Consider the following 72,089-nt stretch of genomic DNA (forward strand, 5'->3'; position numbering starts at 1 on the left):
CGTCATCCACATGGACCCACAGCGAATACCAAGACAGGTATTCTATGGTGAACTGTCAGCTGGACTCAGGAAACAAGGCCGCCCAAGAAAAGAATCAAGGATCAGCTAAAGTCCAACTTGAAGTGGGCTGGCATTACACCAAAGCAACTAGAACTCACTGCCTCTGACAGAAGCAGCTGGCGAACCCACATTCACCATGCCGCCACCACCTTTGAAGATGAGCGACGTCGACGTCTTGCCGTTGCGCGTGAACGCCGACACCAGGCCACAACCGCACCTCCCATAACAACTGGCGTCCCATGCCCCATGTGCCACAGACTCTGTGCCTCAGCCTTTGGACTTCAAAGTCATATGAGGGTACACTGTAGATGAAACTGCACAAAGACAATAGTCATTCTCGGTTACTGAGAGACTACTACTATTCATATGCTTATTGATAGCTTTAATTTCTTTACCTGAAAACTGCCTATTCATGCCCCTTGACCATTTGTCAGCTGAGGAATAGCTTGACTTTTTTGTACAATTGACTTAGTTCTTTATAAATTTGAGAAATGAGACCTTTGTCAGAGGTTTTTGTTATAAAAATTTCCCCCAATTTGTTGCTTCCCTTCTAATTTTGGTTGCATTGCTTTTGTTTGTACAGACACTTTTCAATTTACTATAATCAAAATTATTCATTTTACATTTTGAAATATTCTCTGTCTCCTGCTTGGTCTTAAATTCCTTCTTTTCCCATAGGTCTGACAAGTATGCTATTCTATGTGCACTTAATTCATTTATGATTTCCCTTTTTATATTTAAATCATTTACCCACTCTGAGTTAATCTTGGTATAGGGTATGAGATATTGATCTAAGCCTAATTTCTCCCATATTGTTTTCTAATTGTCCCAGCAGTTTTTGTCAAACAGTGGATTCTTGTCCCAAAAGCTGGGGTCTTTTGGTTTATCAAACACTAGCTTGTTGAGGTCATTTACCTCAAGTCTATTCCATTGATCTACCCTTCTGTCTCTTATCCAGTACCATATTATTTTGATGAGCACTGTTTTGTAGTACAGTTTGAGATCTGGTAACACTAGGATCCCTCCTTCACAGTTTTTTTTCATTAGTTCTCTTGATATTCTTAATCTTTTGTTCTTCCAGATGAACTTTCTAATTCTGTAAGAAGGTGTTTTGGTAGTTTGATAGGTATGGCACTGAATAAGAAAGTTAAATTAAAACAATCCAATGTAATGGACTTTGCTACTAGTAGCAATGCAACAAGCCAAGACATTCCTGAAGGACTTATGGGAAAAAATGCTATCCACATTGAGAGAAAGAACTGTGGGAGTAGAAATGCAAAGCAAAACATATGCAATCACTTATCATGTGTATATATGGGTATGCAATTTGGGGTTTAGGCTTTAAAAAATCACTCTATAGCAAAAATGAGTAACATGGAAATAGGTATCAAGTGATAACATTTGAACAACCCAGTGGAATTGCTGGTTGGCTCTGCAAGCTGGGGAGGGAAGAAGAGAGGGAGATAATATGGATCATATCATTTTGGAAAATGTGTGGAAATTTGTTATTAAAATAAAAAATTGAAATGAAAGAAGATAAATGAAAACTAAACAACATCTTTGCATTGGACAGTATATGTAATTTTTAAATATGCTTAATCTTATTTTAATAAATATAAATGAGTATAAAGATCATTTTTCCAAAGTAGGGATCATGACAATTTTAGTAAAATATTTATTTACTATTAATAGTATATATTAATTATAAGTTAATATAATTAATTCTTTAAATAAAAGTAAAGAATTCTCCACAATAAAAGTAGAGAAGGAAATTACATAGTTTGGGTTACAGGACACTGTATTCATTCTGATTACTCCATCACTAACTCCTACCTTACTTCTTTTTCAGTTCTGGATCACATCAAGGCCTCAGTGGGATGCAGGAAGAAACTTCCAATGCTTAGACTGACACTACTTTTACCTTAACCTGGGCAATCAGAATGAGATCCAGATGCATTCTTTCATTTCCAGATGTATTCTGCTTACAATCTCCTCTGTGAATGAAAATCTTTTTGATTATCAGACCATGACTTAGTGGAAAGTGCCTTTAAAATTCTACCAAGTAATGATTCAGTACCCTCAGATATTTAAATGGTAGGTACTCTCTGGGTTCATAGGGACATTTTAAAAGCACATTTCTGGTTGTTTGGGGCTTTTTTTTTTTTTAAAGATACTAAGAAACTTAATTTATCACTATGCTGGGTCTAAATATTAAACCGCATTGAAAAAATGCTCAACATCTCGTTTTTTTTATACTAAAAGTTCACAGGTATTCTTCTTCCTGTCCTTGTGAGTTGTTTTGCATACTTATATGTCCCACTGTTCCAAGTTTCCCTCAACCACAAAACTATCCCAGGGCAAAAATTATAAAGGACTAGTTAATTGGGTCTGGAGTCAGGAAATTCTGGATGAGAAGTGTACCTTAGACACTTATTATTTAGTCCCTAGACTAGATTATTTAGACCCTAGACAAGTCACATAACTTTTTTGAGACTCAGATTCTTTTTCATTTTTAAGACAGGGATATTAATGGCATTACCTCACTAGGTAGTTATAAGGATAATGAAGTTAATATTTCATGAAGCAATGTTCCCTAGCCTTCTAATGTGTCAGGGACACCTTTGGCAGTCTAGCAAAATCTATTGATCCCTTCTCGGAACAGTGTTTTTAAATGCATAAAACAAAATACATAGGATTATAAAAGAAACCGGTTGTATTGAAATGCAGTTATCAAAAGAGATTTTTTAATTGACTCCAGGTTAAGAGCCCATGTTATAAAGCATTATGTAAATGGAAGCTATTATCATATTTTAGAAGAATATTGTTCAAAAATTCTTCAATAACAGGCTTAAATTGCAATTGAAAACCTTAGACATGAAAGTCAGAATAGACTTTTTAAAATATATTTTTAATTTTTTTCTAATTACACATAAAAACAATTTTTACATTTATTTTTTATTATTCTAAATATTCTCCCTCCCCTTCCCTCCTCTTACTCTGAGAGGGCAAGCATTTTGATATAGGTTATGCATGTATAATCATGCAAAACATTTTTGTATTAGTCATGTTGTGAAAGAAAACACTGATTCAAAAAAAAGCAGGGAAAATTTTAAGAAAATGAAAGCTAGAATGCTTCAATTCATATTCAGACTCCATCAATTCTTTCTTTGGAAGTGGATAGCATTTTTCATTATGAATCCTTTAGGATTGTTTTGGATCCCTGCATTGCTAAGAATTGCTAAATCATTCACACTTGATCATTGTACAATATTGCTGCTACTGAGTACAATATTCTCCTGGTTCTGCTCACTTCACTTCAGATCGCTTGGTGAAAGTCTTTCCAAGTTTTTCTGAAAGCATTCTACTCATATAGACCTTTAAAAAAAAGTTTCATTCTTATTCCTAATGAAAATTAGCATCCATAAATATTCCAACATCCCTGATTTGGTCTTTGACATTCCTCAGGAGATAATTCCTAAGAAGTTGCCTGAGGCACATAGAGTTTAAATGCTTTCCCAGTGTCACAAAATTAAAGTTAAAAGTAGGATTTAAATTTAGTTCTTCTAAATACACAATTAATAAGGAGGGGGGGGGCGATATCTCTAGAAAATAATATATTGACTGAGGAGCAAAAGAGATGTACCAAAAGGTTTCAGTTATATAAAAAGTAACTTACTTTCCATCCAGTAATTTTCTTTTCTTTTTTTAAACCCTTACCTTGTCATAGAATTTTATTCATTCAAATAAAATTAAATGTATTTCTCAATGTTAAAAAAGTGCTTTGACAAATAAATATTAAGTATTAGTTCCAAGGCAGAAGAGCAATAAGAGATAGACAATTGGAGTTAAATGGCTTGCCCAGGGTTACATATCTAGGGCATGTCTGAAGTCACGTTTGAACCCAGAACCTCCCATCTCCAGGCCTGGCCCTCTATGCACAGAACCACCTAGCTGCCCCCATCAGAAATTTTTGAAGAAGCTTCCCCAAACTGCCATCACAATTTATACTGCCTTTGTGTAGGATCATCACAAAAGTCTTCATTCTACATTCGTAGCTTAGTCTAAGTATGTAAAATACAATATATAAATCCAAATATTGTGAAAATTCTAGATTCTTTGACGTCCTAGTCTCTATTTGAAACATGTCATTAACAATTATGTCAAGAATGATTCAAACAAAATGGAGCATTTTTCAGGGATGGAATTTAAGTCCATTAAGCCATTACCATCTTTCTAACTAGGACAAAAATGAATTCCAAATTAAAGAAATTGAGATAAAATCTCTCACTAATCACTTGGCTTACATGGATGGTACCAACCACATTAAATAGCTCTTTCATTGGGTGGCTTCTTTCTCCAATAATATAAAAACGTCATTTAGATGCATTAATATAAAGCTCTTCCACTATAACATTCACTAAGAAAAGCCAGAGACTACAGACTTTGAGTTTGAATGGAGAAATCAAATCAAATCAATGAATGCTGTTGATATCAACAACTACTTTGATCTCCTCCAGGCAAGAAAAAGAACATGAAGTTTTTCAGGAAAAGGTTGTGGCTGAAAGAATTAAGAGACTTTCTGGCATTCTGAAATCAGGGTTGAATATGGGAAGAACACCTTTAAAGCAATTAACACTTGTGCAATAGCAGGCTTCTCAGGTTAATAAAGACTTAAAAGAAGAAAGGAATATGGGTTAATAATCTCCTGTTACTCCCAACCATGCTGCCTGGGCTTGTTGGTTCTTTCTAGAGATTGGTCCATGCACCCTCGTTTTAGTTCACTGTACTATACTTATCTCTGGGAAGATCCAGTTCAGTGGTGGGAATCGTGTCTTTTGCAAGGCCTTAAGGATGAATGGTTCTGTGTCCTGGCCAATCTGACTCTGTTTGACCTACAGAACCTGACTCCAACCTACCTTTACAGGCTTGTTTGTTTGTTTAACTCTAGTCTAGCCAAATGGGCTTCCTTGCTATAAGACAACCCAGTGTTCTCTCTGTCTTCAAGTTCAGAGTTCTTTGTCTCCATACTCCCCTCTTCCAACTCTTAGAATCCACAGTTTTCTTCAAAGTTCAGTACAAAGGCTACTTCTAATATTGTCTTTCCTAATGCTAAGGTAGAGTGAGTGTCGAACTTGGAGATCACAGGATGACAGGAAGTCAAATCCTGCTTCTATTATTTCTGTTTATATACCCCTGGGGGCCTTGGTTTCCCCCTTTGAAAGTCGTGAATGTTGGACAAAGCATTTCCCATGCAGCTGGATCCTTGCCATGGCCCTTTCCAATAGAACATGGCTGCTGGCCCTTTGTGGAAATCTAGTGTCATAAAATGATCTGGAAAAGGAAATGGCAAACCCCTCCAGGGTCTTTGCCAAGAAAACCCCAATTAGGTCACAAAGAGTCAGATGCCACTAAAATGACTGAACAACAATAAGCCCCTGGTGAATGGACATGCATAAGCAGGACCTTCTGATTGGTCCTCTTCCGTCCAGGTGATTGGGGTGGTGTGAGAGATATTTGGGGACTAAGACACCAGCCTCCATCAGAGCAGCTCTGCCCAAACACCAGTGAGACAGATGATTTTTCTATCCCATTCTGCCCCAGAAAGAGTAACCTAGACCTGGGCGACCTCTTAGAAGGGGAAGAAAATGAAGCATGACCAAACGTCCTTTTTAGGCAAAGAAATGAACAACAATGGCGCATAGGTGGCTTCCAGTTCCTCACCTATTGGACACTCTTGTTATTAGTTTGTGCCTGGATTCTAGCTGACTAGGGCAGACTTCAGCTGATTTAGGCCTGCAAAGCGCTTTAAAGATTTACAGGATTGGGGGTCGGAGGAGGAGACAAGAGGGCTAAGGAGTTAGCTCTGGAGTTATCCAGAGACCTGAAGGGATGCTGTTTGTGCCTTTGGTAGGATCTGATGCAATTTCCAGGGTGTATTTGAACCCGCCCCACTGACTTTGCCTGGAGGGTACGGAGGGGGTGCTGGATACCTCCACACTGTAGGAAGGTGTGTCACTTGCCAACAGACAGCTCTACTCAGGCAGACAACTGCTATCAGGGAAATCAGTTATGCTGTGTCAGGAACTCACAGCCTGGGATTTGCAAGCCTTTGCCTCCCACCTTTGAGGCAACAAGCCAGATTCTGTCTCTCCCTGAAAAGGCCAAGAATATTGCTCTAGGAGAGAAGAGGCTCATTGGGCATCTGACCTCTGGAGCAAAAATCTTCCTTCAATTCTCCATCAGAGGCTAGATAAGGAAACAGCTGGGGAGAGAAGGGAAAAGGAGAGGAGGGAATAAACATGTCTACGATGCCCACGTCAATGGATCATTGACTTGTCATGGTGGAGGGGGTTGGGTGGCTCCATGAGACTATAAGCTATGTGACACAGGGTTACTCAAGACTGACAAGGAGAATCGTTCTGACAAAAGGGGATCCACTGGAGAAGGAAATGGCAAACGGCTCCAGTATCTTTGCCAAGAAGACAGTGTGGTCCACAGAGCCACCAAGAGTCAGGCGTAACTGAATGACTGAGCAACCACAAATTGTGTGCCAGGCACTATGGGAAGCATTTCTTTCTTTGTGTGTGTATGTTTAAATTTTATTTAATGAGTTAATTTAGAGTATTTTTCCAAGGTTACACAAATCATGTTCTTTCCCTCCCCTCCCCCAGCACCCCTCCTGTAGCAGATGCTCAATTCCACTGGGTTTACCTGTGTCCTTGATCAAGATCTATTTCCATATTATTATTTGCACTAGGATGATCCTTTGGAGTCTACATCCCCAATCATATCCCCATCGACCCATGTGATCAAGCAGCTGTTTTTCTTCTGTATTTCTACTCCCACAGTTCTTCCTCTGGATGTGGATATACGTGAAGCATTTCTTAACAAATATGATTTTATTTGATCCCTATGACAACCGTGAATGGTAGAGGCTGATTCCCACCATTTTATAGTCGAGGAAACTGAGGCAGATGGAGGTTAAATGACTTGCCCAGAGTCACCCAGCTTGGAAGCGTTTGAGGTTCATTTTTACCCAGTTCTTCCTTGCTTCAACCTCTGTGCCGCCTAATTGGAGGATTTCTACCACAGAGATGCTTAACATGCAGGATCCAAACCTGGATTCTTTCCTGGAATTCCTTGGTAAGATTACTAGTGACATCACAAACCCTGCAGGGTCATGGATGGAGAACAGGGAGGGGCCTCAAAGGTTAGCTGGTCCCTCGCCTTCCTTTCATGGATCAGGAAACTGAGGCCCATGGAGAGTAAGTGGCACAGCCACTGTCCCCTCAGAAGCAGAATTTGTAGCCGGGTCCCCTGACTGGAGAGAGAGCCAGGGCCTCGCCTCTGTGCCACCATGAGGCTATCCTGACCAGTAAGCTACTTACTGGCCTTATGGTGGCCTAAGCTTACTCTTTGCAGCCAAAGCAGGTTGGGTGGGGTGTGCTTAGGTGCAGAGCTAGCTCCCAAGGAACACCTGCCCTGGGAAACTGTAAGGGTGACTCACTCTATCAGCTCCTCTGACTCAGCCACGAGCCTCTGCCCCAGCCTGTCAGTGGAGGGTTCTGTACTTTCGGAGGCAGTGTCTCTGGAGTGAGTCATGCACGGGCAGGGGCTGACCGCTGGTGCTCCCAGAAGACCCCACGGTGCTTTCCACAAAAGTAGGAGTGTGGAGCCCTATTCAAGTTCCATTCTGTCTTTCTACCTCGTTTAACTTGTGGGGAGGAGGATAGTGAAAGGAGCAGAAGAAAGTGCTAATTGCCTTGTTGCTTTGTAGGCAAAATCAGAGTTTCTAAAGCAGTGGGCTATAATAGGAAAAAGTCTCAGAACTGGAGTCAGAAGAGCCAGGTTTGAGACCTGGATCCATCGTGTACTAGCTGTGTTTCAGCCTCTTTGCTGTTCTTGTTCAGCTATTTTTCAGTCCTGTCCAACTCTTCCTGACTCCATTTGAGGTTTTCTTGGCAGAGATGCGGAAGTGGCTTGCAGATTCCTTCTTCAGCTCATTTTACTGATGAGGAAACTAAGGCAAACAGGGTCAAGGGACTTTTTCAGGGTCACACAGCTAAGAAGTCTCTGAGACTATATTTGAACCCAAGAAGATGAGTCTCCCTGACTCCAGGCTCAGCACTCTATCCACTGGGCCACCCGGCTGCCCTCTCAGCCTCTTTGCCACTCTAAAACTCACATCATCTCAGATGTACATCTCTAGCCTGTCTATCCCACAGGATTGTTGGAAGAAACAATGAAGTTATCTATTTGAGGTGCTTTGTAAATGTAAGTGGTATTTTTTTAACTTGATTAGGCAGAATCATCTCAAGATACTTTAAAATTTAAGGCTTAAATCTACTTACCATGCTGTTATGATTAAAATTCTCTGGAAATTGTATCTTAGTTTATAATTATTGATTAAAAACTAAAAAGCAGACCAGAGAAAGAAAAAGCACCAGCCACTCATGGCAGGCTGCTCTCTTAGCAGCCTTCTTTAGAAACCAGCCCCTCAAAGCTGCCTCATTCCAAAAAAATTCCAAAGAAAGAGAGCAGTTTCCTCCCCTCCACCAATTTATGCCCTTTGTGTAGTCCTTTTCTCAAGCCTCTTCAACTGGAGGACTCTAACCTCAGTCCAGACAGGGGAGAAGTCTTCCAGACTGCAGGAGTCACCACTTGGCCACACAACACCTGTATACTCTTCTCTGCATGGCTCTGCCTATTTTATTTAATTGCTTTTCCACCCAAGAAGCTTGTTTACAGAAAAACAAAAAACTTGTTTCCACCCTGCTTCAGCAAAAAGAGAGTTCTTAATTTCACTCCTTTAAAAATCAAACTTTCTTTTCCTTTAAAATCCAAAGATTGACTTGGGGTTCCAAAAAGGGGCTCAGAATAATAGTAACTTTCCACAATACAAAGGAGAGTTTTAATATTTACACCCAAGCTCGAAGACAAAGTTTTTTGGCATTTAAAACTCTTCCTAGGCTGGCCCCTTCCTACCTGAGTAGTTTTCTTACAATCTTCTCTTTGCATACTCTATAATCCAGTCATTTATAATGAGGCTACCTGCCATCCCTCACACTCCATCTGCCATTCCTCACATCCACATTATACTCCATTTCCTGTTCCTGGAATGCTTTTCCTCTTCACCTCTGCATTTTGGAATCATTAACTTCCTTCAAGGTTCAACCCAGTTTTCTCTACTTTCTTGATTATTTCTTCCTTCTCCTTTCTCAAATATGTAAGGGAATGATCTCTGAAAACCCAGGGTCTCGTCACAGAAAGGGAACAAGCTGTAAACCAAGGGTAAAAGATGATTTCACAAATAGATGATTATTTTATGAAGCAGAAGTTCCTGAATGAACAAAAAGAGAAACAATGGAGCAGGATGAAGGATAACAAGCCGCACCTCTCTATGACTCTAAAGGTCATTTTGCTGCCACCAAACAACAGATGGAGTCAAAGAGGAACCCAGTTCCTGACAAAATGAACAGAAGAAACATGGAGTTGTAAAAAAGGGAAGCTATAAGAAGCCATTGAGAGCTGGGAGAGCAGATATATAGGCAAAAGCAACAGATATAAAGAAAAGGTCCAAGACTTTGGAATGGAGGCTGCTTAGGCCAATTGGGAATGAAAACAACAACAACAACAAACAAACAAATAAGCAAGCAGACAAAAACCTGTGTTGCTGAAACACTCCTCCTATGGACCACAAGGTAGTCATCTTATATTTTCTGTCTTTCTTTGAGAAATCTGAACCCTTTTCCCCTGAGCTTGTGGATGTAGGTAGGGAGAGGTGGCAAGGAAAATTTACCGTTCTTTGTTTTAAATGCTTACTTTGTCTTTATAAATAGTAATAACCAAGAGCAATTCTTATTAAAGAATTGGAAATAAGAGTTGGGAAGAAGCAACTAAAGGGGGAGACATCCCCAAAAATGAAATAGAGAAAGATTGTCCACTAAGGTGCTTTTCTGATTAGGGGCTCAGAGCTAAGAAAAAGAATTACAGATTTGAAAATCCTTTCATACTATTTCTCATGGTGAAGAGGGAGCACAGCATGTAGCTTGTAGTAGGCATTTAACGAATACTTATTGACTGAGCTGTGAGTAGTAATGTGATGCAATCTGCTTATAGAAGACAAGCATCTTTCCACTGTCCTTTGGAGTCTGTGCCATTTTTGTTCTTCTGAGATTCACAGCTATCTGGTGTGACCAAGAAAATTTGGGGGTTAAAAAGGATGGTTTTTGTGGCAATGAGTAGAATTGAAAACATGGTCTTAACAGAAATAAGATCTATATTAATCCTGTCCTATTCGGGTCTGGCCTCAGTAGACTGTCCATCTTGCCATCTAGTATTCTAGACCCCTGGGCATTGTCCTCTGCCTTTGCTCTTGTGGCTTCTTGGAAAGCTGACCTTAATTATAAGAGTCGTTTCCCACAAATAGAATGTGAGCTACTTAGAGCAAGGACTCTCTTTTGTAAATCTAGCTTACTTTCCCATACCTATTTCCTAGTGCTTAGTAGACAGTAGGTACTTAGAGATCATTTTATTTATCCCTACGTTCATTGTCTTATCTTGCCCCCACCATACTTCTCTGGTGTCTCCCATCTCCATCCCATGCCAGCTGCACTCCTCTCCCTCCCACGTGAACTTTGGACTCTGCCCCCTGGAGTCTGCCACCCAGGCTCCCAGAGGTATCTTGTCTCACACCTGACCTCCTCACTGTCCCTCCTCCTCCTTCCAACTTGTCTTTATTTAGTGTCTTCTCCATTAGAAAGGTCTATCTTGCTAGCTTGTGGTTGTATCCCTAGATAGTGCCTGGCACATAATCCTATCTAGCCTTGTCTATCTATCTCTCCCCCGCCCCCCCTTTTTTTTTTAATTTTCCTGCAATCTTAAAGTTGATACTGAGTGGGGGCTCCAAGGAAGAGTAGTAGTAAGGGTTAGACACTGGGGGTTAAAGACTTGCCCAGGGTCACGTAGCTAGGAAGTGTCTGAGGCCAGATTTGAACCCACAATCTCTCCTGGCTCTGACCTCTCTCTCTGTCTCTCCTTCTCTGACTTCTCACTTCTGTCTCTGTCTCTCTATCTTTCTGTCTGTCTGTCTCTCTGACCTTCAGGGCAAAGAATAAGTATTATAGTAAGTAGGAAAGAGACATGGGTAATAAAATAATAAATAAATGAAAATAATAAAAATTAAAATAATAAAATAAATGTTATTGAGAACAGGCATGGTTCTCTAGTATCCTCAGCCTCTCACTGCATCTTACACAAAGTAACTTAAAAATTCTTGTTGAATGAGATTTAAGTGAATATTTTTAATTGTGTTTGTTTTTTCATCATCCTTGTCTTCTTCAAGGTATTAATAATCACATACTTGTGTGATTTTTTTCTCACAAGAATTCAAGGCAATTTATAACATTATCAGTGGCTCAGTCAGCCCCACCCTTTTTTTACCCAACATCAGAAGGAAAACCTGCAAATTGGGTGGCAAATTGGATTTTTACCCATCCCTACAGAATAGAGCAAAGTAGCAAGACCAGTGAGACAAGTTGCAAAGTTGCCTGTCTATCCAGATACCAGAAATAAAATGCAGTGCCTCAATCATTGAAGGAGAGTTCCTTAGTCAGGCAGCTCAGGTATTTTCAATTAGGGGTCCCCAAGAAAAGTAGTATTTAGGAGAATATGGTCTAAGGAAAGAATGCCAATTTCTCAAGAATTCAAAATTCAGCTTGTGGGATTTTAAGACTTTATTTTCAGGTTATTCAATTGAAAATATAATATATTCAGAGCCAGAAATAAAGGAACACTGTATAATGGAAAGTTCATTGGATCTGGAGCTAGTGTGCTGGGGTTCAAATTCCAGCAATGCTACCTTATTTATTACCTGTGTGATCTTGACCAAGGCATTTCTCTCTGTCTCAGTTTCCTCTGAGGGAGCTAGATGAGAAGATCCAGCTAAGTAGCAGAGTGGACAGAGTATTGGACTTAAGAGTCAAGAAAACCTGGGATTAAATCTACCCTCCAACACTTAATAGTTGATTGACTCTGGACAAGTCTCTTAACCTCTCTCAGCTTTGGTGTCCTCTGTTTGTAAAATCAGGGGGTTGTACTCATTGGTTTCTAAGGTACCCTCCTACTTTAAATCTGTGATCTCAGAACCTCTATGATCTAGATCTTATGAGTTGTTTCTAGGGCATTCTAAGTAAGGAAAATAACATGTTAAAAATCCTGTAGGCAAAAATAAGTACAGAATCTGTGAGTACTGATGAAAAGCCAGCAGAGTTTCAATGGTTTGAAGATTTAAAGTTGAAAGACATCTTAGATTACATAACCCAATCCCCTCACTTTATAGAAGAGATACATCCAGAGAGCAATGAAGGAATTTGTCCAAGGTAAAAAATATATATATTAAATGGGCTCTAATGCCTTCTTAACAATTGTGAGCACCAAGCTATTCTTTTGTCTAATATAGATCCTCTTGTAGTACATAGAACATTGTCAGAATGTATCCCCATCCCTAGAGAGACCAGGGGCGACCTTCTATACATGCCCATGATCCTTCTTGCAAAACATTCATTAAGTGAGAGTTTTTTTTAATTTCTAAATTTTCCTATGTGAGGAAACAAATTTGAAATCTTTCCAAAGGCCTCTTGTTTCGAAACACATAATAAAACACTCAAAGAAAATTCATGACAGTAAAAGTGAGAGGATCTACATCTCAATAGACTGAAAGTAAATAAATCATATATGAAGATAATATCAATCTAATCTAGTCAAAGTAGAGTCATGGGGGGAAAAGAAGGCAAAGTAAAGGACAAAGGCTAGTTTATTGAGATAAGGCACAACAAAGAAATGGGGGGAAGGGAAGAGTGAGGAATGAGAAAATCTATCATAAAACACAAACTTTAACTAAAACTAAATCATGATATAGTTCTGGAAATGAGACAACAGAAAGATAGAAAAAGAGAGCTAAAACTATCCCTATTTGCTGATGTTATAATAATAAACTTGGAAAATCCTAGTGAATCAGCAAAGATACTAATTGAGACAATAGCTTTAGCAAAGTTACAGGCTCCAAAATAAATCCTCAAAAATCAACAACCTTTACCCCTCCATAATCATGAGCACAATGATCATATGGTGAATTTTATGAAAGGGCAAAAAAAATGGTAAATTTATTTTTTTTATTTCTATGTAACAATAATTAAATATATAATACAATATCAGAAAGAGAAATTCTATTCCAACAAAGTACAAAAATATATAAAGTATCTAGGGATAGATGTATCACAAGACATACAAAAATTAGTATTGGTTAAAAAATAGAAATGGATCAGAGGAACAGACTAGAAAAGGAGAAATCAGAAACAATAGAACTCAATAACTTGATAAAGTGGAAAACATAAATCACCTAGGAAAAAACTTATTTTATAAAAGCTGATAGAAAAATTAGTAAGCAGCCTTGGAGAAATTAGGATTAGGCCAATACCTTAGGCCATATTCATATATTCTAAGTATGGCCTTAATATTGAATATTATACCATTAAAAAATTAGAAGGTCAAATTAAAAATTAAAAATAAATTTAAAAAAAATAAAACAAATAAAACCAATGTAACTAAAATTAGAAGGAAAGCAACAAATTGGGAAACAATCTTCATTACAAAAACCTCTGACAAAGGTCTAATTACTCAAATCGATAGAGAGCTAAACCAGTTGTACAAAAAAATCAAGCTATTCTCCAATTGAAAAATGGGCAAGGGACATGAATAGGCAATTTTCAGTTAAAGAAATCAAAACTATTAATAAGCACATGAAAAAATGTTCTAAATCTCTTATAATCAGAAAGATGCAAATCAAAACAACTCTGAGGTATCACCTCACACCTAGCAGATTGGCTAACATAACAGTAAAGGAAAGTAATGAATGCTGGAGGGGATGTGGCAAAGTAGGGACATTAATTCATTGCTGGTGGAGTTGTGAACTGATCCAACCATTCTGGAGGGCAATTTGGAACTATGCCCAAAGGGTGATAAAAGACTCTCTGCCCTTTGATCCAGCTATAGCACTGCTGGGTTTGTACCCCAAAGAGATAATAAGGAAAAAGACTTGTACAAGAATATTCATAGCTGCACTCTTTGTGGTGGCCAAAAATTGGAAAATGAGGGGATGCCCTTCAATTGGGGAATGGCTGAACCAATTGTGGTATATGTTGGTGATGGAATACTATTGTGCTCAAAGGAATAATAAAGTGGAGGAATTCCATGGAGACTGGAACAACCTCCAGGAAGTGATGCAGAGTGAGAGGAGCAGAACCAGGAGAACATTGTACACAGAGACTGACACATTGTGGTACAAGAGAACATAATGGGCTTCTCCAGTAATGGCTTTACAGTGTCCCTGAACAATCTGCAGCGATCTAGGAGAAAAAAAAAATCCTCAAGCAGAGGACAAACTGAGGGAGTAAAAACACCGAGGAAAAGCAACTGCTTGACTACAGAGGTTGAGGGGACATGATTGAGGAGAGAAGCTAAATGAGCACCCTAATGCAAATACCAACAACACGGAAATGGGTTCAGAGCAAGGACACATGTGATACCCAGACGAATCACGCTTCCGATAGGGAAGGGGTGGCAGGGGGGAGGGGGGAGAGGAAAAGAAAATGAATAATGGAAAAATGGGGAAAAAATGGAAAAATCCAATGAATAATATATGAAAATGACCAAATAAAATAATGTTTAAAATGAAAAAAAAAATTAGAAGAGAAATATAGATAGAATACTTCCATGGGGTAAGAAATGTATTCTTAACCAAACCAGCAAGAGACAATTGTAAAAGATAAAATAGATTACTGTAATTTTTTTGAAACTGAAAAGCTTCTGCACAAAAAAAAAAAAATTTAATGCATTTAGGATAAGAAGGGAAGAAGGGAAGTGGTCAAGTGGGGGGAAAATCTTTGCATCAAATTTCTCTAATAAGGGTTTGGTATCCAAGATAAATAAATGATTGATAAATATATAAAACTAATATCCATCCCTTAAAAAGGGCAAAATAATATGACCAAATAATTCTCAAAAGAAAAATATTCATAACTACATGAAATATTCATAACTACAAATTACTAATAATAAGAAAATTGGAAATCAAAACAATCTTGAGATTTTACTTCCCACCCTAAAAATTGGCAAAAATAACCCAAAAATGACATGCCAATGTTGGAGGAAATCCTAGGTTTTCTGACCAAGGGTAGCAATTCATCTTTCAGAGCTAGGCCACTGCTGGGTTCAGTTTCAAGAACAATTTTTGTCTAAATATCAAGAATCTGAATTTCATGCTCAGAATGAAAATGATTCCTAGCTTTTTTCTGGTCCTTTAGGAACTAAGAAAGTGAGTTTAACCAGGGAGTTGGAAATAGAAGTTATCATAAAAGCTCCCAAGGGGCTTTTAAATTTCTAAAGCATCATTCTTCCAACCATCCAATGGGGGGGTAAATAGCATGAGCACCATTATTTCCATTTTACAGATGAGGAAATCTGGACTCAGAAATGTTAAATATCTTACCCGTGGTCTTCAACTAGCAAGAAAAAATAATGACTAAAGATCAGGATCCAAAAAGACATCCAATTCAATTCAACCAACATTTTTTAAGTTCCTATTAAGTGCAACTTAAGTTTATTATTATTAATAATTAATTAAGTGTATTATTATGATAGGCACTGGGGATACAAAAAATTAAAAAATAATTCTGACTCAAAGAATTTACACTTAACTGGTAAGAAAGTGATTATTGCTGTGAATTTGTACTGAGCAGTATATAAGATATATACCCAGAGAGCCTCCATTAAAAGAAAGAATTGCATTCTCAAATTATCTGATAGAATGTACCCTATTATAATGCAACTTTATATGGAAAAAGTATTACTCTTCTTTAGGAAATAAAAGAGGCCACACTCTGAATGGCAGGGGTGTTGGAAGGAAGACCACTCTTTAATCCTCCAAAAGGAGGCAGTGAAAAGGAGGAGAAAAAAAAAGGAATATGAAAGTAGTGGGGGACATTGCCATCTGTACATAGTATGTAGGAAGAGGACTGAGAGGAAAGGGAGAGGAGGAGTGGGAGGGGAGATCGAGGTTTTACAAAGCACAGGTCTAGCCATGTCACTCTCCTGCTCAAGAAGTATCAGTGACTCCCTAATGCTTCTGATCTCATAATCTGTTAAGTCTTTTCTCCATGATAAGATCATTTCTAGCTCAACTTTATTACTGCCATTTACTTTAAGATGAGCAGGTCACATAACTTGCTAGAGTCTGCAAAATCAAGCTGAGATATCAATGACAGCCCTGGTATTAAGTGGTTAGTTCTTGCTCTCCATCTGTAAATTTACAGCTTGGGATATCATCTATAAATCTGGTTTTTGTCAGCCAGTTTCCCATTTTACCTGATATAGATCCTCCATTTCTGCCATCTATTCTTTGATCTGTAAATCATCATCTTCCCTTATTTACTTTGTAATTCCATTGTACCGATTCTCCTCACGTAACCAAAACCTATATAACATGATTGCTTAACTGCTGCTCAGGGCTCACTGATGTTTGTGTACAGTGAGTCTATGCTCTCAGAATAAGAAATTGGTTTTTTCTATAGATTTGTGTCATTGATTGTATAATTGATAGTAGTACATATCACAATTTCAGACATTTTTTGTCACATAATCCTCTTTAACCTGTCTCATATTTTTAAAAATCTGTTTAACTGGTTATATTTCCAAAAGGATATATATGACTTAAGGGCAAAGATTGTTTTGAATTTTTCTTTTATCATTAGCAAATAGTAGCATATCTAATTGCACATTTTAGAAACTTAATAAATATTTGATGAATTGTACTGACACAAAAATTCATCTGGAAGAATCTACCATTTGATTCCTACTCTGGGGATCTATCTCTTAAAATTCCCCCTCTTTGACTTACCCCAATAACACTGAAACCCTCTTAAAAACTAGCTATATTCCAAGAAGAGTTATAAAGACTTTCAGCAAGGAGATGTGGCCTACTGAATAAAAATAGATCTAGAATAAAAAGAAACTTTAGAAGTCAAATCCAACTCACTCCCCATATATACAGATTAACAAATGTTTATTAATGCTTACTTTGTTAAATTGTAGAATGGACAGGAAGCTGGATTTTGGGATATGAAAAAACTTACCTTCAAATCCTGCTTCAGATACTTAATGATTGAAAAAATCATTTAACCTCTCTGAGCCTGTTTTCTCATCTGTAAAAATAAGGATAATAAGAACTCGCTACCTCACAAAGTTGTTGGAAGGATCAAATGAGAGAGCATGTAAAGTGCTTTGCAAACTTTTAATCCTATGTAAATGCTATTATTGTTATAAAATTATTTAAAATATAAAGTAAGATATGTATGTTATAGATATAATATTCATAAAGCATATTGAAACATTATTATAAAATTCCAGTGCTAATCACTGGGATACCAACAATAAATCAAGCATAGTCCCTGCCCTCAAGGGAGGAGACAGCATATATAAAAATAGGTAAATATAAGATAGAAATAATGTTGATACCAGGATATCAAGTAATATTAAATAGGAAGGCATCGGGGTGGAGAAGGGAGAGAAAGAGAAAGAAGAAGGGTTCCTGCAGAAAAGAGAGAATGAGTTGAATATTGAAGAAATGGAAGATTATAAGAGGCAGAGGTGAGGAGTGGGAGCCCTCCAAAAGGATAATTTAGATCCACAGCTTAAATGACTAGCCCAAGGTCATGGATATTAAGATCTTGGATTTGAACTCTTGACTCTGGTTTTGAATCCAGAATCACCAAATATTTATCAAACACTCTGGGATTGGTTTGGGGGATACTAGTGGAAACAAACAAACAATAACAACAAAAATGCAGTCTCTACCCTCAAGTAGTTTATATTCTGAAAGGGAAAAATAAGCAAAAGAAGTTGAAAAGGAGAGGGGGTGGGGGGGCAGCTGGGTAGCTCAGTGGATTGAGAGCCAGGCCTAGAGATGGGAGGTCCTGGGTTCAAATCTGACCTCAGACACTTCCCAGCTGTGTGACCCTGGGCAAGTCACTTGACCCCCATTGCCTAGCCCTTACCACTCTTCTGCTTTGGAACCAATACACAATATTGATTCCAAGATTGAAGGTAAGGGTTTAAAAAAAAAGAAAAAGAAAAAGAAAAGGAGAGTGGCAGGCAGGAAATAGGTAGCCACCAGGAGTCATAGTTTATGAGAAAGAAGAGTCAGGAATGGAGTTCTAGAGGAGTCAAAACAGGTAGATGTGACTCTGACTTGTATCATCCTTATTGTCTTTGCAATTCCTTTTCCCTTGCTAAATCTCAGCTCTCTCACCTTTGGGATGGGGAATAGTTCTTCTCAGCTCTTGATGTTCCTATAAAAGCAGACCACATGAATATGTTATCTTCTGAAAGAAGAACATGAAAGAAGCCAAACCCTGGCTAATAACTTTTCCTTTGACACTACGCTGATTCCAAGATAAGCAGCTCTAAGACTGTCACTTCCCAGACTAGTTAGTTACACTTCAAAAGGGAGAGGTGTGCACCTCCTAAGTCAAGATGGAGCCTAAAATCGCCAAGATGTGATTTCTTGCCTGGCTGACTTTTTAACACTATCTTTTAACTGAGGATCAGCCCCTTCCTTCTATGGTCATTTTTTATCCCCTGTACCAAATCCTTCCTGTCCCTACCTATCCATACCAGTAACTCTACTCTCTTTTCTTTAAGGATTTCAAATCTTCTTACCAGCTATTGGCAGGAGTTCTTAACTGGGTTTCATGACCTTGTTTTTTAAAAACAATATTTTGATAACTGTATTGCAATAGATTTTTTTCTTTTTAAGTTGTATTTTATTTTGTGTATTTAAACAGATGATACTGAGAAGGGACCTATACATGCTTCACTTCACCTTTGCCTATTTTCTCATCTGTAAAGTAAGAATAATAATAGCACCCAACGTTAGTTGTGAGGAGGATCAAATGATATATTTATAAAGCACTTAGTACAATCCTTGGCATGTAGTAGGGGCTTAATAAGTGTTTATTTCTTTCCTTCCTTCTTTCTTTTCTTCTTTCCTTCCTTCCTTCTTCCCTCTCTCCCTCCTTTTCTTCCTTCCTTCCTTCCTTCCTTCCTTCCTTTCAGAATGTGAAAGGGGGTCCATGACACAAAGAAAATTAAGAACACCTGGTTTATGTGAACTCCGGTAAGCTGTGTAGGGTTGGCCAGGATTCATTTGGCAATTGGCAATCCTCCATTTGCAGTCATTTTTAAAGGTCTGCCAATTCTGTCTCTCCTCTGGTGAGCATGCAGAGACACAGCCTGATCTATCAACAGTTCCAGTTCCCTAAGCCTTGCCTTAGTTAGCCCTCCCTGCCTTCCTCTGCAAGAAGCTTTGGAAAGAGGGAAAAAAACAGGTCTCTGGGCATTCTAACTCTGGATATTTAATAGTTGAGAGAATTGTTTTTCCAGTGGATCTTAATGGCAATTAGAAGTCCAAACACAGTCACTTTCACCAGTGACCTGACAATCACTAGGGGACTCAGATAAGAATGTTTTGTGTTATCTTCGAGTGGACTTGTGCTGGACTTTTCTTTCCAATCTTGATTGTAGATTAACATTAAAGTGGTGGGGGGAAAAAACCCCACTGCATTTGGAGTCAGAGAGTCCAACTTCAAAACCTAGCTCTGCTGCTTACTGCCTGTATGACCTTGGGAAATTATTTAATGTCTCTAGAGTTTAGTATCCTTTCCTTTAATAATAAAAATTAATAATAGTTAGCTTGTATATAATGCTCTAAGGTAAGTGAAATGGCTTGCATTGTGATCTTGTTTGATCTCAACCACCTGTAAGGTAGGTGCTTTATTATCTCTATTTACAGATGAAGTAACTGAGGCTAGAAGAGGATAAATCATTTACTTCTCATCACATAACAAGGAAGGGTCTGAGGCAGAATATAAACCCAGCTCTAAGTTGACATTGAATCCATCATCTTATCTACTACCTAACTCTATAAATAAAATATAAAATGAAAAATTTTGACTTTGACCCTTAAGGTCCCTTCTATTCTAGAACCATGAGTCTATGAGCTCAGCCATCTGAGTGACTTTGGGCATGTCACTGTATGATGGACTAATAAGCTCTAAAGTTGCTTCCGTAGGGCAGTTGGTAGCACAGTGGATGGAGCACCAAGCCTGGTGTTAGGGAAATCTGAATTAAAATCTGAGCTCAGACACTTCCTAGCTGTGTAACCCTGGACACTTAACCTTCATTGCCTAGCCCTTACAACTGTTCTGTTAGAATTTTTACTAAGAAGGTAAGGGTTTAAAATTAAAATTGCTTCTATGCCCTAAGATCTTCAAGCAATCAGTCAGTCAACAATCAACATTTCCAGATTCTTACTATGTACCATGAACCATGCTAAGGATTTGGAATGTAACTGAAAACAAAAAGATACCCAAGAGTTTTACATTCTAACGGAGGAATGAAATACATTAAAAAGATGATAAGGGGGGAGGGAGGGGAAGGAAGTACCCCAAACTGGGACATGATGGAGAAGTCTAGCCTGAAGAAATAAAGAGATGACCGGTCAGGTCTCCCTCCTTAAATGGAGGTTCTGGAAAGAGTCACCCAATCAGATAACAGAGTGAAGGGAGCAGAGGGTGCTTATGGGATATGAATTCCACAGCTGAAGTGACCTTCCAGAATGAAGAGGTTTTGGAGACTTGATAAAGAAATCTGGATTGCAACCCATTGAGAAAAGCATAGAACATTGCATTCTGAGAAAACTCTTAGATCGTGGGATCAATGCAACTAATTCTCTCAGGATAAATAAGTCCTAAAGAATGATGAACGCTCTGGACCTGCTGTCAGACTCGCAGAGATTTTTAACCTCAAGTACAGAGCGTTTAGACATCTTCATTGGATCATCTTCTTGACAGACTGCCTAGGGAGTGGCAAGCTTCTGGTATCCTTCCCCTCCTACCTGCTCAGCCTGGCAACAGCCTCCTCAGCCTCTTCAGATGTATGTTTGTGGCAGACTCCATCTGGATCCACTGATGCAGTTTCAGCCAGTCAGTCAGTGGGGATTTATTAAATCTTCACTATGTGCAGGCTTTGAGTCCAGCTCTAAGGATACAAATATAAGCAAACTAAACAAGACATCCCCAAACTAGGGTGCTGTACTAAAACTGTAGAAGTCAAAGGTCCTGCATTCAAATCCTGACTCTACGCTGCCTCTTATTACCTATATACCTAGACAAGGGATTTAACATATCTCATCCTCAGTTTTCTTACCTATAAAACTAGGGGTACAGAACCTGTAAAGTGTCCCATCCAACTCTAGATCTATGGTTCTAAGTGTAGGTAAACTGAATTTGACAGCCAAATGGCCCCATATTCTGCTGCTTTGTGGGAAATTGCTGCTCTTGCCCAAAGCAGATGACAAGGTTCTCAGTGTAGCATGAGATTTAGGAGTTTGGGGTGCCAGGGATGAACATGAGCTGAATTGTACATGCTCTTGTCTCATATATTTACTAATAAACAGCTTTGATCAAATGAAAAATGAGTTTGATCTCCTTCCTTGGCTCAAACCTGAACTAAAACATTGAGTTCTTGTGCCTCAAAACAACTATGCTCCTTTCCTTCCTTGCCCCCTGGGAAGTATACTTATAGGGTGCCCATCTGTGTGACTTTAAGTGAAAAATCCACATGTTGCTCCCTGGATGTATTTACTGGGAAGTGTAGCCACACACATGCAGACGGACATGGAAAAGGACTCATAACTTTTGAGTTCCAAATTCTCTCCCTCCCCCATAGATCTAGAGTTGGATGGGACACTTTACAGATTCTGTAGTCCACACTTCTTTCTAGAACAGAGGTCCTATACCTGGGGTCCATGAACTTAACCTTTTATTTTAATATTTTAAAAAAACCAAATTTATCATTTATTTATGACTTTTGAGTTTCAAATTCTCTCCCTCCCCAACCTACTGTAAGGGCAGGCAATATATCAGCTATAAATGTGAAATCATGCAAAACATATTTTATTACCCATATCACAAAAAAGCAAGAAAAATAAAGTTAAAATTATACTTCAATTTGCACACGGAATTTGCTAGTTTTCTCTCTCAGAGTGGATAGCATTTTTTCATCATGAATCTTTTGCAACTGTCCTGGATCACTGCATTGATCAGAGTAGCTAAATCTTTCACAGTTGATCTTCATTACAATATTGTTGTATGATGATGTCCTGGTTCTGCTCACTTCACTTTGCATCAGCTCATATAGGTCTTCCTATGTTTTTCTAAACCCATATCCCTTGTCATTTTTTATAGTACAATGATACCCCAACACAATCATATGCCACATCTGGTTCAACCATTCTTCAACTAATGAGCATTTCCTCAGTTTCTCATTCTTTCCCAAAACAAAAAATCAGTTGCTATAAATATTTTTATGCATGAAGGCCCTATTTCTTTTTTCTTTGATCCCTTTGGGATACAGACCTAAAAATGGCATTGCTGGGTCAAAGTGGTATTTACAGTTTTATAGCCCTTTGGGTAGAGATCCAAATTGTTCTCCAGAATGGTTGGATCAGTATACAACTCCATCAATAATTCATTAAGTTATCTATTTTCTTTCATCTCTTCTCACATTTCTCATTTCTGATAGGTGTGATGTAATAATTCAGAGTTATTTTAACTTGAGTTTCTATAATCAATAGTGACTTGGAGCATTTTCTTAAATATGAATATAGATAGCACTGATTTCATCTTCTGAAAACTGTTCATATCCCTTGACCATGTATCAATTAATAAATGATTCTTATTATTACAAATTTGGCTTAAGTTCCTACATATTTGAGAGAGAAGATCTTTATCAGTGAAACTTGTAAAATTTTTAATATTACTTGTCTATGGTACCTTTTAGCAAAATAAAGTTTCCCTGATTATCTCTTTTAATTAGGTCTATTTTTGTTTTTGCTTTGCCTGAGTTCAGGATTGCTATCTCTGCCTTTTTTACTTCAACTGAAGTGTAACAGATTCTGTTCCAGCTTATTTTTTTAACTGTGTGACTTTCTGTTTCCAAGTATTTCTCTTTTAAACAACAGATTATTGTATTCTAGTTTCTAATCCATTCTGCCTCCTTCCTTTGCATTTTTTTTTCATGATTTCCTTGGATATCCTTGATCTTTTGTTCTTCCAAATGAACTTTGTTATGTTTTTTTCTAATTCAGTAAAAAAGTTTTTTGGTAGTTCAATGGGTATGGTACTAAATAAGTAAATTAGTTTGGGTAGGATTGTCATTTTTATTATATTAGCTCATCCAACCTATGAGCAATCAATGTTTTTCCAATTGTTTATATCTAGTTTTAATTGTGTGGAGAGTGTTTTGTAGTTGTGTTCATATAGTTTCTGTGTTTGTCTTGGCAGATAGATTCCTAAGTATTTTATATTGCCTAGTGTGATTTTAAATGGAATTTCTCTTTCTAATTCTTGAAGCTGAAATGGGTTGGAGATATGTAGAAATGCTGATGACTTATGCAGGTTTCTTTTGTATCCTGCAACTTTGCTAAAATTGTTGATTGTTTCTGACTAGCTTTTTGGTTGATTCTCTAGGATTCTTTAAGTAAATCATCATATCATCTGCAAAGAGTGATAGCTTGGTCTCCTCATTGCCAATTTTAATGCCTTCAATTTCTTTTTCTTCTCTAATTACTACTGCTAGTGTTTCTAGTACAATGTTAAATAATAGAAGTGACAGTGGGCATCCTTATTTCACTCCTGATCTTATTGGGAAGGCTTCTAGTTTATCCCCATTGCAACTTTCTCATTACTAATGCAGTTAGGAGTATATGTAGATAGAGGGCATGGATGTGGTTTGATTATGATGGGATAATCTTAAAAATATATATGAAGGGTGAGAAAGAGAAATATGCTGGGAGAAGAGGTGAGGGAGAGGAGTAATGGGGAAAATTATCTAAAAGGCACAAAAAGAAACATTTCCAAAAGGGCAATAAAAGACTGTCTACCCTTTGATCCAGCCATAGCACTGCTGGGTTTGTACCCCAAAGAGATAATAAGGAAAAAGACCTGTACAAGAATATTCATAGCTGCACTCTTTTTGGTGGCAAAAAATTGGAAAATGAGGGGATGCCCTTCAATCTCAAACTATACTATAAAGCAGTGGTTATCAAAACAATTTGGTATTGGCTAAGAGACAAAAAGGAGGATCAGTGGAATAGACTTGGGGTAAATGACTGCAGCAAGACAGTCTATGATAAACCCAAAGATCCCAGTTTTGGGGACCAAAACCCACTGTTTGATAAAAACTGCTGGGAAAATTGGAAGACAGTATGGGAGAGATTAGGTTTGGATCAACATCTCATACCCCACACCAAGATAAACTCAGAATGGGTGAATGACCTGAATATAAAGAAGGAAACTAAAAGCAAGTTAGGTGAACACAGAATAGTATACTTGTCAGATCTTTGGGAAAGGAAATACTTTAAAACCAAGCAAGAGCTAGAAAAAAAATCACAAAATGTAAAATCAATAATTTTGATTACATAAAATTAAAAAGGTTTTGTACAAACAAAACTAATGCATCCAAAATTAGAAGGGAAGCAACAAATTGGGAAACAATCTTCATTACAAAAACCTCTGACAAAGGTCTAATTACTCAAATTTATAAAGAGCTAAACCAGTTGTACAAAAAAATCAAGCCATTCTCCAATTGATAAATGGGCAAGGGACATGAATAGGCAATTTTCAGTTAAAGAAATCAAAACTATTAATAAGCACATGAAAAAGTGTTCTAAATCTCTTATAATCAGAGAAATGCAAATCAAAACAACTCTGAGGTTTCACCTCACACCTAGCAGATTGGCTAACATGGCAGCAAAGGGAAGTAATGAATGTTGGAGGGGATGTGGCAAAGTTAAAACATTAATTCATTGCTGGTGGAGTTGTGAATTGATCCAACCATTCTGGAGGGCAATTTGGAACTATGCCTAAAGGGTGATAAAAGACTGTCTGCCCTTTGATCCAGCCATAGCACTGCTGGGTTTGTACCCCAAAAAGATAATAGGGAAAAAGGCTTGTACAAGAATATTCATAGCTGCACTCTTTGTGGTGGCCAAAAATTGGAAAATGAGGGGATGCCCTTCAATTGGGGAATGGCTGAACAAACTGTGTGATATGTTGGTGATGGAATACTATTGTGCTCAAAGGAATAATAAAGTGAAGGAATTCCATGGAGACTGGAACAACCTCCAGGAAGTGATACAGAGTGAGAGGAGCAGAACCAGGAAAACATTGTACACAGAGACTGATACTCTGTGGTACAATCGAATGTAATGGACTTCTCCATTAGTGGTAATGCAGTGACCCTGAACATCTTGGAAGTAAAAAACCACTACCCACATCCAGAGGGAATATAGTGGGAGTAAAAACACAGAAGAAAAACAACTGCTTGAATACATGGGTCGAAGGGATATGGTTGGGGATGTAGACTCTAAATGAACATACCAGTGTAAACCACAACATGGATATAGGTTCTCATCAAGGACACAAGTACTACCCAATGAAATTGCATGTTGGCTGCGGGAAGAGTGGGTGGAGGGGAGGGAGGGAAATAATGTGATTATTGTAACCAAGGAATAATGTTCTAAATTGACTAAATAAACTTATTCAAATGAGAAAAAAATAAAAATAAATAAATAAATAAATAGTAAGGATAAAGTTCTTAGGAATTACATTCATCATCTTCCCACATAGGAATGTAAGTAGTTTAACCATGTTAAGTCCCTTTTGATCTTTCTTCCATGTTTACCCTTTTTACAATTCTCTTGCATCTTTTGTTTGAATGTCAAATTTTCTATTCAGTTTTGGTATTTTCATCAGGAACACCTAAAAGTCCTCTATTTCATTAAATATCCATTCTGCCTCCCCAAAAACGATTATACTCAGTTTTATGGGGAGTTATTCTTGTTTATAGTCCTAGTTCCTTTGCCTCCCAAAACATGTTCCAAGCCCTCAACTCCTTTAATGAGGAAGCTACTAAATCTTATGTGATGCTGACTGTGATTCCACAATATTTTAATTGTTTTTTTCTAGCTGATTGATTGCTTCTCTACAGCCACAAATGCTAGCCCTTCTCTTTGCCCTGGTACTGAGGCCAGATCCCCTGCTCCCCTGTGGCCTCAAGCACTAGTGCTCCTCTTGACGCTGAAATGGTAACAAAGGTTACTCTCTTGCAACTAACCACAAGGGCTCCTCTCTGCCCTGGACCTGGGAGCCAGAACTTCTTATGGGCAACAGAATTGTCAATAAGCACCAGCTCCACCCAGTGCTGGCAATGGGTCTCATGTAATCTGTTTCCAACATTGTTCAATCCCCCTATCATCTCTGAACTGAAAGCTCCTAAAGCTTTTGCTCCCATTGCTGCCTCTGTGGCAACCACCTCCAAAGCCTAATGGGCTCTGTATCAGTTCCCACCATGTAGTCACAGACCTCTCCTGCTGACTTCATAAGTTGTCTTCGCCTGTAAGAATGTCTCACTCTAACCCCTTGTTGTCTCTGCTTCTCCAAAATTTGATTTGAGACATTATTTTAAAATTGTTTAGAGGGGAATGTTGGGAGAGTTTACCCAAGGTACTGTTTCTTGGCCATCTTGGCTTTATTTTTGTATTTTGACAACTATATTTCAATATAATTGGTTCCCTTTGTAATCCTACATACTTTATTAATTTAAAAACATTATTCTGAGGACAGATCCATAGGGTTTATCAGATTACAAAAAGTGCTCATGACATAAAAAATATTTAGAAACTGCTACAGTAGAAATCCAACTAGAATTGAGACTGGGGGTTTGAGTCATTCCTAAAAACTGTCTCTTCTCTTCCCCATATGTGACATCTTTCTTCTTATTTATTTATTTTTGCACCAGTTGTCTACCACACCTAGAATGCTCTCCCAACCCCTTAAGGCTCAGTTCTAGGGCCACCTTCTTAGACATTCATGCTGTGTTCTCCATTAGAATGTGAGCTTCTTTAGGGAAGAGACAATGTTTTTGTCTTTCTTTTGTATCCCTAGCATTTAGTACAGAGCCTAGTAAACAGTACATGCTAAATGGCTATATAACTGACCCAATACCATGAAAGAGATCAGAAAAAAGCCATCCTTTACTCCAAAAGAATTAAATATACTGTCTAGGGTCCCATCGTAGTTCCCAACTTTCCTGATGTGGAGCCAATTGGATTAAAATATAATTGGAAATATTTAACAAAATCAATTATAATATAGTTGACCATTATGTTCAAATGTGGTTTTCTAAGTTAATATACATCAACAGAGATACTTAACTGATTGTTGATCAAAAGCAGTTTAAAAGATGCTGCTTTCTATTATAGAAACAGTGGCCTTATTTCTAGTTGAGTTTGGTACCATTGCTTTATTCAAACAGGAACAGCCAGAACATTAAGCTTTGCCATGGTGTGTAGGCTTGACAGATTTGGAGAAGTGGTTGTCTTGACAACCATCTAAGAACCTTTATACACCTTTAAGTATCCATTTCAACAAATATTGATTAAATGATTACTGTGTGCTTAAGTGGGAAAATATAACTACCACAGCTTGGACCATCACATCAGAAGTGTTAAGGAGTATTTGAAAATGGGCATCTCGTCATCTTGATCATTATAACTAATGATAATTGTCCTCTCTGGTCAATATTAACTTGTTTACTTTGCTGCCATGAAATAATTTTCTCTGGCTTTGACACAATTTAAGATTCTCTTTCACAGAGAGGATTTCAGAGTCTGAGAGCCTGGTTTCAGTGCCTGCCTTTGTCACCTCCAACTGTGTGATCTTGAACAAAATTTAACCTCTCTAGGACTATGGTACCCTATCTGTAAAATCAAGGTAACAAGTGTTTATTAAAGACCTACTATATTCCAGAAACTGTGCTGAGTACTGAAGATACAAATAGAAACAAAAGATAACCTTTGTTTTCAAGGTACCTGCAGGCAAATAGGGGAAATACCATGTAAGCATTTATATACAAAGAAACTATATAGAGGATAAATTGGAGATCATTGGGGAAAGGAATTAACATTAAGGGAGATCAGCAAAGGTTCCTGTAAAAGGTGGGTTTTTTAGCAGGGAGTTGAAATTTGGAAAAACCAAGAGATAGAGGGAAGGAAGCAGAGAATTCCAAGTATGGTAACCTGCGTCAGTGGTGTCAAACTCAAACAAAACCAAAAATTACACTATGAGCAAGGATCCCAGAAGCCACATACTGACTTAGAAAGCCATAAATGGCCATTATCTATGTTGTACTGTATTGTTATTTATTTTATTAAATATTTCCCAATCCCATTTTAATCTAGTTTCAGCCTCATTGGGGAATCTCAGCCCACCATTCAGCTTTCAGGGTGAGATGACCACCCAGGTCTCTTTCAGCTTTATACCTACTATATTATTATGTGAGCTAAGGTCATTCAAGAAGGGTGGGTACAGGTTGTTATAAGGGAGTGATGGTGAATCTTTTAGAGCCAGAGTGCCCAAACTGTGCCTTCAAGCCCCATGTGAGCCTCCCTCTAACCCCAGACAAGGGAGGGAGGAAGTGCTCCCATTGAACTGTTGGGCAGAGGGGTGAGAAACATCCTCAGACATGAGTGGATATGAGGAAGGGAGCAGCCCCCTCTGGCACACAGTGCCATAGGTTTGCCAACACCGTCATAAAGTTTCCAGCAAATGTCATAGGCTTGTAAGAATTACAGAGTAATCCAATCATTGTTAAACATTACAGAATGTTCTAGCAGGGATCTCTATGTGACGGCATTTTCTTGCAAGTATAGTTCGAACAAACCAATTAGAGCATAAAGTTCTATGTTATACTGTATTGTTATTTATTTTGTTAATATATTTATTTATTTATATCATAAAAATTAACAATAAAATCCAGTTGTCCTTGCAACCAATCAGAAAACAGAATTACAAGCCAATTGTGTTACAGAATTACTAGATAACTGTATAATGCCCATTAGTACTGTTTATCTTGTCGGAAGGTGGAGTGTTACTTGGAAGCAAAGAAAGATAATTTTTACAGCTGTGTGACCCGGGGCAAGTCACTTGACCCCCATTGCCTAGCCCTTACCTTCTGCCTTGGAGCCAATACACAGTGTTGACTTCAAGATGGAAGGTAAGGGTTTTAAATTTAAAAATAAATAAATAAATAAATAAAAAGAAAGATAATTTTTAGACCTGTTAGGTTAGATGCTTTTGAGAGGAGAGATCCCTCACCTCTATTGCCCAGTATCTTTGTTCTTGGAGGGCAAATTGCAGCAGTCTAAAGTCCTCCCTGGGGGGTGACATCTAGGGAGGGAAAAGTAGGGGCAACCTAGAGGTGGGGTGTCTAGGTGGTCCAATGGATAGAGAGTCAAGCCAGGAGTCAAAAAGACCTGGGTTCAAATCAGATCTCAGATACTTCCTAGCTGTGTGACCCTGGACAAGTCACTTAAGCCTGTTTGCCTAGCCCTTATCCTTCTGCTTTAGATTTGTTACTAGGACAGAAAGTAAGAATTTTTTTAAAAAATCTAAAACAAAACACTCCCTGCTGCACATATATAATCCTAAACAATTTTCTCTCTTTTTTAGAAGGGCATATAAGCAGCTCATAAACATAAGCAAGTGTTTATTAAAAAAAGAAAACCATAGAGATAACTTCAACAAATCTGAGGTATATGACTAATTTACATATAATCTGGCAATTAGTATTGGTAAATAAGGATTAACAATCCTTAAATACTTGTATCCACATCTCTGGACCTATAAAGCCCTTTAGCTCTTTCTTCATTCCCTCTCCCTAATCTCACTTTCCTAAATTATGAATATGGCAAATAGATTTTTCAGAGGGGTAAAAATGCCAATCCTTAGGGGCAGCTAGATGGCTCAATGGATAGAAAGTCAAAACTGGAGATGGGAGGTCCTGGGTTCAATTCTTCCCTCAGACACTTCCTTGCTGTTACTTAATCCCAATTGCCTAGCTCTTACTGCTCTTCTGCCTTGGAACCTATACACAATATTGATTCTAAAATGGAAGGTAAGTAAGGAACTTCTGGAGGATGAAGTTCAAAGGCTCAAAATCTCCATTTATACATGCCCAAATGGGGTATAAAACTGTATACCTTTGGTTCTGTAATGCCTCTACAATGTCTGTGATCTGAAGAGATTTTTTTCAAAGGGGGAAAGGACTTACCTGTACAAAAGTCATTTAAAGCAGCTCCTTTTACAGTGGCAAAGAATTGGAAACCGAAGGAATAGATATCAATTAGGGAATGGTTGAACAAATTGTGGTATATGGTGGTGATGGAATACTATTGTGCTATATGATAAACAGAGTGATTTCAGAAAAGCTGGAAAGACCTACATGAATTGATGCAGAGTGAAATGAGCAGAACCGGGAGAACATTGTACACAGTAACAGCAACATCATTTGATGATCAATTGTGAAAGACTTAGCTACTCTCAACAATTCAATGATTCAGGACAGTCCTGAAGGATTTATGACAAAGAATGCTGTCCACCTCCAGAGAAAGAGCTATTGGAGTCAGAATGCAGATAAAAGCATTTGATTTTTCACTTTAGTTTATTTGTATTTTTATTTAGGTGTTTTGGTTTTATATGAGTATTTTCTTAGAACAATGGCTGATAAAGAAGTATGTTTTACATGGTAATAGATGTATAACCCTGATCAAATTGTTTACCAGCTCTGGGAGGAGAGAGAGTAGGAAGGGAAGGAGACAATTTGGATCTTATAATTTCAGATAATGTATATTAGAAGTTGTTATTACATGTAGTTGAGAAAATAAAATATTTTAAAAAGATAGAAAAAACCCTGTATTAAAACAAAAACAATAAAACTTCCAAAAAAATAAATAAAATAAAATGGAAGGTAAGGGTTAAAAAAAATTCCAATCTTTCAATTTTCCTCTTCTCTTTCTCAATAACTCATTCTGCCTTAGAACTAATACAGAATATTGATTCTAAGATGGAAGGTAAGAGTTTAAATTAAAAAAATGAAAAGTCTAACTCAGTAGAGCAAGGAAACACAAAAATCCTCATATATAATTTTGCTAGGAAGATTGATGGAGCAACTAAGTGGTCCAGTGGACAGAGCACTGGACCTGGAGTCAGGAAGTCCTGAATTCAAATTTGACCTCAGATACTTACTAGCTGGACAAGTCACTTCACTCTGTTTTGTCTCAATTTACTTATCTGCAAAATTAGCTGGATAAGGAAATGGCAAATCACTCCAGTATCTTTGCCAAGAAAACCCCAAATGGTGTCATGAAGAGTCAGATACAAATGAAATGTTGCAACAACCGCAATAAAAAGGAAGAGTAATTTGTACAACTGCTTCCCTGAAATATAGAAATTGTTGAAATTGATGAATAAAAAGAACATAGCACAGTTCTAAAAATTGTGTCTGATTGGGGCATCAATTTTGTTTCTTATCATAGATAGTTGTCACCCTATAAATACCTCTGAATAGTACCTAATGGTGATGATGATGATAGTGTAACAATATGCCTAGTTTTAAAGTCACAAAAGCTTGGTTTTCTAGTTTCTGAGACTGGGAGGCAGCTGATATGATTCTGTTGCACAAATAGCAAAGAAAGTATATATTAAACTGCCATGTTAGTCAATAAGGAATTGAATAAAGAGATATGTAACACCTTTTATATAATGTTACTGCAGTTTTATCTATAATACCTATGTATGCTGCTGCACACAACAGAAGATAATAGCTATGATTTTCTATTTTGCCACTTCCTTCTGTAATCCAGAATATAAGAAGCCTTCTGATGATTTTATCTTTCATCCATTGGACAAGCCTTTGAGGAAGTATAATACATTGGAAAAGGCAGAGATTCTAAAGTCAGAGGACCTTGGTTCAAATCTGGCTCTGTCATTTTTTTTGGTTTTTTTAGAACCCTTCCATCTTAGAATCAATACCATGTATTGGTTCTAAGGCAGAAAAGCAGTAAGGGCTAGTAATGGATATTAAGTGACTTGCCCAGGGTCATACAATTAGGAAGTATCTAAGGCCATATTTGAACCAGGACCTCCCATCTCCAGGTCTGGTTCTCAATCCACTGAGCCACTTAGCTGCCTCCTCTGCCACTTACTCTTTATGGAGCAAGTCACTTGAATTCTCTAGGCCTTAGGTTGCTCATCTGTAAAATGATGAAGTTGGGATAAATGTCCTGATGGTCCCTTGCAGCTTAAAATCCACCGTCCTTGGCCTTTTGGTGTTACTATTTCTCCAACAACAAAAGAGGAGTAATATATGGATATAACTATTAGTATATCCATGGTTATACTATGTGGTTGGCAGAACCTGTGATAAGATGGCCAAGTCTTGAGACTGGCTGGGGATAGCAGTAGGGATAGGAAGAATGATTAAAGAAGGATCAAAGGAGAAACTTGACTAGACAGGCAGGGTTTTTTAACCTTAGCAGAGCTGCAAGAGTAGCTATTTCTATTCCACTCCCGTCCCTGGGTTTTAATAATAAACAAGCAGATCAAGAAGACACTGGATCTCCTCCCATTGGCTGCCAGCCAACAATAAATTTGTCTCTGCTCCTTCTCCTTGCACCTAAAAAATCCCACCCTTCTTCATTTCTGATGGGGAAGATTTGGAGAAAACATGCTTAAAATCAGCTCGGCTAAATGCCACTATTAGAGATGAGTTGTCTTTAAATCATACACTGGTGTGCCTTGTCTGGTTCCAGTACAAGCAAACACATGGAAACTGGGTGAAAAGTCTGCTAATTGATGTGAGAATAAAAAAGAACAGATAACTCAGGGGCTAGTGAGCTAGAACAGAGGCTATATTCCAAAGGTAATGCACTGCTTCTTCCTCCCTTCCTCTCTGCTCCTCTTCTCTCTCTCTCTCTCTCTCTCTCTCTCTCTCTCTCTCTCTCTCTCTCTCTCTCTCTCACTCTCTCTCTCTCTCTCTCTCTCTCTCTCTCACTCTCTCTCTCTCTCTCTCTCTCTCTCTCTCTCTCTCTCTCTCTCTCTCTCTCACTCTTGCTCCCTCTGTCCTCTGAGATGTTCTCAAGAAAGTCAGACAGAAGAGGAAAGGAGGATCCTATGAGTAAATATAACTACTTGTCTTCTTGTCTTAACTCTTTCCTGATCTTAGTGATGATACCATGGAAGTATCCAGGCAACCCAGTGAGTTTGGGAGATCCAGGTCCTATCAGAGGTCTCATGGGGGTTGGGGCTAGGTGATGGCAATATCAGTAGCCATGGGAACAGGAAAAACTAATGACAATGGAATTAACTATAGTTTGCTGCAAAAAGACAGTCACTCACAGATCTATAGTTTGGAGAGTGGGAATCCTCATGGAAGAGAAAAGTGCCAATAATGGACTCTAGAAACATACCAATCCCTGGAGACCATCAGAGAGCTACGTCTAAAGGAATTCATGAAGCCTCTAAAAAGGGAGAAAGGACTTCAGGGCTAGGAGTTGGGAGGTACCATGTTGCTATACCTATTTTCTACACTTGTTCTTTGTTATCATTGAACTTTATAAGGCCTGCTCTCCCTTTGGACTCTGTTTATGGGAAAGAATATGCCAATCTTTGATAATAAATGTTTTGTACTTGATAAATCTCCTCAGTAAATGCCTTTTCTAAAAGCTAATGAAATTTGTTTGGCAGTGGGGCTTATGAACAACAATATTGGCACATGTCTCCCATGCCTGAAATTCACCCATTCATTTTATTTAAAGATTCAACTCAGTTGTTACCTCTTCCCCAGAACTTCCCTTAATCTTCCCAAATGTTAATGCTCTCTTCTTCCTCAAATTACCTCCTATTCATTTATTTATCTGTAGGCTAAAGGTAGGCATTATTTTCATTACACACCTAATAAATGTTTGTTTTATTGTATTAAATTGAAATTTAATTCATTGTATTTAAATGAAATTTAATTTAATTATATTTCATTTAATCCCACTACCAGATTAATTTGTATAGTAAGTGATTTATCCTTTATCCTCCCCATCTCCCCTCTCATTTCCGAGGCTATCCTTCTCCTTCATTCTCCAGGGACCCAAGGTTATCACACCACCCTCTGGGAATTCAGAGCCCTACTCTTTGCCATCTTACAAGGTCTACCCATTGATGAAGAGCCCCACCAGTGCAAAATATTCCTTGCTCCCTCCTTTCTCCCATTTACAAAGTACCTCTTATGTACCAAGTGGGCAGCTAGGTGACACAGTGAATTGAGCACCAGACCTCAAGTCAAGAAGACCTGAATTCAAATTTGACCCCAGATACTAAATTTACCTGGAGGGTTTGTTGTGAAGTTTGAATGAGTTTATTTAAAGTGCTTTATAACTTTAAATTGAATGATTTCTTTTTAAAGCATTTACTAAGAACTTACTATGTACCTTGCATTGTGCCAAGTGCGATAAAAATGTTTATTATTACTATTTATTGTCTGTCTATTATGTTATTGCTACTATTCATAACACAATCTATGTTTTTAACTGTTCCTATAAAAATTAAAAGGAAGTGAATAAGAATTTATAAAGCACCTACTATGTGCCAGGCACTGTGTTAAAAGTAGGAAATAAACCTTTTTATATAGCGCCTAGTGTGCCAGACACTGTACTAAAAGTCTTTTTTTAGTTAAATTTTTTTTTCAGTCACATGTAGAGAAAATTTTTGACAATTGTTCTCTGACATTTTGAGATTCAGATTCTCTCTCTCCATCTCTAGCACCCTCCCCAAAGAAGTGAATAGTCTGATATAGGCTATACCAGTGTTTTCATGCAATACATATTTCCATATTCCTCGTGTTGGGATTGAAGATACATATACAATAAAAAAAACTCATTAAGGAAATAAAGTAAATAATGACATACTTTGATCTACAGTCAGATTCCAATAGTCCTTCTTTGTCTATAGTCAGTGTGTGTTTGTTTTGGTTTGGGTTTGGTTTTTTAATCATGAGTCTGTGGCAATATCTTGGAATCTTGTTTTGCTGATAATAGTTTAGTCCTTCACAGTTGATCATTGACCAGTATTTCCATTACTGTATACATTATTCTCCTGGTCTGCTCATTTCACTTTGCATCAATTCATATGTCTCATTTTGCATCAGTTCATATGTTGCTAAGGAGTTTTATAAACATCTCGTTTGATCCTCAAAAATCTCTGCTAATCAGGTGTTATTATTCTCCCCATTTTCCAGCTAAGAAACTGAGCAAGAGAGGTTAAATGATGGGCCTGGGGTGATGTAGCTAGTAAGTATCTGAGGTCAGATTTGAACTCTGGTCTTCCTTACTCCAGACTCAGCACTTTCTCCACTGCCCATAACTTTCCTCTGTGTCTAGGATTGAGGAACACAGATCAAGTAATATGAATTTCCTTTCCAGGACATCAGGAATGAGGAGAGTAGGGGGGATGGATTAGGGAAGAATTACTATGGGCAGAGCCCTAGCAAAAATGTAGGTAGATTTTGTAATATAGGGATCACTCTCTCACCGGCTGTGCTGGATTCTTCGTGACTCCATTCTGGAGTTTTCTTGGCAAAGATACTAGAGTGGCTTTCCATTCCCTTCTCCAGCTCATTTTACAGTTAAAGAACTAAGGCAAATAAGGTTAAGTGACTTGCCCAGGGTCACACAACTAATAAGTGTCAGGTCAGATTTGAACTTATGAAGATAAGTCTTCCTAGCTCCCCAGTGCTTTATTCACTGTGCCACTTAGTTGTCCTGGTACAAAATCATAAATCCAAATGCTCAGGATCTGTTCTAGGAACATCCTTGCTCTTTTCTTCTACCTCCATTTCCACTCTGGTCTCTGTCTCTCTTCTGCTTTTGGACCTGGACAACCTCTTCTTCTTTTTTTAAACCCTTACATTGAATCTTGGAGTCAATACTGTGTATTGGCTCCAAGGCAGAAGAGTGGTAAGGGCTAGGCAATGGGGGTCAAGTGACTTGCCCAGGGTCACACAGCTGGGAAGTGTCTGAGGCCAGATTTGAACCTAGGACCTCCCATCTCTAGGTCTGGTTCTCAATTCACTGAGCTACTCAGCTTCCCCCTTGGACAACCTCTTCTAATATTGACCTGGTGGCACACATTCCCCCCATAGAAATCCAGAGGAACAAACTATCCAAAGAGAACCTAAGAGTTAAAGGAACCTTGGTGCCATCCAGTCTAACCGGTACCTGAAGGAATCCCTACTCTAAACCTACCCCTAACTCAACACATTTTCTGGCTAGCTTTCATCCAAAGCTAGATGTTGTTGGACTAGATGTTGATGTAAAAGTCATTTAGTCCCCTAATGCCAAAACATCTATCTTTGGACGAAAGCTAGCCAAGGAGGAGGAGCCTAACCCCTCTCAAAGCAACCTATCCCGCTTTTACCTGGTTCTAGTCATTAGGAACTTTCCTCAGCATCAAACCTAAATTTATCTCTTTCCAGTTTCTGCTCATTGCCTTGCTTCTGACTTCTGGAACCAAACAGGACAAGTCTAATCTTCCTCACAGGTCAGCCTTTAAAATGTCTGAAGACAACTGTCATGGCCCCTCCCCAATCTCTCTTCTTTTTGCTCCAGGCTATATCCCCTGCTAGAGCAGCTAGGTGGGACAGTGGATAGAGTGCTGGGTCTAAAGTCATGAGTTCAAATCCAGCCTCGGACAATTATTGGCTAGATGACCTTGGATGAGTGACTTAACCCTGTTTGCCTTAATTATTCATCAGTAAAATGAGCAGGGGAGGAAATGGAAGACCATTCTAGTGTCTTTGCCAAGAAAACCCCAAAATGGGGTCACAAAGAATCAGACTCAACTCACAAAAGGACTGAACAAGCAATCCTACAATCAGTAAGGTAGGGAGAGATAGGGACTGCTCAGAGGACAGGCTTCATTCTATACACAAGTCAGTGAGCTCTGAGCACTGCTTTTAAGCTCCTTTCTGTAGGGTTTCAGTTACATAAGCAGGATGAAGATAATGGAATTTCAAAGAGCAAATAAGTGAAGATAATGATTTACAGATCAGAGAGCAGATGGCAGAAGGGGAAGGTCTATATTAAGTAAAACAGGAAACTAGCTTGTTAACACTGGACCTGTAGTTAATATCTCAAGTTGAATTTTACCAACCTTAGCTAACTCCATGACATGCTGGTTTTAATAAATGGTGATAAGAAAATTGAGCCAGAAATTCTCTTATCGCAGCACTCTGCCCCAGAAGTCATGAATAACTTTTAGTGAATCATACAGCTTACAGCAGCAGTAATGTCAAAGTCAGATACAAAACTAGTGGCTGCGTATTGACTTAAAAAACCACAAATTAAAATTATATTTATACTCTATTGTATTTTTATTTATTTGTTAAACATTTCCCAATTCCATCTTGATCTGGCTGGTACCAAGTTTTGCAGCCCTCTGGCCACAAGTTTATGCCTCTGCTTTACAGTCTCATTTTCAAGTTCTAAACTTGACGATTCCTAACTATTCGGATTATCTTCATCCAGAGACTATTTTCGTTTCTTAAGGACACCTGGTGAAAGAATATGGAGTAGTTGGGGGTGGGCGGATGAACTAGCAATAAGATAGCAGCAAAGTGAACACTGACTTTCAACATAGGATTATGAAACAGATGAATCCTCCATTTTGAAATTAAGGATTAATTCCTTTTTGCCATTTTTTATCAAGCCAAACATTCGGCTCTTTTCTACGTTTTTGCCAGACCTGGAGACAATTGTCCCTAATAGACCTGATTAACCCATTAAAATTCTTTCTGAAAATTGCCTCTAGCCAGACTAATAGAAGCAACAACAGAGATATGAACTGGAATCTTGGGCGTCATAACAAGATGCAGACTTCCTGGCCCTGCAGTGGACGGCAGCGGGAACAACAGCAATTAGGAAAATTCACCTCAACAATAAATTGAATCTTTAACCACTGAACCAAAGTTAGAATGTATAGGGCACTTTCTAAAAATGCTCAGTGGGGAGATGTGTATGTTCAGTCCTGTCTGACTTTTTGTGATCCCCTTTGAGGTTTTCTTGGCAAAGACACTGGAGTGGTTTGTCATTTCCTTCTCTAGTTCATTTTACAGATGAGAAAACTGAAGCAATCGGTAAATAACTGGCCTAACTCATAAGTGATGCCACAAAGGGGCAGCTAGATGGCTCAGTGGCTTGAGAGTTAGACCTAGAGACGGGAGGTCTTGGGTTCAAATCTAGTCTCAGACATTTACTAGCGGTGTGACTCTGGGCAAGTCACTTAACCCCCCATTGCCTAGGTCTTACCGCTCTTCTGCCTTGGAACTAATATCCAGTATTGATTCTAAGACAGAACATAAAAGGTTTAAAAAAATAAAGTGATGCCACATTTGAACTCAGGAGATGAATCTTCGTGACTTCAGTTCAGGCACTCTATCCACTGGGCCATCTTCTTGCCTTCTTTTTTTAGTGGGGAGGAGAACACTTGGAAAGTGACCCTACACTTTAGACAATGGCTGCTTCCTGTGTAAAATAGGGAATTGCTTCTTCTCTTAACTTGACAAACTTCCTGGGGATACAAAGACTTAAAAAAATGGCAATCTTTTTTCTCAAGAGTTTGCATTCTAGATAGGCAGCCTTGATTCCTGGGTAGAGTCTCCTTTAGAAGATCTATGTTCATGTCTTCCTCTGCACTTAATTTCTCCTTGCTTCAGATAAATCTCTAAGATTTTACATTAATTTTTGAAAAAGTGATCAACACCAGTAAAGTCATAGATCTGAACCCAAAAAAGTGAACAAAAAGAACTTGTATTCTGAGGAAGGGAATACAATGTATACATAGAAAAAAATTAAATTCAGAGTCATTTAAGTAGAAATAGAAACAAAGGTGAGGGCTGGGGGGAAATCTGGGAAGGGGGCGCTGAGGTAGAGACTTTCCTTTCCTTGGAAGGTGGTCCAAGCTGAGATTTAATGAAAAATAGGGATTCTCAGAGACTGCAGGAAAGAAGCTATGCATTCCAGAGGAGGGGGGCAGCCTGGCTGGAGATGTCAAGGAAAGTTTGGGCAATAGCCAACACGGCAATGTGTCAGCAAAAAGGAGAGATAAGGAATAAGGTAGGAGTGACATTGTGAAAAATTTTATCCTGTATATTTTTATTTACATTCATATCATAGTATATTATATTCTTAATATAATTATATTCATTCATAAATATATTTGTATACTTAATTCTATATAATTTAATTCCATATGTTTATTTATATTCATATAATAATATATTGTGTTTAAAATATATTCATATTTATAGTATGATTGTATTCCTATTCATAAAATAATTATATTCACAAATATGTTTGTTAATTTAATTCTATATATAAGGACTTTATTATTCTGCATGCAACAGAAACTACTGAATGATATTAATGGCAGTTTTGTGGAAGCAAAGGATTGGAAAAAAAAAAAGTAGATGGCCACAAATGGGATCTGGGCAAACAAACTGCGAGATATGGAATATTACTGTACCCTAAGAAACAATGAATAGGAAGAATTCAGAGAAGTATGGGAAGATTTTAGGAACTGATGCAGAGTGAAGCAGTACCAGGAAAATATATAAATGATGGAAATTGGAGGGGAGAGGAAAACAAAATTGCAGTGGCCAAGCTTGGTACTAAAGAAGAGATTAAAAAGGTAACCCCCTTCCTTCTTGGCAGAATGGGAGACAATGGGTACAGAGTACCGATTTCCAAGAGACTTGCTTGATTAGCTTATTTTGTATTGCCTTCCCCCTTTAGATTGTCAGTTTCTAGAAGGCAAGGACTGACTTTCTTTTTCTCATTTGTGCTTAGCACAAATGGGCCTGCCTCATAATAGTCCTCACTGATTGTTCCTTACAACAGCCCTGTGAGGTAAGTGCTACTATGATTTACAGTTGAAGAAACTGAGGCAACCAGAAGTTAAGTGACTTGCCCAGGGTAACAAAACTGTTATCTAAGGTCAAATTTGAAGTCGGTTCTTCCTGATGTCATCCACTGTAACACCTGCCTACCAAAAGTATTGATTCCATGAAATTCATGATTCTACATATTTATGAGTTTTGTTCTTCCTGCCATCTCAAAGAGTCAAGGAAGAAGAAGAGGAAGGAGAAGATTTGGAACCAAAAATGAATTTAAAAAAAAAATAGTAGTTCCACACCTGATCTAACTTTTTTAATTAGGAATTTTCTAGAAGGAAACTTGTCAATCACTTTTAAGAGACCCTTGATAGGAATCAAACCTAAATTAAGTGGTTGTCCCCAGAGTTCTATACTAGAGTAGGGGTATAATGAGCCCTGGTGTTCAAGAAAAGACTAAATTCACTCTTTTAGAAGTTATATTGCCCCAGGATTGAACCCATTCTTCATGAGTTGAGAGATGTGGCCACCTAACGGGAAAAGAGACCCGAGAGCAGGCAGGCAGGGTAGGAGGACAACATTTGATCAGAGATTTCCTACTCTCTGAGTCCCTCTGCCCGTGCTAACCCTCTAGGAAGAAAGTCATGAAACTTACAGGAAAATGGATAATTCATAAGGATATAGAGAGTGAAATGATAAATGTTCAGATCAGAGATATAGAATCAGCAAGTCCTTCCCTGCTTGTTCTGTTGGTGCTACAAGATCCCCATCCTCACAGAGGAGAGAAAAAAATTACCTCTATATCTGTCAGGCTGAGAAATGAATTTTCCTGCCTTACCCTAAGCCACCTTTACATAAATTTGCCAAAAAGATTGCCATCAGGGCAGCTGGGTAGCTCAGTGGATTGAGAGCCAGCCCTAGAGACAGGAGGTCCTAGGTTCAAATCTGGCCTCAGACACTTCTAGCTGTGTGACCCTGGGCAAGTCACTTGACCCCCATTGCCTAGCCCTTGCCACACTTCTGCCTTGGAGCCAATACACAGTATTGACTCCAAGACGGAAGGTAAGGGTTTAAAAAAAAAAAAAGATTGCTTTTTTTAACTACAGTGTAGTTAAAGCAGTCTGGGGAGGCATAGGGAGCTGAATAGGAGAACTATGAGAATTTTCACTCACATACTTACTGGTCACAATGGCATGGACCCCAGGGTGGGAATCCCAAAGCTGAGTGACTGAGCTTCTCCACAGTATTGTAATAGAGGGTGTATTTGTTGGTAAGAGAGAGGGAGAATGGAGTACTGTCCCCCTCAAGGCAAGGCAAAGAAGGGGTATCAGTTATTAAGTCTGACTAGGAAAGAGGAGGATGAGTCTGTTTGTTCTCCCCCTTCAGCCCTCCCTAGATATGGCCCCTCACTAAGCCTGTCAGGTTACTCCCCACTATTACTCTGTTTCTCTCCAGCAAGCTCTTCCTCCTAGGGGGAGAAAGGTCCCTCCACTCCCCCCTCAATTGTAAACTGCCCTTTACTCAATCTTTAGCCAGGATTTATAGATAACAGAATGTATTCTGGGCCAACAGGAATGTTGGCTGAAGTTAGGAAAAGTTGGTAAGTTGAGGCAAAAGGGAAAAGGCTCTTTCCGTGTCCAAAAAGTCTCTGGGTTTCCTCCTCTCACAGTATGGACTCTGGAGGTCTGGTATGAGACTCTTTCCATTTTTAATTTTTCATTGCATTCTTTGTGTTTCTCCGTACAGGTCTCATTCAATAGCCAGAAAGGCAACGGAAGCAGGCATGGTGAAGTACTTAGAGCTTGGTCAGACACTGGGGATGCCATGGTCGTCCATGGTACTCCGGGCCATTGCCAGTCATCCTGACTTCTGTTGTCACTGTACTTAGAAGACCGAAAGAGAGACTAAGGCTGATCGCTTTGTACAACTCTGCCTCACCGAAATCTAGGAATGTCACTGATCCTCTTAGAAGTGAAAGATGACACGTCCTTCATATTTGTTCAATTGTTCAGCTGAATTGAGCTGAATTGCCCAGAAGTTGTTAAGAGACTCAACCCTACAGCTGAAGGTAAATGTGACTTCTGAGTAACGGGAATTAAAGTGAGAAGGAATACCTATATAAAATTATTCATAAAGCCATAGCCTCGGGTGTAGAAGGGGCCTGACAGGTCATCTAGTCAGCACACACCAGCAACAGTCAGTGTTTGTGAATAGATAAGTGAAACAGAGCTCACTGTCTTACAACTTTATGCTAAAGAAATTAAAGAGAGAAGAGAGAAATTCACAGGCACAAAAACATTTATGGCGGCTCTTTTTGAAGTAACAAAGAACTGGAAACCAATGTGTATCTCTCGATTGTGGAATAACTGGATAAATTGTGGTATATGAACCCAATGGAATATTATTTAACTATAAGAAATGATTAAAGGGAGTATTCCAGAAAAACCTAGAAAGACTTGCATGAACTGATGCAGAGTAAAATGAATAGAACCTGAAAATGTATATAATAAAAACATTAGTTTGTTGTTATTTACTACTCTGTGGAGGTGGAGTGAGGGTTTCCTATTTTACTTAGTAAACTGATTAATGCAAGAATTGGTGATTTCAGAAGACTGATGATGAAGAATACTCCCTACCCCCTGAAAGAGAGATAACAGACTGAGTTTGCAGAATAAGATGTAAATTTTCAGGCTCTGCCAATATGAAGATTTTTATTTAGCTCAAATATGATTATTTGTTATTTTGAGTATTATTTGAGACTATTTTGAGTATGATAAGTATATCTGAATATGATTATTTGATTTTTCTTTTTTTCTCCCAAGGTAAGGGGGATAGGAAGCAGGGGAGAGAGAAAATTAATGCTGGTTCATTGAAAATGTAAAATAAAAAACAAGATATCCTATTCCGTTTTTGAACGGTATGTCCTTAAAGAAGCTGTCGTTATATTAAACTGAAATTCACCTCCTTGAAATCCATTGCTCCTAGGTTTATCTTCAGAAATGATAGGAAAGGAATCTAATTTCTTTTCTATATAGCAACCCTTCAAATACTTGAAGATGGCATTCTTGTCCCTGTTAAATCTTACCTCTTCAAAGCTAAAATATCCGTGTTCTCAACTGCTCCTCTATTTTTGATCTAGAAGAAGTCTTAAAATAACATCCTATTGTATCCCCTACCTTGCAGCCCTTTAATGGTCCCCTGAAGAGGTTTTGTTCCCTTACCTGACCCTCAAAGGACTTAGATGGCTGACCAGGTAAATATTATATATCTCCTAACAAGAGAAAGCGAAAAAAGAAAGGAACTAAGAGAAAAGTCACATTAAATATTATGGTTTGCAAAGTCCTTTACACGTGTTATCTCATTTAATTTTCACAACAACTCTTTAAGGCAGGGTGCTAGTATTGGTCTCATTTTAAAATGATGAAAGTAAGTTAAATGCCTTGCCCTGGATCACAGAGCTAGTAAGTGTCTGAGACAAAATCTTGGGTCTTCCTGCCTTAGGATCCAATATACTATCCCATGTACCTCCCAACTAATTCAAAAGGAGGTCGCTTCACAAACCACTGTCCCTCTCTTTAATTACCAGTTCCATGTTGTCCAAGAGTGAGTTTAAATGGATTTCAAATACATGTAGAGTTCTAGTCTGCTCTGTATTCATAGTCATGTATTAATTCAATACCCTTCTAAACACAGACAAATGCACTACTCAACACCTTTTTAGTCAGACAGACCCTACTGAAATGGAAAACATCAGAGTAGCCACTAGCATCCTTTGAGGAGTTGCTGTGGTAGTGAGAATAGTCTACCAAAGAACAAAATGTGCCTGAGCAAGGATATTATTCTACTCATTTGTATATCCCCAGTAGAGTCTAGTTAGTGCCTCACACAAAGCAAGTGATCAGTATTTGTTAAAGGAATGAATACCCTTTGTATCCTTTGAGTTATATGTTCACAGTAGTAAAGTAGTAAAAGAAGTCAAATAGCTGTGGTCCTCAGAGTCATAATCAGGATGTGGAAGGTGCTGAAAATGAAGCATTTAAGAATACTTATATTTCTTAAGATCATAGATTAAGAGCTATAAAGAATTTTGGAGATCATTAATTTTAGCATTCTTATTTTACAGATAAGGAAACTGAGGGCACAAAGTGGTGACATGATTTGACCAGAACTATGATGCTAATAAATGTCAGCAGGGGGATTTGAACACAGTTCTTTCCAGATTATAAATCCAACACTCTATCCATTATACTGCTCTAGTAGAAAGAACTAAACTTTGTGCCTAATTGGCAAAAATAATTATTAGAAGCTTCTTTCCCCAATAGCCACATCCTAAATGATCTCCATCTTGTTCCTTCTCCCTGCAACCTTACCTTCTTAGTATCAATTTTGTTTAACAGGATCTGTGGCCCACCCACAAGAGGCAAAGTATCATGAGGCCTCTTTCCCACCATGTAGCTATGAGTCTAAAATCTCTCCATGAGACTAAGAATATCGTCCAAAACAAGCATACGTCATGTTTGATGTGGCTGCCATGGTTGGGAGTTACATTGGCCCTAAGGTTGTGGAACTCGTTTCTGCCTAGATTTTGAGGAATAAATAAATAAATACACACACACCTATATGTATGTTTATATTACATGGCAAAGTACAAGGGATCAGAGGGTGCTGAGAAATCAAGCAGTTTTTAGAGCATCAGTAAAATTTAATTTGATCTCTTGGCACTGAAAAGGTGACCAGCAAGCAGAGAGATTGCTAGAAGAACTGAGTCGTATCAATCTTGACATTATTGATTTAAACAGATGTATATATTATAGATTCCTGTTTATCTGCTGCTCCTCCTCAAAGGAAGCTATCTGCAATACAGCCTCAGAAAAGTCTTCTTCTATCCCTTAAAATTACTTAACTATAAGTAATAAGGAATTGTGACTATATTGACAACAAAGCTGAGGATGGGAGATGTCTTACTGAATTCCCTTTGCCTGGACACTTACATATAGTCACTCAAGTCCAGCTTATTCCCATTCAAACAGGCAATCAGCCAAGAAATACTCATTAGGTACCTACTATATGAGAGGTACTGTGCTTAGAGCCATTCAAGTCAGTTCTCAATACCTGAACTCATAAGAAGCCTATATTTTCATTCTAGCACCAATTTCTTTTTACTGCTGTCTTAGGCTGAATTTTCCTTACCTAGTTAACTAGGGGGAGGTCTTGCTTCTTCCTAGTTCTTCTAGAAAAGCTCATATCAATTCCACAAACATTAAGTAGAGACTTAAAAGAGACTGAATTGTAGTATATTGCAAAAGGAAAGTTGGATAAAAGTCACTAACCTTTCCAACATTTTCTAGATAATACAGCTATTTCTATTTGCATAGAACAGAAAAGCATGATGAGATGAGAGTAAAACAGTAGTCTCACCATACTATTACAGAAGTTCTTTTCCCTTTGAAGAAATAGAGCCCTGGAGCTATTTCTATAGGCAGGGACTATGCTAAGATCTAAGCACTAAAATGGATTTCTGACTATAGTTAAATTACAGCTGAACTGAGATGAGAGACTCAGAGGATACAGTAGAGAAGACAATCAGCAGTGAAGTTTAGAGTAGAGTTCAACAGAAGAGTTTTAGGAATTTTAAGAGCAGATCTGATCCTAATATGGATCTTCTCTGTCACAAGTTACACAATCTGTGTAACTTGACTAAAAACGGTCTAAGAGAGTTCTCTAGCCATTGAATGAGAGAATTGACTACGAAAAGCTGAATAGATCCTCGATATCATTGTCTGAGACATACAGTCCTCTTCTGAAGAGAGGGGTTTACACAGCCCATCAAGTAAATAAATAACAGAGTAGTGGGTGGCTCTGAAAATATACAGGTGAGGCACAGAAGGAATCTCTAAAAGCTATACACCTTCTTGTAGAGAAAAGGTTCATTGACTGTCGCACTCCCCAGTGAATGGGGAGGGATGCTAAAATAGCTGATTAACAAAGATGTGCCCTTCCCTGAAGTGGAGAGGCTTACTAACTATATAGCATCCTTATTGGAAGCTGTATAGGGTATTGTGACCTAAAAGATATCAGGAGAGTGGAAGGCTATATAATGCATTGCAGATGTCCAGTGGGGCTCAAATGAGAGAGCCTGACATGATCATCAACACAGGCAATACCTGGGGGGAGCAAATCCAGTAGATAGCAGTGCAATAACATCAGTAGAAGAAAACAGAAGCTTTGAAATGCCAATCATCCCTCCATCTAGGTATCCTGACCACACATGTTCCCCATATGTGAATATATAATGTAGAATTCTGTGCATTCTCTCCCACCCCCTCCCCAAGGATATATGTGCATATGAGGGAAAGTGTGTTCCTATTTGGAGGGGTAGAGTGTTCTATTATTACTAAATATTTCATTAAAGGTCTTTGTTGTAGATTAAATTTATTCTCTAACTGGTTAGAAAAAGCAAATACATCGATGGAGGCTTAATAGCTATGATGTGGAGGAGATTCTGACCTACAAAGTACCTAGAATCTAAGGTAGCTACTAAGGAGTACTAAAGAGCCTCAGCTATTACATATGTGTAGAATATTTTGCTAAATTCAGGGAAAGCTACAAAAAAAAATAAAGCAGGAGGAAGCAGTTAAGTGCTTCAGTAGATAGAGAATCAAACCAGAGACTGAAGGTCCTGGGTTCAAATTTTACCTTAGATGCTTCCTAGCTGTGTGACTCTGGGCAAGTCACTTAACTCCCTTTACTTACCACTCTTCTTCCTTAAAATCAATATACAGTATTGATCATAAAATAGATGGGAGGTTTTTTTTTAATAAATAGAAAACAAAAAATAAAGCAAGATTAAGTACTTATAAGCTTTAGGTCAGTGGTTCTCAAACTTTTTTTTTTGTTCCTGGCACACTATTTTGCCATAAAGAATCATGCCCCATTATTTAAAATTAGTAACACAAGATAGTCAAGAGAAATCACATGCAATTTTCCTTCAATAAGAGCAACTGATTTTGTTGGGTTCTTGGTGTCAAGGTCTGACTTTTTTCCGGTTAGTATGCATATGTGTAATAGGCAATTTTTGTGTAGTTTGTGAATGCTTTCCTTAGTCCCACTAAAGTCCTACTATTATTTCCTCTTGTTCGATGTACCCCTGAGTGTTCAAAGGTTATGCCAGTAAAACTATAGGTTCTATCGTCCTGGCACTGTTTTGAACAGTAGGTTGGCAGCCTGCTGATAAAATTCTTTTTTGGCTGTGGCAACCCATAAAGCCCTGAAAAGGAAAACACAGCCCCTCTTCTATGGTGATGGCAAAGTACAAGGAGTCAGAGGGTGCAATTTTTAGAGTCAATAAAATTTAATTTGATCTCTCAGTACTTAGTACTCTTAGTACATTTTCCAATGACCAACAAGTAGACAGACTGTTGGAGGAGCTGTCATATCAATCTTGACATTCTTGATATGAACAATATCAAGGAAAAAAAGACATTGCAGCTAATTGGAAGGATATTTTGCCTGTATTCCTTGATGAGGGGAACTTGGTGGATTGAGTGCCAGGCCTAGAGATGGAAGGTCCTGGGTTTAAATCTAGACTCAGATTCTTCTTAGCTATGTGAAGCAAGTCACTTGGCCCCTATTGCCTAGCCCTTACCACCTTTCTGCCTTGGAACCAATATATAATATTAATTCTAAGAAGATAAGAGTTTTTTTAATGGAGAAACAAAGAAAGGCGTTAATAGAGTGAGATTGTATCATGAAACATTTCATGAAATATTTGATCATCACATATTGCAGTACTAATAATAATAAATATATTTTTCTCATAATTTTCTCATAAATATATATTTCTCAAATAATAAATATTTGAGAAATGACCATGATGAAAATAATTACAACTTATGGCCCAACATTAATTGCTGAGGATAAAATGGTAAAGAAATTTATTGAAGAATTTGATAAAACTTTCTAAATCAAATCAACATACACTCTGATGCTTGGTCATTTCAGTGCAAAGATAGGGAAAGGTGAGGATCAGGAGACATATGGTAAAGTATGGTTCAGAAGAAAGAAATGAAAAGGGTCAAAACCTCCTGCTTCTATACTGTGAACACTGTCCATAAAGAGGATTGGTAAGTGCTAGTCATGGTCAGAACCAAACAACATCCCAAAGAACAAAACTGATCACATTTAACAGACAGGAAAAGACTTATTATGAATGTGGGAATTATTCCTGAGTCAACTGTCTGTACAGTCAGATCATGGACTTGTCAGAGCTAAGATCAGAGTTTATAATAAATAAGAAGAAAGAACAGTAATGAAGAAAAGACATGGCAAACAATGAAAGAGTTGATTATTAAATGTTTTATTGGAAACTTAAAATGGGAAATGAACAAAAGAAGTAACATTGACCACTAACTATAATAATTTCATCCAGAAGTTAAACAAATTAATTGCTACAAGGAGACCAAAAGAAGCCCAAAAACATTTTAGTCAGCAAGACTTACTTGCCAAATGGAGAGAGAAGGCTGCCAAAGCCAACACTGATTTAGAATATGAGCTCATCTGTAAAATCTAATCAAGGAGAATGATGGATGATTATGAGCAGTATTATTTCATAAAGCAGAGAGAAGTAGTGGAGGATAAAAGCAGTCTAAAAAAAGCTTGGCAATCTCCAACCAAGCAAAGTCATACCAAAGGCATTCAAGGATAAAACAGAAAGGGTGCTACAAATAGAAGAAAAATGGAAAAGATTTGCAAAAATTATTACCATAAACTTACTTGCCATTAAGGATAGTGAACACATCCCACTTAGATCAATAGTTCCTGGGGTTGGTCAGTCAATCGCTCAACAAATATTTATTAAGCATTTATTATGTGCCAGGCTACACATTAGTCAGTGTTGTAGAATACAAATACAAGAAGAGAGTCCTGGGCTTCAGGGAGCTTATATTCTAAAGGGAGCTGAAAGGTGGAATTTAAGATGTACATACCTGGTTTGGAGAAATTGCAGAGAAAGTCAGGGTGGAGAGCAGTCTGGAAAGTAACGATGTGTTTACAAAGGAAATAGAAATAGCCCAAAGAAGACAAATACAGAGAAAGTACCAGAATGGATCAGTATCTCTAAGAGACTGATACTAGACACAGCAAAATTGTGAAGGCATTGCTTTACAAAGTATCTAAAGGAGGGAAAGATACTAAAGTCCTGGGGAAAAAATCTTGGGCCCAACTGATTCCAGGAAAAAAAAAATTTTTTGATCAAGAAAATATCTATTACTGATCTGCATGCCAATCTTCCCAACTACACAAAGTCATCTATACTATGAATTGATATCATTTTCAATAAAGGAATTAGAAGGGAATAAACAAGCCATGACAACCTATATTCAAATAAGAACCTTATAACTATCTCATAACTGACTGAGAGATGTAGATCAGTGGTGTCAAACTCAAAAAGGAACAAATCTTTACAGATCACATATTGACTTAGAAAGCCACAAATTAACATTGCCTCGTATGCATTTTTATTTTATTTCATTAAAGATTTCACAATTACATTTTTTTAAACCCTTACCTTCTGCCTTGGAATCAATACTGTGTATTTTTTTTTTCATTTTTAATTTAATTTAATCAATACTGTGTATTGGTTCCAAGGCAGAAGAGTGGTAAGGGCTAGGCAATGGGGGTCAAGTGACTTGTCCAGGGTCACACCGCTGGGAAGTGTCTGAGGCAAGATTTGAATCTAAGACCTCCTGTCTATAGGTCTAACTTTCAAACCACTGAGCCATCTTGCTGCCCCTTTATGGCATCACTTATGTGCTGTGTGACCTTAGGCAAGTTATTTACCTATTGCTTCAGTTTTTTCATCTGTAAAATGAAGGGGAAGACAAGGCAAGGGAAAGGAAAGGAGGAGAAGGGAAGGGAAGGGAAGGCAAGGCAAGGCAAGGCATGGAAGGGAATGGAATCCATGCTAAACATCAGGAGAAGCATAAAGCAATTAGATATATGTTCATAAAAAGTATTCACCATTGTGATAAAGGGGATGGAATGCAGAGTCCAGGTTGAGAAGGGATTCCTAATGAATACTGATGAACCTTGTTTTCAGATGACGTTGTTCTGAGTGCATGCCTCTTGGAAAAGATCTACAATCACTCCCAGAAGTCTAGCTAATCCATCCACACAGGAAAGACCAAATGGATGAAGATAATGACAGTGTGCGCCCCACAGAGGGAAATAGAAAGGCCCATAGTGGGTGCAAGTAAGTTGCAACATATAGCTAATTTTAAAAGGCGTCCAGTGAAGCTGTCTCTTCTTTTCCACCAGGCTGCACTCCTCTGGATTTCTCCATTATGTCAATGGTAAATTTCTTGCAGTCAGGAACTAGTTTCCTTGTAGTCTCGGTACACAGAGCAGTGGCTGCCACATGCCACATAGTGTTTCTTGTAACAGTAATAAAAACTTCTTGAATAACTGACTGAAAGACCTGAGTCAACAACCAAGCAAAGCAATATGAAATGGAGATTTGCAGTTTCTTATATAATCCTTTTTGTGTTCTGCTGTAAATATGAAAATGGTTTCTTGGCAGGGTTTAAGTTTGGAATCTTTTTTTTTTAAGATTTTTTTTAAACTCTAAAATAAAATCATGGGCAGTGACATGTCTCAGTAGTAAAGAACCAGACATGAAGAGAGGGAGGTCCTGGGTTCAGATTCAGCCTCTGACACTTCTATCTGGGTGACTCTAGACAAGTCACCAATTAACTTCTATTAACTAGCCCTTACCACTCTTCTGCCTTGGAAACAATGCACAGTATTAATTCTAAGATGGAAGGCAAGTGTTAAAAAAAAAAAGAAAGTAAGGCTCAAGGAAATAAAGACTCCCACCTAAGGCCACAGGTAGTGGCAGAGGCAATATCTGAACCCAGGTCTTTTGACTCCACAAGACTCTCACTGAGTCAATCTGTAATTTAAAACATTTAAAATTATATAAATTCAAGACTTACCACTGCCTATGTGTGTATGTATTTTTTTTCTAATTCTGTTTCAGGGTCTTTTGATGTAGCCAGTGAATAGAAGGAGGCTGCGCTGACTCACTTTGATTCACAATCAACTCAAAAACTAAGCCCAGGTTATTTCAAAAAATGTATTCCACTTAAAAGGCAGTTTGTTCTTGAACCATGATCTTGTCTTTGCACCCAATTAGAGCTTCAATTGCAGGAATATTAGTATTTTCTTTTTTTAATACCTCCCCCTCACCAACTGTAAGTTCATCTTGTGGCAGCTTTCCAGATTGGCAACAGCCTCCATATTCCTTTATTGAAGATACTGTAGAGATTTTTGTTCAGATAGACTAAATAGCCTCTCAGTCCCCTTCTGAGTCTTAAGACAGTAATTCTAAGATATGAGTTTTGAAAACTCAGAGCTTTTCTGTCCAGCATAAGAGTGGAGATTAATTCTTCTAGCATCTATGTAAAAGATCCCTATTGTGTCAGACATTGTGCTTAAGCACTTTACAAATTTAACTCATTGGATCCTTGCAATAATCTGGTGAGGAAGATGCTTTTACAATCCCCATTTTATAGCAAGGGAAACTGAGGCAAATAGAGGTTAAGTGACTTGCCCAAGGTCACACAATGGTAAGTATCTGAGACCAAATTTGAACTGAGGTCTTCTAGAACTCTGTCCTCTACACCACCTAGATGCCTCTGATAGTCAACCTTTCTGAGATCTGTGCAAATTGTTAGACCAAGGGATAGTTATATATTTGGAAGAAGCTCTTCCCCTGACCCCCAATAATATTTGCCTTCAAAAGAACAAAATTCAATGTTCTCTCTACACTCATACCATACATATTAAAAAAAAAGATAGAAGTTTAGAATAATTTCTGTTCAGATGTTCTTTTCTTTTTTTAGGGAGAAATACAAAAAAAAAAGAAATCACTGGAAGCATCAAGGTCACTAGAGACCCCTTCATCCCACAACACATCATCATTGATGATGATTCTTGGGAAGTATGGGATTTCACCAAAAATACAAGAAGACCCCAATGGTGGGTGTGTGAATTTGTCCAGAACTCTGGATCTACTGTAGAAAAAAATATTCTCCAGCTACTCAGATTGTCATGAATGGGTAAGTTATTTGATTATGGACTTTTGCTCCAGAAAGTTTGGAAATTTGCAATCATTGCCATAGGAGAGAGCTTTCTTCTAGTTCAGATTGTCCCTGGTCACATACAAGTAAACTATGAGTGAGCAGGAGATGTAAACAAAGTAAAAGGACAGGGGCTGGAGAGGTAGTGCATAGAGCACTGGACCTGGAGTCAAGAAGAACCAAGTTCAAACAGTACCTCAGATACTTTGCTAGACAGGTGTCCCTGGGCAAGTCATTCAACCTCTGTCTGCCTCAGTGCACTCATATGTAAAATGGGGGTGATAATGGCACCTACCTGCAGGGTTGTGGTGAGATAAAATTATATAATATTTCTAAGGCACCTGGCATATAATAAATGCTATAAAAATTGCTTGCTCCCTTCTCCATAAAAGAAAATCAAATCTGTATCTGAAATCAATACCATCACTGAAGAGTCAAAAAAATATCAAATTGATATCTTTAGATTAAGGGGAGGTTTCTTGCTAGGTCTTGTACTTAAGGACCTGTGGTTGTTGGCTTATGAAGATGTTAACAAAAATAGCAGTGATTGTCTTCTCTTGGCACTGAACAAGAAGAATAACTAGGTGGACAGCACTGCCCATTACAATTCAGGGTTTTGCCTTCAAAGGCTATAAAGACCGGGATTTGCAGGAAAAATCAATCAATCAATTAATAAATAAATAAACTGAATAGGAAAATCACACTTCTGGGCAAAATCTGGCTAGCTTTGTCATGACTTTTTAATTCTGTGCCTTTTCAGAGACTAGCATTTTTAATGTCACTTTAGGATATTGATATGTAATTCCCTAGGAAAGAAAACCTTTTGTTTAATATTTTCCCCCACTGAATTACTTCCCCCATCCCTTTATGTTAAAAAGTATGCTCTAGTGTGCTATGGAAATAGTGTCAACAATTAAATAGCATGTATTTGAATTCCAGTATTAATGGATAGGATACCCATTTGCAAAAAATTGTGGTACTGAGATTTTTTTATGGAAGGATTAGAAATATAAAAAAATAAGCAGGAAAATTTGTTGGAAAGACAGATTGGTACTGTGACTAAATCAAGAGACTCGGACTCTAGTCCTAGCTCTTCCACTAACTAAATGTATGGACTAGAAAAAAAGCAGCTTCCACATATGTGTACTAAAGGAGTTGGACCACATGGGTGTCTCGAGGCCCTTCCAAATCCTACGTTCTACAACTTTGTAGTGGGTGTGATGAAGCATTTTCCAATTTTTATTGTCCCCCATGCAGCCTCTATGTCCTTATCTTTGAGATAATATCTATTTGATGAAGTAGCAAATCCTTGTTAGCTCAAGGATAAGCTCACTATTCTGGTGTTAAGAATGCATCCTTATTCTGGTATAAAAATCTCTCTACAAGGTAAACTTTTTTGAGAAGGTATAAATTCGTCTCATCCCCTTGGAGTACTTGTTGTCCCTCTGTTACTATATTAATGATGATTAATGTTTGATTATTCCAACTTGGGACTTCCCTTTTAATACACAAGTGATTACCAGAAAGTTGGAATGCAGAGGCTCATAGAGCTAGAATGAGAGAGAATTGTCAGGCAAGGAAATAAGGGGCTTCATACAGAAATATGCAATTTGTCCCTGAGCTATAATTCCCTTGGTCGTTCCAGAGGAACATTTGTCTCTAACCTAAAAAATAAGTGGGAACTGATAGCAGATGGAGACACAGAATGACAGAGGAGCTAGAAGAATGAAGGAGAAACAAGGGACAGAGCCATGACGTTGAAAGAGAAAACCTAGAACTTGACTTTCATCAATACTATGAGGAACTAAGTGGACTCTGAATGTCTAGAGAAGGTAGAGGCGGCAGCTTTTTATTCACCCTGTCTGTTTTTCCTTTAGGGTACTCTATCCAGAGTGGAACTATAAACCTAGAAGTCTATATAGATCTCTAGGAGAATAAGGGAGTGGCAAATTTTTTGACTCTAGGAACCTCAAATGTTTGACCCTAGTGGGGTTTAGGGAGGCTCACCCAGAAAAATCCTTTAAGTAAAGAGACCTGTATAGATTCTGAAAAGGCCTAGAGAGATAATAAAGGAGGACTCTTAACTATCAACCATTTCTCGAATCTTGAGTAAGTAAGACCCTTGTATTTTTTATGAAATGAAGCCTATTCTATATTTTATTTACTTTTAGACCAAGTTGTTACATTGGAACTGAGGGCCCTCTTTAATTTTTGTGAAATCCTAAAAATGAATCAAATTCTGGTGTATCTCCAAGGAAACTCTGGGTGGGAGCACAAACCAATGAGAAGCTGCAAGAGCAAATGTCTGGGACATTCCATGAATATAAAGGTTATAAGCAAAATGATCCCCACTGTCCATCACAAGTCCAAATGTTTCACCTTATGAAAGCGGAACTTTTCTTAGGAGTTTAGCTCTGCAAAGAAGAAGGGAAATAGAATGAGAGTTTGAGGGGATAGTAGGTAAGTCTAAGTGAAGTTTTTGTGCTGTTTTGGTTTTGTTTGTTTGCTTTTTAAAGGATGAGGGGAATAAACATGTTAGTAAACAGTGAATAAGAAACTGAAAATGAGAGGGAGAGATGGGACAACAAAAGGAGGGCACAGGAGGGAATGAGATCAAGGGCACAAATAGATGGATTGACATTGACAAGAACTATCTCATCTTCAGAAACTAGCACAAAGGAGGAGAGGGCGATGGACCATTATGCTGAGGTGATTTAAGTGTGGAAGTAGGGATCAGTGGTGAGGTGGGAGCTAGGCCAGGGACAAAGGTACCATTCCAGAAGAGTTGTGAGTTGTACCAATGTAATGCTGCTCTGGGTGCTGCCATGTGCAGAGATTCAGAAACAAGTTTACTTCGCAAAGAGTGCATTTTCTCTACTTTAAAGGAGAATTGAGGTGGTGTCGTGGCTAGAGATGGCTTCTGAGTCAGGAAAGCCTGTTTTCCAGTTCTGCCCCTAACTCATAATGGTTGTGAGACCCTAGGCAAGTCATGGAGGCTCCCTTTGCCTGGGGCAACTGGCAGAGAAGCGCCAGTGTACATTGGTCGAAGGAGTGCCTTCATCTGGGAGATCTCAATATTAATGAACTCACATGTCTAGTATCTACTCCTCAAGGAGAGTTACTTATAAGAATATAACACAGAGAACTAGAATCAATGGCCTTAAAGAGCATCTAATCTAGTGCCCCTTTTTCATGTACCATTTGACTACCCAGACACCCTCCCCCTCACTATCCAAAGGTCAGATAGATTCCATTTCATCCCTTCTCCAGAGTTCTCTAGTATCCTTAAAGGGGGTTTAGGGTATTGTTGACTCCAAACCCCAGTGATGGTGTTCCCTTGATTGTAGGGGTGAGGTCTCCTACCCACCCTCTGCCCAGTTGCATTTAATGACTAACCCTTAGATTACATTTTACAAAGGAATACTTAACAAATATAAAAACACACTCTACAACATGTGGGAGGTAAAATCTCTCCTCCTCCCCCAAACCACCTCAGTCTCAGGAGGGGAAGGGATTAGGTTCACACTTAGCTCAGTTCCTATAGAACACAATCCAAGTTCAATACAGTTCCAAGTCCTAAACCCTCCTCAGGCTTAAGTTTCAGGCTCCTGGCACCTGCGGACTTCTCTGCTGGGCTAGCTGGCTGCAACATCCTGTCTGCAATCCTGGCTTCAAGGTCACCATGGATAAAACTCCTGGGTCTGGTGGGGATTACCACCTACACCTAACACTGAGAAGAAAAACAGAACAGAAATAGCAGCACCAGGGGCCCATTTCTCAGAGCCATGGAGTAAAAGGAAAGGAGGAAAGGAAGATATCCCACTTTCTGGTTGAGATCACGACACCTGTGCTATGAACGATGATGATCTTTACTCTCTGGTTATAGCAAGACAGAGCATACAGGGGAGGAAAGAGAGAGAGAAAGAATTAGACAGTCCCAGGCTCAGAATTCCAAAGAATTCCTAAAGGAGATTAATCCCTGGCATGAGGTAAGGGAATAACACAGAGAAGCAGGTTGCCTTCATGTTAGACAATCCAGACATGCTCCAACTCTCATTACGTACCAAAAAAGGGGAACTGACTTGCCTAAAATCACCCACTAGTCGGTAACAGAAGTGGGATTTTGTATCCAAGTTCTCTGACATCTCTCACTACATTGTAATGTTCTCATTGTGTAATTAGAATCTATTACCCTAAAAACTATGATTCCCAGCGCCCCATTCTCCTTCTCACATGATGTGCTGACATAAGGAGGTTATAAATGGTGTGTAGCCCCTCCTCTGGCTCTCTCTTCCTGTTACCCCATTTGGTAGAGGTGGTGTGAGGTGAGTGGCAGGAGAATTTGCTCACAGGACCTTATATTTTGTTAGATAATTACCTTTTTATTCCTTTATATCAAGTGATTATTAATAAACTTTATAAAATATAATACTTGGAGTATTGGACATTAATTTAAATACTATATCAATCAAAATTAGAGAACTATGAAATATTCTCCATATGGACTAAGGGTAGAATAAAGAGGGAAATAAGTTTTGGGATGAGGCATTTGCTGGGGACTGTAATAGCATAGGGCAGCTAGGTGGCACAGTGAATAAAGTACCAGGCTCAAAGTCAAGACTCATCTTCATGAGTTCAAATCTAGCCTCAGACACTTACTGGTTGGGTGACCCTGGGCAAGCTACATCACCCTGTTTGCCTCAGTTTCCTTATCTATAAAATGGTCTGGAGGAAGAAATAGTAAGCCATTCTAGAATGTTTGCCAAGAAAGCCCCAAAGGTGGTCATGAAGTATCAAATATGTCTAAAAACCAACTGAACAACAAATAACATATAAAATCAGGACAATCTCCTTGCGATTTCTGAGGTAGAACTTTTACTCCCATTGTTTCTCACTCTTTGTTCACACTTGCCAACCTGGCTTGAACACCCAATTTTTCTCTACTTACTAAAATCTTATCTACTATAGCAGAGTTGACCCAAATCAGCATTATGATGCTACTCCTGAATTCCCACAGCATCTTCACAGGAGCACAGATTTGGGATTATCATGAAATTCTACTTGGTGTTTGTTATTTTTCTTCCTGACAATCCTGTTTTGTTTCTTCGCAGAGTAGAGGTGATCCTCTACTTGGAAAAGGCTATGTCAGCAGGGCTCTGACAGATCCTTCCAAGCTGGAAAGGCAGTAAATACAGGTCTGATGACGGAATGATTTTACGTTTTTTGTTCAAGGACTAGTTCAGAAAGGCTCATCTCCAGGTTGCCCCTCTACTTGGGATCATGAATTTTTGACTATAACAACTCTCAAAGAATGAAGAGAGTATCCACACCAAGAAATAGTGGACACTTAAAGCATATATAGTGGGGGGAGGGAAAGACATGCTGGAAAGCAGGGAGCAGCATCATTGCCATAGTAAACCCTCTACATGGAAGAAGCTGGGTAACCTGCTGCCATAATGGCACTCTTGTGTGTGCAACTGGAGTGCCTGCAAGAGATAAGTAAACACAGATCTTCTCTAGCTAGCCACAGGATGAGGGTAAGCCTTTGGGATGGGTTCTATAGTTAGAACTCAGTACATTCACTAGTCACTAAAGTTGGTCCTCTTTGGTCTCATTCCCTTCTGCCTTACTATACACTGTGAGGAAAGGAAACTAAAGAGAGTCTTTGGGCTATATAGTCTTGATTCTTTGTGGTTTGTTCTTTTCTGTTTTAGGAGAAGGAAAATGAAGATGGCTCTGACCTTGTGAGCTTGGAAAGGTGAAGAGAATAAGCCACAAGAGGTCCAGGAGATGTTGCAGCCAGCCAACTCAGTATTAAGGTCTTAAAGCATACATGAGACCTTTGGGACACAACCCATCAGTAACCGAGACTGGACACATCCAGTAGCCATAAACTTGGTGGGACCAATGCTACACAGAAACTGAATTAAGTCTGAATAAACTCTCCCAAGAGATCACAGTGATACAGGGGAGAATATGGCTCAAAGGCACTGAAATATTTTTCCTTCTATTGATGCTGCATGCTCCAAACAAATGTCCCTTTTTTATGTTAATTGATTCAGTGGAAGTAGGATATTAATCATTGGCTGCTAACAGTGAGGGGGAACACAATGGAATGGGAGTTTAGCCAATGGCAATAGAAAAAGTAAACCCCATCCCTTCTGGGATACCTTTAGAAACCTGATGGTGAAATGCAACCAATGTTTGTATACATAGTCGTATCTCTCTAGCTAAATATCTCTGCCAGAACTTCATTATAGCCTGTTCTCAAAGGCTTCAGTCTTCAATGTGAGTTCCTTTAGGTTCTACCAAGCGGGGGGGGGGAGAGGGGAGAGGCTGTAAACATGAACCTAATAATGGAATATATGTTAGCTGAGGACTAATCTGGCTAAATTTGGAGTTTTATCAAATTCATTGACCAGGGGATGAATTTTTAGAGCATCTCTCTCAAAGACAATCAGCCTTCTAAGCTGTGGGAAGGGTTATTTGAATGGAGTTACTAACCACACTATAAAAGTCACAGATTCTGCAAGTATAAAAACATTGACCATTCTAGACATTGTAGCAAATTCAGGGGAGAAGCAGCAGGGTAGAAATCTAAGGTCTCACAGACAAATGAGTGGCAAAGTCAAGATTCAAACCTAGCAGCCAAGAGGAACTAGGTTTCTGACACATACTGGCACTGGGATTTTGAATAAGTCATTTCACATTTTAGTGCTCTAAGCAATTCCCTAAGATTGTAGATTGCAGAGAAGGTGTCAAGCTGCACTGTAGAAGGAGTTTCTTCACCTGGGAATTCCATTTTTTTAAAACTTTAGCTTCACTCTTAGAATTAGTACTAAATATCAGTTCTAAGGCAGAAGGGTAAGGGTTAGGCAACTGAGGTTAATTAACTTGCCCAGGGTCACACAGGTAGGAAGTGGCTGAGGCTACATTTGAACCCAAGACCTTCTATCTCCAAGCCTGCCTCCCCTCTATCTACTGAGCTACCTAGCTGCCTCCAGGAATTTCTTACATCAATGAAATCACAGATCCAGTCCCTATTCCTACCACTCCCTAACCCCACTCCAATCATTTGTCATATTTTTTTATTTAAATGTATTTATGTATGTGTTTATTATGTTAAAATTCCCAGGTAACTCTCTTCCTCTTTCTCCTCTATTAGAGAAAGTATCATTTAACAAAAAGATATATGTATATATAAAAATATGTCTTGCTTATTTCTATTTATTATTCTTTCTCTAAAAGTAGACATGTACAAGTCATTCTTCAAACAATATTTCTGTCCCATTCCAATTTTATCTGGCTTATATTATATATTTAATCTTCAAAGATGAATAGGAAATTGAAGGGAAAAAAAGGAGGAAATAGTTACCCAAGGGAAAGACAGAGACTGGTGAACCATGAAGAATTACTGTAAAGGAGTTGTGGTTATTTATGGTAATGCAGAAAAATCTGCATCTCTTCAAAAGGCATTAGTTTATTAGAATGCTAGTGCTTCATTTGCCTGGATTAGTTGTTTGCATAAATGCATTTTTGAGCATCAAAAATCATATTTTAACAAAAATCTAAACTATATTAATGCTTCCTCACCTCAGCAAAGAATACTTAATCTAATTAACATTTTCTTGAACAGCAATAATCAATCAGAGATTTCACTCCAGTTTATGGTAAACATTTGATATATCTTCCAACCTCAGTATCTAGACTACAACTAGTAGGTACTGTATTCACCAGTAGCTCCAAAGTTCAGAGTTCCCAGTTTTGTTGACCCTTAAGTTTCTTTTCTCCCATGTAGATGTGTATGGGGAAAAGCAAAAAGGCAAAGCTAAGCCCTAAATAAGACAGTCTTTCCAGTCTACCTCGCCACATTCTTGGCTTTTAAGGTACAAAAAGTTAAACCAAAATCTAAAGGGGATTTCAACTTACTTCTGCTTTGAGATAAGGATTCTAAAGCCCAGAGAAGTTATTTACCCAATGTCATGCAAGTAGTAAGTAAATGGCAGATCCCAAAGGGAAATAAAATTGTGCATCCCCTTTGACCCAGCAATACCACTACTAAGTCTGTATCCCAAAGAGATCAAAGAAAAGAGAAAAGGACCTCTTTAAACAAACAAACTATATGTATATATGTATATATATATGTATATGTATATATATGTATATGTGTGTATGTGTTCTTTCTGTGGTAGCAAAGAATTGGAAACTATGGGAATACTCATCAGCTGAGTAATTGTGCTATAAGAAATGACAAACAAGATGCTTTCAGAAAAACCTGAAAAGACTTATATGAACTGAAACAAAGTGAAGGGAACAGAACCAGAAGAATATCATATGTAATAATAGCAATAATGTAAAGATGATCAACTATTAAAGACAGCTCTGGGATCAAGACAGTGAGGAGCTAATAAGATCATTCCAAAGGATCCATAATGAAAAATGCTATCCAACTCCAGATAGAACTGATGAACTCTGGGTATAAACTGAAGTATACTTTTTCACTTTCTTTCTTTCTTTTTCTTTTTTTCCAGCATGGCTAATATGGAAATATATTTGGCATGACTTTACATGAATAATTGATATTATATTGCTTGCCTTCTCAGTGGGTGGGGGAGGAGCAAATGAGAGGGAAAAAATCTGGAACTTAAAAAACATTTAATGATTGTTAATGGGGGCAGCTAAGTGATTCAATAGGTTTGAGAACCAGGCCTGAAGATGGGAGGTCTTGGGTTCAGATTTGGTCTTAGACACTCCCTAGATATATCCCCATGGGCAAGTTACTTAACCCCCATTGCCTAGCCCTTACCACTCTTAGAACCAGTACTTAGTATTGATTTGATGGAAGGTAAAGGTTTAAAAAAACTAATGTCCAAATTTTTTAAAAGAAAAAAAAATAATTCAAACCCAGGGCTTTCAACTCTATACCCAATGCTTTTCCCACTGCTCTGAATATCTCTTATTTATCATTATTCTCTTCTTTAATAGCCCTACCCCACTCTACACAACTATCTCATTGACTATTTTTAATTTTCTGAGGTTTGGAAAATCAAATAACTTACCTCTGGACTGAGGTTATCTCCAAAGAATGGTGTCTAGAAAAAATAATGTGGGATCATAGATTCATTGTTTAAGGAATGAACAGTGGATACAAATGTCTGGGACAATTACCACTGTATAAACTGTCAATTGATATTTTGTTTAGTTTTAGTGAATTTTGTTCCTTTCTTAAGATGTGTATGTACACATGGAAGGTTTAATTCACATAGTAAGATGGCTAGAGAGGAGGCACTAATAAATATCTTTGAAATTTTACTCACCCTTCTCCATGGTTTTTGCCTGAAGGGGAGCAGAAGGAGTCACAAAGCTAGGCTCTTTGTTTTCCTTTGATAGAAGTTATTAGACTAAACTTATATATATATATATATATATTTGTCTTTATATATAGATATAGATATCTGTCTTTCACTTCTCTTCCTACACCCAATACAGTATTGCTAATTTAGGGGCACAAATGATTTGGAACAAAAAAGTCACTTTCCCGATCACTTTATCTTAAGAGAGGAAGGCAAGCCAAGCTTAAATCCATAGGCTTTGCCCCTACCTGCCAAACATTAATTACACAAAAGACCATCACCAATAGCACATTTAGAGGGAAATTATTTATTCAAGTAAGGAGCAAACAGAATCAGAGAGGTTATATTGCTTAGAAGATACTAGAAAATATGAAGAGTGAATAACGTCTCTCTCTCTCTCTCTCTCTCTCTCTCTCTCTCTCTCTCTCTCTCTCTCTCTCTCTCTCTCTCTCTCTCTCTCTCTCTCCCCCCCCCTCCCAAATATCTCACCAAAACAGAGGCTCAGATATCATCCATAGAGGAATTCCCAGAAGGCTTTAGGAGACAAGCTAGAAATCAGGGGCATTTTCAGCTGTCTTCTCCTATTTGCCTGCAGGAGATCCACTTTCTTATTCCTGCATCTAGCCCTAAACAGAGTCTGGAACCATCTAAAATATGGAAAAAGAATAGCTTTCCTCTCCAAATCTCTTGGGTCAACTCTACCCCTCCCTTTGTCCCACATCACATCAACATTCCAGCAATGAAGAGGGTCCAGACTTGCCTGGAAATTGGGGTTTACATTTCTTTTAAAATCTTTATTACAAGAGATTCTCATTTTCTGTGTAAGGGAAGAAGGAGAAGGAATATATTTAGAAATGAAAGTGAAGTTAAATCAAATCATTCATCCAAACCAGACTGAGATAAAATGGAATATTTACTCCATTGCCTTTAAACAATGGCCACTACTAGAAAGGAATATCTTACTCACTATCAAAAACCTACAAGTCAGGACCAACAAGGAAATAAGATTATCCCTGGGACTCTGTAACCAGGAATTCTTCCCCTATTGATTTCTTATTTCTTTTGTGAAATGGTGCTGAAGAAAGAAGCCCAGACCTCCAAAGGAACTACCTTTCCAAACTTCAATTATTATATTTCTCTTTTAGTTCTTGGGTGGAGATCATAGAAAGAATTTCAGAAAAGAGATGCCAGACAACCACTCGCAAAAGACATACCTGTCTCTGTGGACTATTTTGCCTGTAACCCAAACTAGTTCTGCTTAGCATATATGGACCACTCAGCATCAAAATGTAGTGCAAAGGATATATACATTGAATCAGGAGAGATTTATGTTTGAATCTAACCTCTGACACTTGTTAGCTGTGTGACCCACAGATGAACTACTGAGCTTCAATTTTTTAATCTATAAAATGGGTATAATACAGATAGTACCTATCTTACAAGGTTTTTGTGAAGATGAAAAAAGATTGCCTAAATAAGGTGATTTGAAAATTCTAAATCACTTTATCATCAGCTATTTGGAATAATTTAGAGGATAACTATAACACTGAAAAACTTTTTTAAAAATCTTACTTTCCATCTTAGATTCAATACTATGTATTGGTTCTAAGGCAAAAGAGCTAGGCAATTGGGAGTTAAGTAACTTGCCCTGGATCACATAACTAGGAAGAGTCTGAGGTCAAATTTGAAGCCAGGTCTTAGTGCTCTCTCCCCTGTGCTCTCCGGCAGCCTTGAATTTATGATCAATTCAATAACCAACTGGGTCTCCAGAGGATCAGTGATAAATAAGATTCCTATCTCTTAACAGAGATGATTGATTCAAGAGGCAGAATAAGGTACATTTTTATGCAGAGCCAATGTATGACATGTTTGACTTGATTATTCTAATTTGTGACAAGAGGATTTTTATTTAAGAGCGAGGAAAGAACTGGAGGATCGGAAAAAGGAGCAGAGATAGTGGTGTCAAGAACAAAGAAGAAAAGAACATCTATATCATTTTTTTATAGGCAAAAGAAATCCAAAGTAACCTCAGAGGGATACCTCCATAAGTAGTCCAGCTTTGGAATACATAGGATTTATTATATACTTTTTAAAAAACCCTTACCCCTTACCTTCTGTTTTAGAATCAATACCATATATTGGTTCTAAGGCAGAAGAGTGGAAAGGGCTAGGCAATGGGGGTCAAGTGACTTGCCCAGGATCACACAGCTAGGAAGTGTCTAAGAGCACATTTGAACCCAGGACCTCCTATCTCCATCCTGGTTCTCAATCCACTGAGCCACCCAACTGCCCCTTATTATATAATTTTTTAGAACATGCTGTACATAACAAGATTTTCAGTTTCATATATAACCCTCCTTTTTATTCTTCCTTTTATATAGAAATATTCATGTTTGTTGGTGTTTGTCAAGATCAGCATAACAATAATTATAATCTTTTCTTTAAAGAAAAAGCTATTAATCTGATCTCCTACCTAATCTCTCCATGACTGGGCAGAAGTTTACCAGCCTGACCAATATATTGACTTGTTACTTGACACAAAAATTCTTGGTCCTCCAAAGTATTCTTAAATTCCAGCCCTATTAACCATTGCTCTACCTCTTTCTTACAAAGGTGAGGCTTTATGGAAAGGGACATTCAAAAGTGAGAGCAATTTTCAAAAGAGCATTAGGTTAAAGAAAAAACAACAAAAAGTGTGTTAGCAGAGAAGAGGCTGGAGGCCCTGAGGGCCCTCACTTTGGCATCTTTTGCAGTCCTAAATATACCAGCAATTACAGAATGACAGAAAGGGCAATGTTCAGAATAGGACAATAGGGTTATATCATTCTAGAAGCAGTTATTTTGTATCTTCAGTATCCTGTAGGGGGTTAATTAACATCCTCTATGGTATCCTGTTCTGGTGGTTTTAATCACTAGGGGATGTAATTTAAGGTCACTTGGAAGTTAAGTAAAGACAACATAGTAACAATAACAACTTCCATTGTCTTCTTAACTAGAAAAGAAGTGTGACAGGAGTATTCCACCTAAACTTTATTGATATCATGGCAAACACTTTAATGCATCAATAAGCATTGATCTTCTATCAGACAGTGCTAAAAAAAAGTTCCTTAAACTCAGTTAGTTGGTTAATATCCACACTTCTTCCAAAATAGAACAAAAAGAACCTGATTTATTTAAATTGCAGTAGGAAAGCTTGTTAGCAATGCTTTCTATAATGAGAGTGAGGGGTTACTCTGAAGCCTCTATAGTCTGGCAGTTGACTGAAGGGAAGCAGACCCCTGGAATCACCCTTTTCTAGCCTTCCATAAGGGATGAATCACTTCCTGTGGTGCCACAATTGGCTATTAAAGTGACATTTTCACTGGCTATCTCTCATTTGGAACTATTTTCCTCTCATCTCAGCTCTTGGCTTCTCCAGCCTTCTTCCAGTCTCTATTATAGTTCTACCGTCTACAAGGAATCCTAAATTTAGTGCCTTCTCTTTTTCACATGCTTCTTAGGAGCAGACATTCCCCAAAAGTACCAATGATTTTTAGGTCCATCAGTTACCTTGAATCTGGTTTAGCCCATCTGCTGAGATTGCAGTTGCTGTGCATGTTACAGTTTCTTGGAGCCACATTTGAGAGATGAGCACCAGGTAGAGACCAATCATATCTTCTTGGTATAGATTCTAAAACAGAAGGGAAAGGCTTAAAAAGAAAACACCAGTCACTAAAGAATGGATGAGCAGCCCTAAAAAGGCCCTCACACCGGAGGTGCTAGTCTTTCTTGAATAGCCATGCCCATGAGTTAGGGAGGTGTCTACCCCCAGCATGCAAAGACTTCCAAATGCTATGAGAACAATTTGTTACCACAGCATTGAAGGCATCTGAAGTAGGTGCTGTGGAGTGCTTAGAGGTTGGCCAGGCATCGAAGAAGCCAAAGTCATCTGAAGTATCCCAGGCTATCACCACTCATCCTGACTTTTGCCTTAGACTTCAATGACTGGAAGACAGTGAGGCTGGCTAACAACTCTATCTCACTTAAATCCAATTTACAAATAAATCAAGACATTTCCTGAGCTGTCATTGATCCTCTTTCAAGGAAGGACAAAAAACAAGTCTTTCCTCTAGGACGGTTGACAATGTAGCCTATATAGATTATTTGTAGATAATTGTTTGCAGGCTGTCTGGTACATGGTGAGTAGTTTGGGAATAGGAGGTAGGGTACTTTGTATCACTAGCCCTTAGTTCCCAGGGCATGGGGAGTGTTTAATAAATGCTTGTTGAGGGACAACTAGGTGGCTCATTGGGTAGAGAGCTAGGTTCTAGGGACAGGAAGTCTTGACTTCAGGCACTTCCTAGTTGTTGTATAAGTGGAATTTTGAGCCCTTGGACTTCATCCCCCAAAAGTCCTTCAGTATTTTTCAGAATTCCTCTCCTCTTTCCACCACGTTTATATTTCAGTTTGCTGTAAACTCCTCCCTCACTCTCTTCTTTCGTGGCCCATCTGGGTTTAGATAGTCCTTTAACTTTAGTTATTATTAATAAAATTTGTAAAATATAATAGTTATTGAATATTAATTTTAAAACCCACATTATGTAACCCTGGGTAAGTCACTTAACCCCAATTACCTAGTCCTTACCACTCTACTGCCTTGGAATCGATACTTGGTATCGATTCTAAGACAGAAGGTAAAGATTTAAAAATAAAAATATATGTTTGTTGCCCACCTGGGAGCCTAGACACAGCCTGTTTCTTACCTAACGCTTTCCCCTTGCATCCTCTCTATTGTCCTGTTGCCCTTGTACTTGTATGTAGGGGACTTAACCTAGCCTCTCTGGTGGCTCCCTTCCTGAAATAGATCAATGGGAAGTCAATGATAACTTGCTTCAGTGAAACCTCTTCCTTTCCCTATAGCACCTTTCCCTATATCATGGAGAGGCTTAGATGGCAATCACTTCTCTGCCAATTATTAGCTGTGCAATCACCACAAGCAAGTTCCTCTGTGACCTTCAGTTTCCTCATCTGTAAAAAGGAGATGATAATAAATGGTGTATCTACCTCCCAGTATTATTGTTATTGCCAGATGAGATCATGAGTGTAAACTACAAACCTTAATGCACTGCATATTCAACATCTATTATTACTATTTATTATTGTAATCATTATTATTCTATGTTGTACTCAGGCAGTCAATCAACAAGCATGTTTTGTGTGATTTTTATGTGCTGGGCACTATGTTAAGCAATAGGGATACAAAGGAAGAAAAAGACAGCTCCTGTGCTGATGGAGCTCACATTCTAATAGGAGAGACATCATGCAATCAGGCACATGCAAGGTTTATACAGGGTAGATGGAAGAAAACCTCAAGAGCTAGCATGCAGAGGAATTGGGGAAGGTTTCTTACAGAAGGTAGGATTTTATTAGCAGGGACTTGAAGGGAGCCAAGAAAGCTGAGACGAAAAGGAAGAGCATTCCAAGCATGGGACACAGTCAGAGAAAATGCCTTGACTTGGGAAGTGGAATGGCTTTTTGTGGGGAACAGTAAGGAAGTCAGTAGCACTGAATTGTAGAGTACAAAAACCAAACTGACATTAGGTTTTCTTGCCTATGTTGCTAAATTGCTTTCTAGATGTTTCAAGTATCTCTCAACCTATTAAGTATCTAAGAACAGGACAAAGTGTTTTAATTCTCTTGTACCCCTTCCCACAAATTCTCTAAGTAGGTGTAGAGAGGGCTATCCACTTTTTTCCTAATCTTCAGAAGTGGCAAAGGTCCCTCTTTTTCTTTCTGTGGTAAGCTTTGTTACTCAAAACAAAGAGTAATTCTGTTCTGACAGAATCTGAATGGCAATCTTACAGGAGTGTTTTTGTAATTATTGATGCATTAGATAAGAACTTGGTGGGGGGAAGCTAGGTAGGTCAATGGATTGAGAATCAGGTCTAGAGATGGTAGGTCCTGGGTTCAAATTTGACCTCAGACACTTCCTAGCTGTATGACCCTGGGAAAGTCACTTAACCACCATTGCTTCACCCTTACTGTTTTTCTGCCTTGGAACCAATACATAGTATTGATTCTAGGATGGAAAGTATGGATTAAAAAAAAAACTTAAGCTAGAAAATAAAAAATCACTTTTAACTCCAAAGTTTTATGATTTTTTACTTCTGGCTATCAATAGAATTAATTCACCTTATATTTAGATGTCAGCGCACATAAGGTAAAAAGAACACCAGATTTAGATTCCAATGATCTAGGTTCAAATCCTAACTGCTGTTATTACTTGTGTGACCTTAGACAAGTTACTTAACCTCACTGGGCTTCAGTTTCTTTATCTGAAAATGAAAGTACTGGACCACAAGGCCTCTAATTTCTCTCTTAGCTCTACATTCTATGATAACCTTTTGATCTTCCTATTAGCAGGACATATTTTCTCAGAAATTAGTATCAAGTTGGCCAGTTTTTAACATGATAGGTTCATAGGAAGGTTATATATAGAGAGACCAAATTCTGCTACAACAAATAGCTCCATGATAAAAATTTCTACATAATAAAAGCATCTCCAGCTCCTGGCCAATGGTCTATTCCTTTGTAGAATTATTTAATCGAAGAAAACTGCAGGATGTCATTACAGCACTAAATTCAGTACTTAGGAGAAAAGCCTTCCCCTGGGCCCACCTCAGGGTAAACTGCCAATCAGTCTGCTTCAACAGCTTTCTCTCTTGCCAAGAGATGGAACTCCTGGCATACCCAGCATCCTAGGCAGGAGGAAGTGCCTGTCTGTCCTGGTTAGATATTAGTATTTCAATGTCTAACACCTCCTGCCTGGCTCCAGAAGGACCATTCCATTCATACAACACCAAGATGATTATCAAAGCACACACAGAGAAAAATATCTTACTATTGCATTCCATGCTACAGGCCTGGCCAAAAAAGTTCCTTCAATCTAAATGAGATACAGATGGAAATAGATAAAAAAAATAATAATAGTGGGGGACTTTAATTTTCTTCTCTCAGAACCAAATAAATCTCAACTAAAAAATAAATAAGAAATAAGTTAAGATGAACAGAACTTGTTAAGTAAGACAGATATCTGGAAAGCCTTTGACACCTAAATGAGATTAGTAGTAGATCTAAGCCTAAGCATATAACATAAACCAAATAATTTATGGTGGGACAACAATGCTTTAGAGAGCATATGTACTATATAAAAGTCTTACTTCAACACTCATCATACTATGGAGGTAATCCTGTACCTCTGAGGGGCTGTGGCACTGGAACAAAAGTTTCACCAGGTATAACCAAGAAAGAAAGACTTGTTTTGGAAAGAGAATGGTCCTGGCAACAGATTGTGTCTGCTGCCTAAGAACCATCTAGCTAAATATGGTCCTGCTAATATATGTGAACTGAGAACCAGACAGGAAAAACTGATCAAATTAAATATTGGTAGGAACATGGAGAAACAGACATAATATTACATTGTTAGAGCATCTGTGATTTTTTTTTTTAGAAAACAAGATGGAAATATACATTAAGACCTGTAAAGCTTTTCATGCTTGTTGACCTATGTGAGATTTAAAATGGTTGAGGTCTTAAACTGTAGTGATTAAAATAGTGGAAGATATAAATTGTGATAGATATAAGAGAGGGTGAGTAAATTTGACCTCCAAAATATGTTTCACTACAGTGTCTTGGATTTAAAATCAAATATAAGGTGGTCGCCAGGGAAATATTCCCAATTATTCAAATACCCAAGTCAATTGGGTTTTATAGAGATTTTAATTAACAATACAATGAGTAATCAAAGAGAGAGAGAGAGAGAGTAAGAAAGGAATAAGTATGAAGGGCCTCAAGCCAATATGGCCTAGACCTGAGTCTTAAAAGAGAAATCAGTCAGTTTTTTAACACTCACCACAAGGTCTGACTAAACAAGGATTCTAGTAACACCAGGCCAGCGTCCTTCCTCAAAGAGTCTTCCAGCCAGAGATTGTTTCAATCTCCAGATTGAAGCGCCTCCAGAGCTCCTACCCCAGAGGGACAGAGCCCCTCAGAGGAGCTCCTCAAGGAGATCTCCTTCAGAATGAGATCCTCCAGAATGAGAATCAGAAATCAAGATCCCTGAATGAGATCCAAGCTCTTATTTTTAAGGGAAAAATCTCCTCTGTCACCTCCCCTAAGTCCTTACATCTACCAATCACTGTAGATGTTTCTAAAGGACCGCCCATTTTGAATTCACAGCTGAGTAGTTTTAATCTCTTTAGTAAGTCAGGAAAAAATGCTGCTGTGTTGACAAATTTCATTAAGAAAACACCTCTGAATAAGTTAACACCCTTTTAGGTTTAAGTAGTTTACAAGTTGCCCCACCTTTATAGGTACTTAGTATCCCATTTTATCAATTCTAAAACAGTCATGACTCAAAGAACTTCCTGTCCCTTCCATAAGCATGGATCAAAGTACTTTCATTGTTTAGCAAACAGTTTTCTGTCCTAAAGCAGTCTTAAGTAGGGTGGAGCAGGGACACTCCCATAGCTAGGAGCCCCCACACTCAAGTAGAGTTCTCACCATCTGCTAGGGAATTTTTTTAAGTAGAAGATTCCCCAATGGGGGAAACCCCTAACATTCATAAGTCTGAGAAATTTTTGAAGTTTACACCTAGAGATCCTGTTACTAAGGTTAGGCCCTCTAAGAGCATTATAGAGAAAGTAAAAAGCTGTGTATTTGTGAAAATATTCATGGAAGCTTTGTTACGACAAAATAACTGGAAATAGCACAAATGCAATGATTGGGAGAAATGACTAAATAGATTGTGATATTTCAGTGTAATAGATTGTATTATATAATTAGAAATGATTAATATTGGAAATATTGCTAATATAAAGAAAATAAGGGAAATACATAAAGAAACAAAAAGAAGAGAATAAGAATAATACATGCCATGATTATATTATTAAAAATTATAGCCACAAAATCAAGAGTAAAAAGGTATCCAAGTAAAACAAATCCAAAGGGAATTCAAAAGTAGAAGATGCTTAATATTAGCACACAAATGTAATTTATGTATTTTTAAATTGTAAACAATGTGGAGTTTGTGATTTTGCACATAATTTTTATACATTTATTTAAATACTTTTTGCTGGTGGTAGTGGTTACTAAGCATATAATTTTAAAACTTAAATTAATTTTTAAAAAATACCTTCAATCGAGGAGGTGACAAAAAATTATAAAAAAGTTGTACTGTGCCTACAGGTTGGGGAGGTGGAGAGTCTGGCAACAAAACCCAGCCTCAGTTATAGTGAATCAAAAGCAATTCACACATGATGATGATAGAGGTTGAATTTACTTCTTCTATGGGCAAAATTTAACTGAATTAAGGAGGCAGGAGAGTGTATACATTGGAGTATATAAATGAAATGTTTCTTAATGGAACTTAGAGAGCAAAGCAGCTGTTCTCTCAAGGTCTTATAGAAGTTATCAGATATTATTGGGTTAGGAGTCACAAGGACAGAAGAGAGCAAAGGAATTTCCCTGCTTACAGTTTGACTGATTTTGGGGGTACCGATGCCCATGCCAGTAGGTGATTTTTTTTATCAGCACTTTATAAAATGAACTACCCTAAAACTCTCATCACTTATAAGGCAGTAATACCATAAACAGGGCTACTTCAAGCATAGGCACAATAGATGGATCCTTTTGTAGCATCAGGTGGGCAGCTAGGTAGCACAATTGATAGAGAGCCTGGTCTGGAGTCAGGAAGACTTGAGTTTAAATACGGCCTCTGACATTTACTAGCTACATGAGCCTGGGCATATCATTGAATCCTGTTTGCCTTAGTTTCCTTGTCTATAAAATGAGACAGAAGGAAATGACAAACCACTCCAAAATCTTTGTCAAAGGAAATCCTAAATACTGTCAAGTATAGTTGGACAGGACTGAAATTGACATGGGCATCATACCCCCAAATTCAAGCAAACTGTAAGCAGGGAAATTCCTTTGGTCCCTTCTGTCCTTGTGACTCTCAACTCAATAACATCTGAGAACTTCTATAAGACTTTGAGAGAATTATCATCCTTGGACCATCCTTTAGATTTGAGATAGACATAGAGATGCACCTCCAGGCTACACCTGGATACCATCAGACTGTATCTCAGACATCCAGGACAATCCAGAGGGACTTATGAGGAAGAACGCTATCCACATCCAGAGAAAAAACTTTGGAACCAGAAATGCATTAGAAAAATAAATGCTCGATCACACAGTACAATAGGAATGTGATTAGGGTTTTAATGTTAAAGAATCGCTCTACTACAAATATGAATAACATAGAAATATGTTTTGAACAATGATACATGTATAACCCAGTGGACCTGCTTGTCAGCTTTGGGGGGGGGGGGGAGAAGGAGGGAGGGGAAGATTATGAATCTTGTAACCATGGAAAAATATTCTAAATAAAAATTAAAAATTAAATAAAATAAATGATAAGCAAGATGGTTTCAGGAAAAGCTAGAAAGATCTACAGGAACTGATGATGCACAGCAAAATAAGCAGGGCCTATTTTGTACACAATAACCCCAATGTTGTACAGTGATTATCTGTGAAAACTTGGCTACTC

The 72,089-nt window shown here is 38.1% G+C and overlaps 1 long non-coding RNA gene across 1 annotated transcript; it reads left to right on the plus strand.

Annotated features, from left to right (window-relative positions):
• The first annotated feature begins 49,928 nt into the window (after positions 1-49,928).
• LOC103094864 (uncharacterized) lies at positions 49,929-58,126 on the plus strand. Its single transcript, XR_008917543.1, has 3 exons — positions 49,929-50,260; positions 51,047-52,127; positions 57,863-58,126. It is a non-coding gene; the product is annotated as an uncharacterized LOC103094864 (long non-coding RNA).
• Positions 58,127-72,089: the final 13,963 nt, after the last annotated feature.

Source organism: Monodelphis domestica, chromosome 3 (assembly GCF_027887165.1).
Source record: "Monodelphis domestica isolate mMonDom1 chromosome 3, mMonDom1.pri, whole genome shotgun sequence".
NCBI classification, from domain to species: domain Eukaryota; kingdom Metazoa; phylum Chordata; class Mammalia; order Didelphimorphia; family Didelphidae; genus Monodelphis; species Monodelphis domestica.